The sequence below is a fragment of the Aythya ferina genome, assembly GCF_964211825.1.
Source record: "Aythya ferina genome assembly, chromosome: 1".
Lineage (NCBI taxonomy): Eukaryota > Metazoa > Chordata > Aves > Anseriformes > Anatidae > Aythya > Aythya ferina.
The window spans coordinates 145171307-145232254 of record NC_140296.1 but is presented as its reverse complement, the minus strand read 5'-3'; the positions used below and the strand labels follow the sequence as shown (position 1 = coordinate 145232254).

The following is a 60948-nucleotide window of genomic DNA, read 5'->3' as shown; positions in this document are numbered from 1 at the left end:
TTCTTGGCCTAGATTTGCAGGTTATTAGGAGATCTCAGTATTTTGTCTACCTTAGGTGATCTTGATCCACTTGTTCCTTTCTTTTCTTCTTGTGAAGATTGTGGAGATGTGAACTTGTGAAGATGAAAGACCATTTATTCCTAAATACGTGTGGTTTTGTTTGTTTGTTTGTTTGTTTGTTTCCTGTGCATAAGCAATATTCCACTGCTACAGCTGCTGCACTTTCTGCTGCTGCTGCTAAAGGGAATCAGAATATTCAAACAAATATGCACTAATGTAGTTACAGCAGAGAGAGAGGGCCTCTGACTGTTGCTAGACATGAATCACATGCAGAATGAGAGCATGGATGTCCCTGCTCCTAGGCATTTACAGCCTATCCAGGCAAATGAAATCACATGAAGAAAGAAGTGTGCTAGTAACCATCTCCAGAGAGCAGACAGAGCAGAATAAAAATAAAGGGATTTGCCAAAAACAGAGATGTGAAATGGAGGAAGAGCCTGGGACTTGGTTTGGGTTCCCAAGGAGCAGCCCAGCTCCCTGCCTCGCTCTGGCTTTCTGCCCTGCTTCTCTTTGCAGTATTGTTTGAGTATATCCAGTCATAACATCATACCTCCCGGGGAGGAGCTGTTTATGTGCAGACAGAAGAATCATGTAAGTTATTTCTGGATGAACAGATAATTGGATTCTGAAGTGAATAAAGGTTGCTTATGGTTGTTGTTGTTTTTGTTTGTTTGCTTTTATTTTATGTATTTAATTTAGTCTCATCCCCACCCCCCTTTCAGTCTCTCTATCTTATTCTGTCTTTCTGTTTATTTTTTCAGGTCTGGCTTTCATATCCTTGTATTTGATTAGGATCTCCAGGGGTAAGTGTTTCTTCTTTGCAAAACACCTTCTGCTTTTTTTGGGGAAATGAGTGGAAGATAGGAAGTTAGCAAGGCAGAAACATGAGGCAACCAAGCCCCAAGGAATTACAACCAAGCTCACAAACAGGGCTCAGGCACGTGTACACCTTGCACCTTCCTGGTTTTGCTCTGCTGCTTTCAAAGTACATTTTGCACTCTCTATCTCCTGTGAAGTTATCAGGTGAAATCTGCCACCAGCTAGCCGAACACTGGTTACCTTGCAAAAGTGCTTGCAGGGTGTTGGTGCCAATTCTTTTTTCTACAGTGATAAGTGATTCCCTGTGATACAGTCTGCCTGAGCTGTAATTTTGCTCTTGCCAGAATAACTTGACACTGCTAGTAGATGGAAACAAAACCTACATGTTCACATCTGTATGCCTCCTCTCAGTGTTTGCTGCTGTTTGCTACTCCCCCTGTTCTCACTTGTCTGGCAGTGCTCCGGCCACTTGATAAGCCTTCCTGCCCTGCACCCCAGAGGCTGCACATTTCCCAGAGAAGTAATCCTGAACAGAGAGATAAGGTATGGGAGTTTGGGCAGTGGTGCCAAGCAATTTATCAACAGCACTATCCCTGCTGGAAACAAGTCATCAACAATAAGAAAGGGGCATGACAGTCCCTTCTCCAGAGCAGCCAGATAGCCCAGAGCTGAATGCTAATGGCTTCATGAAGGTCTCCTTGTCCTCTGTTTTTGCTCTGAAGCACAAGAAGAAAGATGCTTCCACAAGGAAGCACTTTCAGCAAGGCCCATAGAGGTGTTGTTACATCCCCACTAAGGGTCTACATAACCCCTTCAGCATTTTCAAACTATTGAGGGGTTTCCACCAGAACGCCAGCCAAAAAAAAAATGCCTTCATGTACCAGCAGGCAGCTGTTTCAGTCTCACTGTGTTGTGCAGTCATAGTCTCACTCTAGCTGTGGCCAAACACCTCTTTGCTGTTGTAGTACCGAGGACCACAGAACATGTGTTTGTGCACTACATCTCTGAGCCTGCATTTGAATCACAGCTGTCCAGGTTTCTGTTTTAGTCATAAAAGAAACAGAGTTTAGTTAAGATATTGTCCCTGCAAAGGGTGTGGGGGTGGAAGAACTACTCCTATCCTCTTGCTAGAAGTGCATTTCTGCAGAATTTTGCTGATGATACATTATCACTACAGGTCTTTTAATCCATGCTACTCCTCTCCCATAAATCCCACACATATATGTTAGAATCTTCCACTCCACTGCAGTGTGGGGCCCAGAGACCTTTCCTGTAAGTTCTGAGTCCTATGCTTTGGTGGATACATTGGCTTTACATAACACTTGCTACTAAATGATTTTTCTTGATTCACCAAATCTCTAATTGACTGGACTTGAGCTGTCTCAGAGACATGCACTGCATCAATGGCCAAAAACCACCTTATTGACTACAAGCCAGAACAACAGTATATATATATATATATACACATACATGTATATACATGTATATATACACATTTTATTTTTTCAGAGAGAGAAAGGTGTGTGGGACTGCAATGCTTCAAACCCTATTATCTGTGGCCAAAGAACTAAAAACAATCTCAAACATTTCAATGAAAATTTGCAGCTCATCTTGCAACTGTTTCTTCTTTAGCAGTAAGAAAAACAGTCACTTTTAACAGGGCTTATCTATCTAAATTTTTCTCTGCCTGTAACAGGGAAGAAGCTAAAAAACCTCAGTGGGATCACAGATTTAGAGTAGCTACCACATTCACAGTCCTGAGAAATGTTCTCATAACCAAGTGATGTATCACTCAAATATGTAAATAAGTTTTCCATGGGGAGCTCTCAGTCTCTGCCTCAGAGGAAGTTTTGCTTAAATAAGCACAGAACAGCTCTGTTGTTGCAACTTTATGGAGCTTATCCTTTCAGGCTGCTAGTCCCAGAAGCTGTCCAAGTCCTGGCCAGGCTCTCTGACAATCTAGCAGATGTGTTCAGCTGCAGACACTACCTTTCTAGCTCTGCCAGCACTCCTCTCCCAACTTTGTCAGAGGCTGCTGCTGCTGTGCTTTGCAAGTAATGTAAAGGTGTTAAAAGTGGTTTGTGTTTTTTTTTTCTTTTCTTTTTTCTTTTTTTTTTTTCTTTTTTTCTTTTTTTCTTTTCTCACAGAAGGACATCTGGGCTGTGCACAGTGAGTGACATTCTCAAAGAAAGTTTTCATGGGACTAAATTATAATAATTCAGTCTTTGGTTTGCTTTGAAGTTGTGCACTCACACTAGCAGTTGTGGTTCATTTTCTTACCGAAAATACAATGTGAGTTGTCCCTTAAAATGGCAGTTCTTACATGGTCCCCTTTCCTGACAGAGAACAGTGACATTGTTTTGCCATTATGTATCATAGAATTCCCACTTCTCCCTTTGGTTTTAAAACAGAGAGATTTTGGAGACCTCCTGTGCCAGCATCAAGAAATAGATTCAAATGTAGAATTCAAAATTGCACATAAATTGTTTTCAGAAGACTTTGGAGGCAGATTCAGCTCAAGAGATGCAGAGAAAACAGGACAGAAAAGTTATTCATACATGGAAGAAAAAGGAGGAGAAGGCAGCAGAGCAGCAAGAGGACATAGAAGCCAAAGAGATGGAACAGAAACTGAATCAAACCTGGGTTTAAGAAAAAAATTTACATCTCTTTATTTTAGTGTACATAAGTACCAAATCCCAAAATAGGACATTTTAATGACAATGATCACATTATTATGAAACTTGTCTTTGGGGCAAAAGGGATGAATATGTTCAGTGGCATTATTCCAGCCTTGTACTTGAGATAGCTTTTCTTCTACTCCCATTTCAAGCAAGTGCTATCACAAGCCACATTTAGGCACAAACAAAGCAACTAAGAAAATAGAAATACACATTATTTCAGGCCATGAAAACAGAACAAGATGCAGATGGCCCTCTTCGAAATCTGGCTTTCTTTCAATGTGTGTCAGCATAGCTATATATCTCTCTGAGCTACTGTGACAAGAACTGAGAATAGATGGATGACTGTTTTACTGCAGGTTTTGATAGCAATTTTGAGAGATTAGGGCTGTTTTGGAAAGACAAGTTTCAGAGTCTTCTTTCTGAAGGTGTTTGAGATTAACAAGTAACTTTAGCAACTCTGATATCTCCTTCAGAGACAATAGAGGTTGAAGGAAAATCAGTCATAAAAGAGAATTTAACTAAGTTTCTTATCCCCACGTGTGTTTAGGGAGGGCATTTTCAGAGGACTGGCAGAGCCAACTTCATAGGATGCATTTCAACAATGAGAAAGGGCTGTGATCAAAGGGAATTAATATACTCTTGAATGTGAAACATCTACACTGACATAGCATGTGGCCTCTTGCAGAAAGAAATGGAATCAGCAGCCAATAAAGCAGGCAATTTTTCTTTGATTGTTCTTATACTTTTTTTTTTTTTTTTTTCATTGAACCTTGTGTGGTTTTTGTTGGGTTGCTGGTGTCCTAGGTTTACCTTCTACTCTCAGTCATCAGTCTCCGTGTCTTGATGGCAGTCATTTCATTCAGCCAATGTGGTAAATTTTGTGGGGGTGATTTCACAGAATAATTATGACAAATGCTGTTAGTATTAATCACCGTCTTCCTGAATTAAGGCACTTGAAGTAAAGCACTGTCTGGTGAAAGGAGAAGAAGAATAATATCCATGCGATAAACTGCTAATGCTCTATCAATGTCGAGAGAGAGGAGCTGCTTAGTTCTGTAATGACTGGAGTCTCTTATTTCATTTAAGAATGTATTTCTCTTCCATCTGACATTCATGTCTGCTTATTGATATTTATATACTAGGTAAAATCATATTGTCAAATTTGCATCACGTCAGCTGAATACAGTGGTAAAAGAGGGTGTCAGATTATAAAATATGTGTTCCTTAAACACTGCTGAGAAGGGAAATATTAATGTGTCCATCAGCGGTTATTCTTTTTCACTTGTGCTCTTCATGAGTGATACAGCAACTTCCCCTGGCCTCACTCTTCAGATAATTAAATTGTGCTGTAACTCCTTATGGTGGATGACTACAGAACTATACTTCTGGGAAATCAACTGGTAGGGAAAGGCACCATCTTTTTCTAGACTTGCTGATATATTTGGGAAAATAATAATAATAATAATAATAAAATATATATAGATATGCTATCAGGTTCCTCTAGCTGACTCTGCTTGAAATATTCTAGATCCAGCCTGGTAATGGATGTGAGCTGTGCTCTAAGTCCTACTTTCTCTGACTGTCACACCTACAACAATGCTATTATAAAGCACACAGAAAATTGTGCTTTCCTTCCTGGATTTCCATAGGCCAGAAGAATGATAATTCTGTGTCCCATAAGAAGTTGGGAGAGAAGAATCAATGGCTTTTGTGTCAATGTGCAATGATTTTTCTCCAGCTGCTGCCTGGCATTGTCTTCTGATCACTCCAGTTCCCACTTGCTTCTGGGTACTGCCCCCACACAACCCACCATCAGGCCAACAGCTTCAGCTCTATTTAGACCAACAACTTAGACACACATTTTATAGCCATCAGCTTCTGGTATCAATTTTATAGAAATGCAAAATAGCTTCTTCCCCCAGCAACCATATGCTGAACTGCCAGATTATACTGATTTTATTTTTTTTTTAAAGTTGTAATTTGCAAAGTCTCATTAAAATGAGAATTAATTGTGAGTTTTGAATTAAATCACTTCTCTGGAATCAATGGTACTCTGCTAAATAAACCCCTAAAATACCTAAATGCAATTTCAGAGAAACCATTGCACTTCCCATCTGTACCTCTGTAATCAACCTTACATGTTAAAAAGAAACAGAAGTCAGGAGAGAAAATGGAGGCCATCAAAAGAAAACAGGTCAAGCAGAGGATTGGAGCTGGGGCAGAGCTGTCCCAGCCCAGCTCAGGTCTTGTGCCCCAGATGTTGCTCATGAGCTGCCTCACTCTTTCATATTTTCAGACAGCAATTTATTATGGCTTCACAAGTTGGTTTCCTGTGCTTCTGTGAGACAAGGGTATTGGAAAACGAGAATACAGGACCATGTGATTTTCTCACTGTAAACTAGAAGAATAGAGTTTGTGCTTGGACTTATATTTTTTCATGACAATTTTGCCAGTATGATGTAACATATTAAATGTAAGTATTTATACTAATGCACTTTCATAGTCCCACTTGGACCATGAAGATGAAGAATGTTTAGCAAATCTGTTAGCTGTTTATGGCTGCTATTTTTCTCTAAAGGTTATTGTAGTGATTTGTAATGTTCATTTAAATAACAACTTCCCATCTAAGACAGACTGGCACCCTGACTTCAGTGACCTCCAGTTCACAGAGCTGTGTTATATAGGCTTTGCTATATTTGCGCTTAACTTAAATACACTTACAATGTTGGAAGAGAACTGTGACACAGCTTAAAATGTTTTGGGCCCATGTTATAAAAGCTATTTCAGAAACCATACCATATATATATGCCTTCCCAATGTTTTGGTCAGTGTGCTTATAGCTACTCCAGATCTTTTTTTTAGCAAAAAAAAAAAAAAAATCATACAAAAAAATTACACCTGTAAGTACAAAATTACCTGAACTGATAACTGTAAGAAACAGGTTTCACATTGAGTTTTAATTTTTGTTGTTGTTGTTGTTGTTTGTTTGTTTTGTTTTTTGGCTGTTTGTATTTTCAGAAGAAAAAGTAGGTAGCAACTATGAACAACCCATTGTTTTTCTAACTTTGTCTTCATCCCAAATTTAGGAGCTTTTCAAGCAACTGGCCACCACAGTTCTATGTTTGGATTTAATACATTTGGTTAGGGCAGAGTCATAGCCTTAATCAAGAGTGTCTCCTGATAGTCTTCTCTTTTCAGGTTAAAAGATTTCAAAAGTTAAAATGTATTCATGTCTGAGTACTCCTTGGATGCCATTTTGTGGTAGTTTTATAAAAAGCATGACTCAGAGCATATAATTAATCCCTAAAGCATTTCAGACTTTTTCAAGTTATTCAACAAATGAGACTTCACAATAATGGTGAAATAATTTTGTTTCCAAAATGTAAGACTGAGTTCAGCTCTAACAATTCTTCTGGGTGTATAGAAATTTATTTATTTATTTGATCAGGAAAGAACACAATAAAGATGGATAAATTCCACTTTAAAACAAGGAAAAAATATGAGATATAAGAATATGTATATATATAGTTTATTATACACTTCTATAGTTAATTTTATTGTGATTTGTTAAACAGGGTGAAGAGCTGAAGATCTTACTGAAGACCTTAAACTGAACATTAATGATTTCTTAATAGACAAAGACTGTTAAAGTTCTGGGACAGTGGTCACATAATTACCTACCCTTCTTGAAGGTAACTATCCATATTGCTTTCAAAGTCTTGTTCACTGAGCATAAGAATGGCAGTGCAGTACCAGAATAAAGATTAATCTAGGTAATTTGCTGTCTGGGATAGTAGCAGATGCATAGAGATGAGCATGAGCTTATGGTTTCGTAATACATAGAGCCAAGATAACAGCTAGGTACTGCCAAGAGAGAAAGGTCCTGCTCTTTCAGCTTCTGCACCCCCAGATCCTGGATTCATAAACTTGCCTGTGCAGTTCTGATGCACACAACACACCAATTCACTCCAACTCACTGAAAGGGTAGAAAATGCACTTAAAAACAGAAGAGAAAAAAAAAAGTGCATTTGTATTTGGTGCGTTGAGCTGGTTAGCCCTATGATCAGTCAGTACCAGAGCCAGACTGAGGTGTCAGGCATCTGGGGTCAGCTGATGTGGGAGGAAAGAGCAAGGAAGGCTGGACAGGAGGAGGAATTGAAGTAAATCTCTTTCCTGAACAGAAATAGCTAATTTAGAATTTATAATCCATACTATATATATCTTTTTTATTATTATTTACTTAAACGTGCATTACTTACAAAGTATTGCACTTGATTTTCATTGGCCATTTTATTATTTGGTCACTCAATGTCATGCAGTCTTTCTGTGGCAATTCACCATACTTGGCACTGTAGGCAGCATTAGGTCTTAGTATTCAGAACCTAGGAGGACCATGACAGTAACTGCTTTCCATTGTCAAAACTGACCATATAGTTGAATGTTCTCTTTCCTACTTTTTAAGCAGTCATCAGTCTTTGAGAGAAACTTTCTATCCAGCCTGAGAGGTCTGAAGGGCTTTTGATAATGAGAGCTGTTGCCACCTTTTCTGGAAGGTGGTAGATTGACCACTTGGGCATTGATTCTGTCCATATGATGACTTGCCTGAGCAAAAGTCATGTTGATAAACATAGTTACAATGCATTCACTTCTTTGTTTATATCACTGACTCTTACAGCAGTTGGGATTTTATTTATTTATTTATTTATTTTTCTGTGAGTTTCATGCAGGGAAACTCACTTCATTCATGTTAAAGATTGGTGCCATACTGCCACCTTCCACTCCTCTAGCATTTTGTTGGTGCTATGCTATAGATCACACCTCATGGCAATTCCATAGCTGAGATGCTTTAAGCTCTTGAATAAATATCATCTGTTCCTGGTAATTTTTCATTGTTCAGTTTCTCAGTTTGTTCCGAGCCATCTATTGATTCTTTAAGCTGAGGCTATTCTTTCTAGTGAAAAATGTCTCCATTGTAGGAAATTCATGGACACTTTTAGGGCCATTAGATACTTCTTAAAATCTTTGAGGTTCTTTTATAGCTTAGCGATATGTCCAAATATAAACATTAAAAAAATAGTCATTGTGGTAGGCAAAAAACTGCTCTAAACTGGCAGCAGACAATTGCATGTATGCATACATGTGCAGGGTGAATATCCAAACATCCTGACTGCAGGAATATCTTGGAAATAGGCGAGATTTACAGCTTGAGAACTGGCACCACCTGAACCTGATGAGGTTCAACAAGTCAGAATGAAAGTTGCTGCCCCTTGGCTGGGGCAATCCCAGACATGAGTACAGACTGGGAGAAAAACTCTTTGAGAAAAGCCCTGCTGAGAAGGACTCAGCGGTTTTGATGGATGAAAAGCTTGACATGAGCCATCAGTATGTGAGCCATCAGTGTAGAAGGCCAACTGCATCCTGGGCTGCATCAAAACAGTGGACAGCAGGACAAGGGAGGTGATTGTCCCCCTCTGCTCTGCTTTTGTGAGGCCCCACCTGGAGTACTGCATGAAGGCCTGGGGCCCCCAGCACAAGAAGGGTGTGGACCTGTTAGGGCCACAAAGGTGATCAAGAGGCTGGAGTACCTCTCCTACAAAGAAAAGCTGAGATAGCTGGGGTTGTTCAGCCTAAAGAAGAGAAGGATCTGGGGTGACCTCATTGCATCTTTTCAGTACTTAAAGGTACTGAAGTACTTAAAGTACTTATAAAAAAGATGGAGAGCGATGTTTTGCTTAATCAGATAATGACAGAACAAGGGGAAATGGATTTAAACGAAAAGAGGGGATATTTAGATTAGAGGTTAGGAGGAAATTCTTCACTCAGAGAGTAAATCAGAGAGTAGTGAGGCATTGAACCCAGAGAGATTGTGGATGCCCCGCCTGGAGGTATTAAAGACCAGGTTGGATGGAGCTTTGGGCAACCTGATCTAGTGGGTGACATCCCTGTCTATGGCAGGGGTGTGGAACTCGATGATCTTTAAGGTCCCTTCTAACTTGAGCCATTCTATGATTCTATGATATAGAGACAAATGACAAGAAATGCCCAGGAACCTTAGCTAATAACACTGGAGACTGACACTGGCAAGCAGCTGCTCAGCAGGCCTGACTTGTTGCCTGACCTCCCCAGACTAGGAAGATCTGAGCAGGGAAACTAAGACCTAGGGAAGATGATGCAGGTGGGACAGCAAACGAGTATGTAAAATAACAAATTAGGGCAAAAACATGTTGGTTCTTAAATAGATCCCAGTGTCTAAATCCAAGAGTTGCTGTTTACTCTCTCATTAGTCAGATCCACTACATCTTTCTATTTATTTATTTATCTTGTATTTGCTTTACAACAGAAAACAGTAAGTTGAGGCTTCTTTTTGACCTTTATGTTCCAAGTCTTGAAGTGCACTTTCAATGTTTTGAAATATTGCTTTTAAATTAGAAATACAAGAAACCTCCTATATAAATATCCTATTTACCTGATTCCCATAACTGGATAATAAATGAAAACCTTCATTAACCCATATCTTGCCCTAAAAGTTGAAGAACTGTCAGTACTGGACAATGAATACAACTGTGAATATAATCAGAGTTGCTGTAGCAATTATTTAAGCTGAAAAAGATGTCCTAGGGTATGAATACATCTAATTGAGCTGTATTTAAATTCAGTATGTTTTATTCTGTTCCATTAACTCACAGTTTGCAAGCCAAACCTATATTTATTCTACTGCAAAATTAATCTTTAGAAAACCAGTACAGCTTTTTCCAGACCAGAACTATATAACAGACTACAGATTGAAGTTTAATACACTGACTTGTTTTTTTTTTTTGTGTTTTTGTTTGTTTGTTTTTTAACCAAGATTTCGTCTTGTGGAATGGTTAAAAAACATTATTCATGGTCTTTTTCATATGCCACATATTAGATTCCCTAGTCAATGTTTTTTTCTATTAAAAAAAAAAAAAAAAAAAAAGAAAAAGAAAAAAAAAAAAGCATCTCTGAAAATTGGGACCCTCAATGCTTTAGGTACAAAACTAGGCTACATGACATTCAACAGTGATGAACATTTTCAGCTTTTTTGCTGTCACTCAAGGTCTATTTCTTGTACTAGAACAGACGGGCAGTCTCTTGTTTTACTCTGTAATTTTTGACTCTCCTGTCCTGAAAGCAGGATAGGAGCTATTTCATTACACCTGAATTGGGTGCTGGCAGTGCTCAGTCCTTAACCCTTCTATCCAGCACATCAGTGAAGGTAGGTTCTGTTCCCTAGCCAGCCTACTTCAATGCAAGGAGTCTCATACCCCAGAAGCCTTCATTTTGAACTCAGTTCCTGGGGCTGACTGATAGGCATCTGACTTTCTTGTGGGCACACAGAGCTATAGGCAGATTCAGAACATCAGCTATTTGTTCTGATAAAGCTAAACTGATTTGTTTAAGCCAATTTGATTTGTTAGTTAATTACCAGCATTCTGTTTTTTTTTTTTTTTTTTTTTTTTTTTTCTTGGAGTTTTGTTCACACTGAGCTGCAGAAACTGCCTACTTACTCATTTATCTCTTCCAGTCAGCAACATAATGAATAGCAGCCAACATAATTGTAAAGGTATTGCAGATATTTTCAAACTTCATACCAAGCCTTATACTGAGATTTTTCAGCGGAATTCAGAAGTTGATAAGAATTGCAATCTTCAGTTTTATTGACTGAGATGACATAATACATACCTGGGAATTAAATCCAGGCTAGTGATAACATAGTGATTTTAATCGTGAGAATGCTTGATCATTGAAACAAATTATCTGTTGATTAGAATGGATTCCTTGTGAACTAAAAATGCTCAAATCAAGATTGCAGAGGTTTTTAGAAGTATGTACTTGCTTCAGTCTCAACAAAATATTTATAGGAAAGAGTGGCGGTAGAAATCAGATTATTTTATTGCAGGGTGTTGTGTGTTTTTTTTTTTTTTTTTTCTTTTGGTCTTAAAACTGAATTTTATTTCTTAGAATGGAAATGTTTACCTTCTAAATTATTTACCAGTTTACCTTTTTATCATCTTTCTTCATGTCTTTACAAGCATAATAAAAGAATAAATAAACAAAAGTTTTGTACTTTTGTATCCAGAGGGCAGAAAAAGTTCCCATTGTTCAAGCCCTACTCAACCTCCCCCTTTCTTTCACCTCGTATGAATCACTGATGAGCATAGATGTATGTTCCTCTCCTCCCTAAACACGTGCTGAGCTCAAATAGTCCATATCTCAATGTGTCATAGTTACTTCTGGAGATAACTCTTATATGCCTGAGTGCTCGAGAGAAAGGACTGGGTTTATATTGGATTGGATATTTTTGTATTTTTTTTTTTCTGCCTAGAAGGACTGGTAGGAAGGGTAGCAAATCAAACAAAATTAGTATGAACCCTACGGTGGAAAAAACTTCATCCAGAATACTGAACATCTTTGCCATAACAAAAAGATTTTCTTGCCAAAGTCCAAACAAGAGTTCTGAGATTTTTATCATGCTCAGACGGTTTTACCTCTTTGTCATTTATTTGAACCTGCGATTAGTTCAGCAATTCACTTAAGGAAATGTTAATTTCTGTTCAGTTCTTCATGAAAGGAGGGTATTTACCTCACACCACCAGCTACCACAATGGGTTAGCACCTTCACCTTTAATCTTTCCAAAGCCACTGAACCCTTGCAGTTCTGTTGAAAGCTTTGACTTCTCACAGAAAAGTGACCTTTACATGATTTACATGAACATACAGGATACTGCTTCTGCACTTGTTCTTTGATTATTATTTTTTTTTAATTTTTTCATAACATCAAATGTTGCACACTAATTTTATGTTCATAGTGGTTAACATTTTCCCTTCCAGCCAAAGTTCCTGGAAGGAAGCACACAATATGGTGAATGTCACCTTAACACTTTAGCTTGGTCCTTGATCAAGTGAAGAGGGTCTAGGTTACCACCAGAATTCTCTAAAGAGCTGTAGTTTTCTTTAACAGCAATAATTACTGTCATTTGATTGACTCTAATTAAAATTACACCTTAAAACTTTATTATTTCAAGTAAGTGTTTTTTGGTCAGAATGCAAGATTTAATCAATAGTTTCAGTGTTAAAAAGATGCAGTCTTCCTTAGCCTTTTGCCCTAGGAGACTAAAAAGAAGACATGCCCCTCTGTGCTTTCAATGGCAATGGATGTTTTTTTCTTATGTTGAATAAAAAGTGAGGAAATGCGTACTCACATTTTCTTGCAGGTAGTTTCCAACAGCCTATTTGTCTAACCAGCTGTTTTCTCAGTTCCCCCCTCATGGCTTTTGTAGCAAATATGTTATTTTGAAGATTAAGATTTTGATGAGGGAAAATAGGAAGTTCCTAAGTCATTGTTTTCCATCAGTCTGCACTGCTGTCTAGGGAGCATAAGATGTGCCTACTTGACAATATAGTGTAAAGGGTTAGAACCAACCAATTTATTTTCCACTGACAGCTGAAAACTACTACTTTCTCTCTCTTTCCTGCCTTCCTTGTCTTTGCGTCTGATTGCAAGAGTCACTGCAAACTATCTAACAGCTGTGCTGTTAATTACTTTGTTGGCTATCCCAAACTACCCCAGTAGATAACATTTTTGCTTGATTTCCCACCTCCTCTTTATGTTTCCCCTTGTCCCTCAAGTGGGAATCAACAACTTTCCCAATGCAAGAGGTGAATGTTTAAATAATAAATACATGTATATTTAATTGCAAAGGGAGGTTTGAAGTGAAAAAAAGTACACTGATCTCACAAATACTTTGGTACTTCCTCTTTTTGATTTACAGCCTGAAATAAGTCATTTCTCCACCTATGACCTCTATAAGGCATCATAGTCAGGGAGTGAGATCATGGTGTCTCCTGAAATTGTCAGCTGTATACTGATTACTGTCTTCCATCCCTTAGAAAGCCAAAATTTATAGGGCTATATGTCAATAAAGTCAAATATTACAGGCTTGTTATAGGGATGCATTTATGAATTATATACAGTATAAAAGCAGATACAAAGTAAGACTGTAGTTTTAAGAATTCCATTCACTCAAATGGATCTGATAAAATACAGAATTGTTAGGGCTTGAACTAAACAAGCCTACACTGTGTGGTTAGACCAAATACCACACTGATTTTCTCCCCAGTTCTACTACCTACACAAAAAATTTTGTGCCTGTGAGTCAATTCATTCCCCTCCAGGAAGGCCGCGGGGCTGGGGGTGGCTACCTTCTGGGAGGATGCTCACTAGAAACTGATTACAAAGCAACAAGGACACAATTCTTCAATGCTCTTCCTGCAAATTCCCCAGAAATACAGAAAGCTTTTCATCCAATTAGTAAGCACTATATCTGCACCTGGGGTTGTAGGAGCTGTCTTTGGAGGCAGAAAGGACAGCTATTTAAGTGGGATTTTGCTGAGTGTGTTTTTTTCCTGTATTCTACTACAGAGGCTGCTGAACATCTGTGTTAACACAGGTATTAGGTTTTTGCTTGAGATACCAACCCTTTCCTAAAGGTTTTGTTCTGTTCTCTAGAAGCATGTAATCTTTTAACTTAGACAATAGTTGGCAAAATAAAGCAAAGAAAACTTTAGAATTAAATTAAACTTAAATGTGAAAGAGAGGGAAGTACTACATTCATCAGTAAATAACTGAAACCAATGTCTCAGAGTGGCTTTCATCCTCTTCTGGTAAAACTCCTTCCCAAAGAAAAGAAGAAAGAAAGAAAAAAAAAGAAAAAAAAAAAAAAAGAGTACCAATGAGGAAACAAAGAGAGCCCCCTGGTATTCCCACGCCCTTGTGAAGTCAAGTTCATTTTGTAGAAAAGACAAAGGGGAAGTGAAATTATATTTCATGAGTGAGGGGGTTTCTTAAATTTAACTTTAATTGCACTGAGAAGAATAATTATAAAGATTCTGACTTCTTTATTGCTGAAATATATATGTATTGTTAAAAAGTTTAATAAAACATAGGAATAATTTGCCTGGGGGAAGTTGTGCTGTGTCCATTATCAGTGGCTTTTAATAATATATTAGACTCACATAAACCATCTGTCAATGTTGCTGTAATACAGTAGATCCTGCCTTGGGGCAGATGAACAAACTGGTTGATTTACTGAGGTCACTCCCAACCGTAATTTTCTATGATTGCACAACATCCCAAGGAAAATGCTTGCTGAGCTCATCACCCAGGTGAAGTACTTGGGGCTCTCCTACATGTCTGAAGCCTTTTTAATGTGCCTAATACAATGGGATGGTACAGAGCTGAATGCTGTTTCTGCCCTGCTAGTTGTAGTGGTTGACAAAATTTATGCAATTCTGTCCCCAGCAGCTGGCTAAGCTTAGGCTGCACTGTAGATGGTAAACCCCTGACAACTTCTTGATAGGCAGGGAAGTTGAGAAGGCAGACGTTTGGTGGGACATCCTTAGTAGCAATTTCACTGTTCTGTGGAAAAGAGCCACAAACTTGGGGGAATATATCTGTATATCCTGCTGCACTACCTATTTATTGTCTGGTATCACAGAATTGCTCAGAGACTTAATTCATATTTTTAACTTTGTGGTAGTTACCAACAGGTCCAAGAAAATCCATTTGTTTTCTGTTTAAAAACTCTGTAGTCTGTAGAATGTAAAATCATTGAAAAAAAAATAATCTTTTAAATAGTTAAAATAGAAAGTAAGTTAGATTTTCATAGGGTGTTACTTTTATCTTCTATTTTAAATTTGACTGATTTTTGAATTCCCCATACACATTGCATATGTATACTGAAAGCTTCTTAAGTGTGTGAAATGCTCTGCCTACAATTCTGAGATGAAGAATGGGTAGATGATGCTAGCAGCTGATAAAGAACATCTCACTTAAGTTTCATTTGTATTGTTTTGTGTCATTCTAACAAATTGCTTGACATTCATTACAAAATTTGTACTGACAAATTACACGATAAATTTAGTACAAATGTAGCAGTAATGAGAATTAGGCTTTCATAGTATATAAAACTTTGTGTGTCAAAAAAAAAATAAATCTGTAACTGGATGGATTCAAAGCAGAAATTTCTTCATGTGTTTCTTTCAAATGCAACATTTTACTGAAAAAAAAGTGGAGTCAAATGAAATTTAATTTAAAAAGTGTTTCACTTCTGGATTTTAAAATAAAATATAAGTTCCCATGTGCTTTAGCAATAAGTAATCTGGGCTAGAGAAAATTACTGTAATTCCCTACATTTACATAGGACTGTTCATCTGGAAGAATTGTATCCCATATTGGTTTGCATTCTATTCACTTTGCATACATACCAAAATGCTAATATAAGTTGCAGATAAAATGTTTTAAGAGTTAGCTTTATACTACTGCACAAAAGGACTAGAAAGCTAAAGAACTACCTGGAAAATAATTGTGGCTACATGAAATTTATTGATAGTATTCTGTTGTCAGTTATAATCTCCTTGTGTCCATTGCTTGAGATTAATGTTCCTTTACTCTAGCTGTTTAGCACTAGTCATTCAGGGACCCTCTGTAGTATACAGAAGGTCAGGGATACGTTTGGGAGGTGATGTACCCGATGGGCTGAGGTCAACTGCATGAAGTTCAACAAGGCCAAGTGCCGGGTCCTGCACCTGGGGCGCAATAACCCCAAGCAGAGCTACAGGCTGGGAGATGAGTGGTTGGAGAGCTGCCAGGCAGAGAAAGACCTGGGAGTGATGGTGGATAGTCGGCTGAATATGAGCCAGCAGTGTGCTCAGGTGGCCAAGAAGGCCGACGGCATCCTGGCTTGTATCAGAAACAGTGTGACCAGCAGGGCTAGGGAGGTGATCGTCCCCCTGTACTCAGCTCTCGTGAGGCCGCACCTCGAGTACTGTGTTCAGTTTTGGGCCCCTCGCTACAAGAAGGACATCGAGGTGCTTGAGCGGGTGCAGAGAAGGGCGACGAAGCTGGTGAGGGGCCTGGAGAACAAGTCCTACGAGGAGCGGCTGAGGGAGCTGGGCTTGTTCAGCCTAGAGAAATGGAGGCTCAGGGGCGACCTTATTGCTCTCTACAGATACCTTAAAGGAGGCTGTAGCGAGGTGGGGGTTGGCCTGTTCTCCCACGTGCCTGGTGACAGGACGAGGGGGAATGGGCTAAAGTTGTGCCAGGGGAGTTTTAGGTTAGATGTTAGGAAGAACTTCTTTACCGAAAGGGTTGTTCGACACTGGAACAGGCTGCCCAGCGAAGTGGTGGAGTCACCATCCCTGGAAGTCTTTAAAAGACGTTTAGACGGAGAGCTTAGGGATATGGTTTAGTGGAGATCTAAAAACCAGTCATTTGCTAGAAAAATGAGATGATTGACCTTTGAAGTCTCTGTCTTCTCTGCTTCCCTCTCACTTGCTTTTCTGTTCTTCTCTGCTTCCCTCTCACTGTGCTTTTCTATTAAGTGCACATAGAGCTTTGTGTTGGAGAGTCCATGCAAACCAGAAAAGGAAATAAGGAAGCATATTGATAGCATCTCTCAAGGCATGAAGACCATTGGAGGAACAGAGAGGACAGTCATTCTCTTTTTAAATTTAATTTTACTAGGTACTTTAAAAAAATATTGAACTTCAGATGTGAAATAGCCCATTTAAGCCAAAGTAGAATCCTGAAATGGGACTTTTGTCAACAGTGTTGCTTATGGAAGAAAACTTCCAGAGAGTGCAGTGAATTACTGCATGCACTAAAACAGATGAGATGGTAGCCTCTGGCTCCCAGAGGGGAATAACTTACAATCATTGCATGAGTCATGGAGACAGGCAGATACAAATATTCTTGTTAGCTCAAATGAAAAAAGAAGTTCTGCACTGGAGATCAGTGTTCCCATCAGGCCACCACCTTGCCACATCTTGTATACATTCCTTACTCAATGCCGATAAATAGGTCATTTGGGAACAATGCATTCCAAAGAATTAGAAAACTGTAGTAAAAGGTATGCACTGCCACACTAACTATTTTTCTAATGATTTTCAAAGATATTGCTCAAAGGTTTGGGTTTATATTTAAATATAGTAAGTCCAATTCAAAGTAGAAATTCTAAGGTAATGTGATTGCAACTTTGAAAAGGTTTGCACATCCTTTGCACATCCTTTTTTGCACAGGTGACTTAGAGAGCCCTTTAGAATAGAAGCTGGTTGCTTATTTTTTCTGTTCTCTAAAATGAAGTCTTTTGGCTTCTCAGAATGGGGGTTTATAATCCCACCAGGGGGAAGAGCAGAGAGAAAGAACAGGAAAAGACTGACAGACCTTTCTTCCATGAATTTGTCTCCTTGCTTCTGAACTCTACACATTTCTTTGACCTCTGAGATTTCAAGCCAAAGATTTCTACAGTGTAAAAGTTCTTCCTTTTGTGGTTCTTCCTCTATCTGTTGTCATTTGACTGCCTGTCCCAATCCACCCCCCACAAAAAAAAAAAAAAAGACCTTTTAAAGCCTGGGGAGATGTGTTTTTGCTAATGTTCATGCATGTTACATAGCTGTTGTTTAAAAATGGATGGATTCAACTTTTTGGACACTTGAAATGATAAGTAATGAATCATTCTGGCTGATTACCTGAGTAATCCATGAACAATTGAAATATGCATACAAAGAGGAATGATATAAAACACAATGGTACAGCCAGAGGCAGGCAAATTGGAGGAAAAAAAAAAATAAAATGAAAGGGGTTCTTTTTCCAGAGTTTTATTTCCTGGAATGTTTTGTCAGGTTATGGTCTCAAAACTGCATGGAGGTTGTCCTATGATTCCTCTTTGGGTGACATCACCTCTCTCTACAGCTGTTCAAATAGGATTTGACTGTCTGGCAGAAGTAGCCAGACACTCCTATGTCTGCTCTGCTTGCAGGTCACAAGTAGCATAGGGAAATCACTCTATGCTAAAATCAGAAACAAGTTAACAATAACAACAGTCTCAGCATGGACGGGTTGCTTTTGTTGCAAGCAGCAGTTCATGAATGTGTCAGTAGCACCCAACATCTTTCCTTTCTTCACCACTGTATCTTCTGCTGTAGAGAACAGCTTTAATATTTTATTTTATCTTATTTATTTTATTTTATTTTATTTTATTTTATTTTATTTTATTTTATTTTATTTTATTTTATTTTATTTTATTTTATTTTATTTTTTACATTTATTATTATTATCATCATCATTATTATCATTATTATCATTATTTATTTATTTATTCATTTTCTCTCCTAATGAGAGAGAAATTAATCACATCAGAATCTTTTCAAAGACATGAGATATGGTGAGTATGTTTGAGTACCCACCACAGTGTTACCAGACCTATAGATTTGTTTGAAATAAGAGTCTAGGTACAGAAACTATATAGTGAGTAACTATTTGTTACTCACGTTATGATCATCATATTCACATGCTCATATGTTAAAAAGCTTGCGTGATATTGTGGCGCTACATCCAAGACAGCTTAAGAGGTTCATAAGAAATTCATTTAAGTTTATTCTCTGTGGTTTTGTCTAACTGCTTTGCAAATATTTAAGTAAAGACATAGAAATAACTAACAAGCTACAATAGTAGCTTGAACTAAGAGGTTGTCTTTCTCTTTTCATGTTTCTCTTTCTTTGGTTGTTTACATGTTTGAAACTTAGAGATATAAAATTAGATCTCTTTCAAGAACCAGAATACTGCCCTTTTCTTCCAATCCCTTTGTTCTTTAGGGACAAAGGCACTGACTGATTGCAGATTCAGATCAAACAAAAACAAGGTACTGTAACATAACAGAAACAGCCTCTTTTACTGTGTAGTTTACTATGTAATCTCTTGAGTACCATGCAGAATATCTCAACTAGGCTGGCTTGCATTCTCACTCTTCCAGTATGCCCCATATGCCCTACAAACATTATTATGAGACTTATACCACTGATGATGAGAAATTCACCAGAAACTTGACTTCTGGAGACTAAATATTACTGAACTGATCTTTCTCTTTATAACATTTCCTATCTTTTTAAGGGATCTTGACATTTCAGACTTCTCAAAAAATGTGTGGCACCTTCTTGACTGAAATAACCAAGATTTCTGTCACTGATGATGGCAAAATGAAATAAAAATACAACAGAACCTGGATTTATGGCCACCCTGAGTGAAAACTTTCTTTGTACTATTTTCATGTGTTTTTTATGAAACATATTGAAGAAGTGACAGTCAAAAAAACATAGTAGCATTGACTGTCATTAAATTCTAAGAAAAAATATCCCCATTTCCTTATCCTGACCAATAAGTTTTAAATCTCACCAATGTTCATTTGTCTTTGTCTTTGGTGAACTGGCTATAAGGAAAAGTGGATTTTTGAGACTTATTGAGACACTTATCTCAGCCTGAGCCAGTCAGAGGTTAATGTCTCTTTGAAATACCTTCTGTCAGACATGAATTCTAATCAACCACAGATGTTTATTTTCATTCACTGAAGACTTGAAACCAAAAGCTAGAGGTGACTTTAGCTCATTCTTGCTAATCTCCTAGGTGTCCTCACTTTGCTAAATTTAATCAGTGGCTACTGGTACTGACTTTCTTTCCCTGACATCAAGAAGAAGACTGACCTACTGAATTCATCTCATCCAGCCTGATGAGGAGGCCTACAGTTCCAGGAGAGTGTAGGATGTAGATAATGACATTAATTACTTCTCAAATGATCAAACACAAATGACTCCATTGACACTGGCTTTGAGGGGGACAAAAATCCACAATGCTGGAATAGAAACAGAGTGAATGCAGCACTAGTTCAGATCCTTCCCTGCCCCTGAAGAAAAGTGGAAAAAAAAATTGTGCATGTATACAGAAAAAAATTACATTCTGGAAGTTATGGAGTTTTATTTTATCTTTTTTGAGACTAACTGGGATGCATGCATTTTTACACATGAGGTAATACGGAATGTTACAGTATAAGTGTATAGTTGGAATCAGTCTGACTGTCTGAAAAATAAATTAGAACATGATACAAAAGTCTGAGGTCCATATTCATTCATACGAGACTTACTCTCAAATAAACATGAAGATATTTTGTTTCCCTTCTCTTAGATGACTGACAACTACACAAAAAGACCACAACATTTGATGACTATGGAAGGAATAAGGGAGAGGAACAAGAGAGAGGAAAAGCTGAAACAGGCTTTGAAATATGTTTGTGTTCTAGGGGAAGCAAATTACTTCCAAAATATGGAAATGAAGACACAGGGGTAAGATCTCTCTCTTTAAGGATGTATCTTGGAGAAGATACATCTTGTATCATCTTGTATCTTGTATCTTGTACTTCTGCTTGGGAGCTGGATCTGAATCCAGCTCAGTCTCTCTCTTCTTCACCTATCCCTCCTTCTCTCCCCCCCCCCCCCCAAGATATAAAAGCAAGCCGGGTAGGGATTTGAACTATTGTTTTGTATATGATTGTTAGTGTTTGTTGGTTTTTATTTGTTTCTTTGTTTCCTTTTAAATGCAGTTTTATCTTTTTAAACAAGAACATCGAGATTATGACTTCATAGTGACAACAACTCTAAACAAAAACTTATTACACAAAATATTTGAGAAGCTTAGCAAGTCAAGACAGCTTTTGTGATCCCAGTGATTACAAACCATTATCTTCATCTTGGTTTGGTAGCTGGTTTTACCAGGACCTGGGAACAGTTTTTCTGACAAGCAGTATTCGTATCCCTTCGGCCCATGAGAAGCAGAAACAAGGTACCAATAGCTGCAGGAATAACGCTTATTGATGCATCATGTTTCTGTCAGGTCCAGATAGCTGTTGTAAGGTTTCACTTAACTTGAGTTGTTTTCTCCATGGACACTTATGTCTGTGTTCTTTTGTATAACTTCCCTGTGAATAAGAGAAAAAGACATCAACTAATTCACTTAAACTCAAAGGGGCATGACAATCAAATCATGACAATTTAACCATTAAAAATGTTTGGTTTTGTTCTTCAAGTACAAAGAGAGCTTAGGCAGACATCTAGAGCTAAGCAAAATTAATCTCAGCCTTCAGCAGGAGGTACATAAATTAATAGATGACAGACTTAACATTAATCAGATCATACGCCCCATACACCTCCAAACACGCTTGAGTGGCAAAACAGTGAAAACTACTGAATTTTTCACGTTTAAGCCAAAAAATACCCTTCTGCAGATGTAGATATAATATGGCTTGCTGCTTCTCCAGAAGAAGAATTCAGTGGTTGCTGGGTGTTAGCTGGCTGCTGTATTCTTTGCTTGTGGCAGCTAACCAAATGGAATGCACAAAACCTAACAGGCCTTTTTAGCCTGGTGTCTGGTGTATGAAATGACCCTATAAACTGTGGCTAACTCTTCTCATGCCAGGGTGAAGAAATCAATCTGGTAATTATTTTTTTATATTTTTTTCTTAGCTATTCTCATCCTCATCCTCATCTTCTCTGACCAAGATGCTGCCCTGCTAGTGTTCTCTTTCCCATAAATATACATGTCCTTTCTTAAACATAGCAATCTGAGTATTATTAGCATAGAAATGATATCAAGAAGTATATGCAAAAGCCATTTCCTTTACTCTCTCCTTGAAATTGTGATTTAACCACTTCAATAAACAGCAAAATCATTTATTGCACACATCATTACCATTGAAAAGATTAAGATACTCTGGAGATCAGAAAGAAATAAATCTCCCACACAGAGGAGCAACTTCTGCTTGCACCCATCCATCCCAAATTCCAACATGTTGCTCCTCCTTACTAAGAAATGTCTATAGCTTTCCAGAAGCTGTCTTCTGGATGGTGTCTCCCTGCTTCTGGCCAAGCAGTCCTGGAGGTTTTGAAGGATAAGCAAGGAAAGGCAATAACAGGTCATTAAAAACCCACCATCAACATACACAACTGGGAAAGTGCTCTGCCTGTAACCTGCCCAGAGATCAAGAAAATCAAGCAGTCTCTAATATGACTTCCACAACCATGGAAGAGGCTGGGAAGGGCCAATATTTCAGTACCTACTCCATTTTTTATTTCAGCTGTGCCTGTTTTATTACACAGAAGAATGTGTTATGATTTGCAACGGGTAGTGATAGTTCCTGAAGAACGTGTTGGACAGCTTCATTACACAGACAATAGATTCATTTAGCTGGTGCCTATCTTTTGTGAGACAAGTTTTAAGAGCACTCTATTGCTTCCTGTGCATTTGATGAAAATACGTTTAGACTGTTTTCTCTAAACACAAGTTTGTTTGATAGGTTCCATGTCCTAATTATAACATTTCACTGCACATAATATTGAACTCAAGAAAGAGCTATTATCCCTTGTCTGCTCAGCGCTCAGTACAGGGAGGTCATTTTCCTGATTGAGGTCTCACCATTCTATTATGATGCAAATTATTTTAGAATAATAATAGAAAAAGTATTTCTCATTGATTATGAAGTTTAAGCTACTTTGTAAGGAATATATGGTAGTTTGCATTATGTCTTATACAGTTATGCAGAGCAAAATAAGAATGGTCCCTATCTTGTGCATAATGCTATATATGAGGCATACTGTTATTCTCGAGCCTGCTGTGTCTTTGTCTGTAAGTCTACGTTGCATTACAAACACTCATTTGCTAAAATAACTTTAGGTATGTCATCCAGAGCTATGTACTTGGCAATCTCACATTACTGCTGAAAGCTCTGAGTCCATTCTGGCAATCTTTGATTTCACTTAGTGAGCTCCTCAACTTGCAGTGATGTTGGTAGCTAGTTGGCAAATGAGCTCCAGCAGTATTAACCAGAAAAAACAGGCTGCACACAAATACACTTCAGCTGTGCACATCTAACCTTCACTGGTCAAAGCCACACACTGTTGGGTAATCTCTGCTGTTTCTCACATTTTGCCTCTCTCTCTCTCTCTCTCTCTCTCTCTCTCTCTTTTTTTTTTTTTTTTTTTTTTTTTTTTTTTTTTTTTTTTTTCCCTTTTAAAGGCAGGAAAGTAGTGCAAAGAGAAGGCATTTTTCCCTGACCTCATTTGGATATCAAGGACAACTCCTATATCCTTAGAGAATAGATAAGTATGTGGGTTGAACATGCTGCTTCACACAATTTGTGTTCATGAAAACACTTGACTTGTCAAAAGTAAACACCTGCAAAAAAAAAAAAAACACTGTTTGGGCCTACTATAATTCCATTGCTCAATTGGCCTTATCAAGTGCATTTTAAGAAATTCATTTTGTCTCTCATAACTGCACACTGCTTTGTTTTTGTAATTTATATCTTAAGCTGTAGTCCCAGTGTAGTCACAAAACCTGCAGTATTTAAAAACCCAACTATTACTGTGCTAAGCTAGGGTAGAAGGCAAGTTTCAAGGCTGCTTGAATTAGCTGGTAGTTTCTTTAGACTTGGAGGTTTGAGGGTTTCTTTTTTCAGCATGTTGGTAACTTGACACCTTTTTCTATATTCAGAATGGGCTTGGAAAGTGATGAGCCACAAACAAATTGAAAGATTTGTTTCCCAGCTTAAACAGCATGATCAGATTTGTTTACTCTTGTGACTACAGTGTCTCCTATTATGGGTGTGTACACCAGAATGCTATTTGAATTTTTTATCCCAGGGTAACTAGGGAGACAATAACTGCACAATGCTTTGTTTTTGTTGTTCTGTAGCTTTAGATATGTTGGATTGATATGAAAGACAGAGAATATAATTGGATCATTCAGAATTTAAAGTTATCGTTTATCATCAAAGTGCTCATAAACACCACCAATTATGATTAAAGAGGTTTATTATTTGTGCTTCCACAGGATAGAAAAATATTTTCATAAAAATAATTCCTGGAAAATATGTATTTTCCCTGGATAATAGTTCTATACAGTTGTTTGAGTTAAAGTTTAAATGTCTTACTTATATTTCTTTACCATAATATGCTTACTCTCTGATTTCCATGGGCCTGAGGAGAACTACAACAATGGTGTAATGATTTACTTCTTATCATTTTGTTACTAGTCCACACATTCAATTTTAAGTGAAATGTTATTCCATCAGTTTTTAAGAATAAATTATTCATACTTAAGCACTTTAAATAGTGTGGCACTATACATTTAATGTGTTAAATACGACAGATACTTTTCAGTATTTCTAAGGATCTGTTGATAGTAATATTCATTTTTAAATCTTTTAATTAATCATTTTTAATTCTTTTAAATTGTCTTCTAAGAGAATTTAAATTATCTTCTAATTCTCTTCTCTTCCCAAGGTAGTGCAAGGACAACAGCACATGGTGGACAGTGAAAGCAAGTTCCCAGCAATATCAAGTCACGTGGGAAACATGATGCAGCCAGTGGTGAAGCCCTCGTGTAATTTACAGTTTCTTTGCTGTCTGGGATGAGTAGGGTATGTTGTGGGGTGTGATAACAGAGTCATTTCAGGAATACCTGCAGAGATGTAAGAAGTCTTCAAAAGATGTTTAGATGTAGGGCTTAGGGATATGGTTTAGTGGGGACTGTTAGTGTTAGGTCAGAGGTTGGACTCGATGATCTTGAGGTCTCTTCCAACCTAGAAATTCTTTGATTCTATGAAGTGACCCTGTCTGTGCTCTTTAGCCACTCAAAATGAAGTTACCTCCTCCTTCACAAAAAAGGTCTCTAATCCAATTCACTGTAAAGTCATCTGGGTTATAACTTACCCTTGCTCATGATCTACCTGCTATTACTGTGAATTGGAATGGAAGTGTGTGTGTGTGATTCTTTGCAGTGTCTTGCAATCTCCAGCCTGGTAATGTCTTAAACCATTCTGTCTAGACCCAGAAAAGCTCCATTAGTGAGACTATACTATATAAAGGAAGTCAAAAGAACCCATGTCCCAAACAACTCTGTACTTAAAAACTTCACAGTTCCTAACTTATTTCTGGCAATTCTACCTTATGTAACCAAATACCAGTTACTGGAAAACCTGTGGTAGAATTGCAAAAGCTACCAGACCTCTGAGATGAGCTTTTGCACTGGTAAGAATGAACAACATTGGCAATTAACATTTCTTCTTCCTGTTTGGGAAAAAATAACATCTCAGCATAGACAATTTTGCAAAGAACAAGCCTCCTCTGTGTCTAGGTTGGGGCAATCAAAGGTGTTTATGTGCCCTCTCTGTCCTGGCCTAGGAGGCAGATGCATCAAAACAGTGAATCCTCTTCTGCATCACTTTTCTTAGTGCTTCCTGGTTCTGTTAGATCTGGAAGATGGAGGGGAGACATGAGTACAGGTGTATTCATAGGGTCTCAAAGGTAAGAGACTTGTCCTGTGAGTGGATGTTTATGTTTTGGTATGGACAAATCTCAATTTATCATTATATTATCAACCAATTCACTGATAAATACTTTCTTGCAATCTTACCTTCAGCCTCTGCAAGAACTGAGGACAGGGCAAGAGATATCTAAGTATGATATATCATCAGCATGCCTATTACCCGGAATTTTTCTGTTAATCCCATGGAATTTGAGTAAAAGCTTTTAAGATGTTCCCAAGATCTAATAATTCTTCAGTCTCTTCTGCCATAAAGACTGAGAGACAAACCAGTAATCACAACATGAAATATTGCATGCCTTAGAAGGTTCATTTGCTTAGACTTGGTATCCTCAAATGTTAATGTAACATCATTACAAAACAAAGCCTTCTATATACCCAGGTACTGGACTGGCAGAAGAATATAGTTGGGAAATGTGACTTCCTTCTCTCTCCAGCCCTTAACTTGACAAAAGCAATCAGGACAGCTATAAGTAGCCTTCCAAGAGTAAGACAAAACAAAATGCCAGCTATACCTAAGATCTTGAAATATATGTCCTGGTTCCCAAAGATTCATCTGGCTTTAAAGTCAACTGCTACTGCTGTGACAATTGGTGAGTGACCAGCAGCCTTGGAATGTGTGGTGCTGTTAGCTCAGGACAGCGACTGAAAGTCTTGTGTCTCAAAGAAGAAATGGCTGTGGTTCTTAAGGTTAGTTTGTCCCTATCCCATCTTCCCCCCGTGAAGATCCAGCAATATGGAGGCTGGCTCTCCCCATCTCTTTTATTTTCTTATTGGCTATACATAAGCATTTTTATTTTTTTTTTTGGGGGGGGGGGTGGGGGGTGGGGGGGGGAGAAGATGGGAACATCCCATCTCCACTGCTGTGGAGACAACAATGAGGAAAGGTAATTGCAGGTTGTAAGTTTCCTGGAGCTTCTCACCTTCCATCTCTACAATGTCCTGAATGCATTTTGGACTGCTCTTCTTGCTTATTTTACAAATGCTGATCCGTCCTTCCTGCCCCCTGACTTAATGCTTCCAATTTCTTTAAAGATAAGCTCTGTCAGAAGTTTGAGTCTCACGGTGGATTCCCCTCTGACAATGCCTGTAAGTTAGGTTTTCTCTGCCTTTCTGCTATCCCACTCCTCTTATATGTACCATATATCAACACTGAGCCCCCAAAAAAACATAAGGTGATAAGAGAAGGAAAAATGATTAAACTAACACGAATAAATAAATAAATAATAAAAAAATAGGGTTTATCTATTCCTTTAAATAGCTCGACTTCCTAAGACCTCCTGGTATGTAATTACTACAAGATTAGCTCTGCAGAAATCCACTCAAGCCTCATCCCAGGAACATATTGGTTTGCCTGCAACTGCTCACTCTAGCAGATTCTGGCTTTGTTTACCTCTGGGCAGGATGACTGGACAGATTGATGGACTGAAGATGTGTGACTGAGATACAAATCAGCTTATGTAGCACATCCTAACATTCTGCTCCCTTCAAGAAGCAGATGTTATATGTCACAGCGAGATAGGATTTTGGTGTAAAAACAGACTCCTGGCCTCTGCCCTTTGTAGAAGAGGGATTTTCCTTAACCAAGTTTGGAAATAACAAGTGCAATGAGGCAGTGCTCTTTCACCCTCCCAAAAGTAAGAGAGAAACAGAGAATTGTGACTTTGCATCCTTCCTTTCTAATTTAACCACTTTTTTTTTTTTTTTGAAATTACTGTAATGATTTTCATATATTGGGTTGTCTCTGTTAATTGTATATTGTTTTCAAGTCTACTGCCTTTAAGTCACTGTGCATATTCTCAGCTGTGTGTACCTGTATTGGGAGACTTACCCAATAAACAGGTAAAATAATAGGCTCACTAGATATGCTACACAATTCATACCTACATCAGTGTATTCACAATTTTCTTTGTGTTTCCCAGTGCAGCTAGTTTCTTCTTTGGTTTATAATAGTGTGATAGTGATTGATGAAGTTCAAAGTCCTATGCACTTTTTCTCCTGCGTCAGCCAATCTATCACTCATTTTTTAAGGTATGAGAATAACAGAAGTTAAAATCAAATCATTTTTAATGCTCACTGATAGCAGATTGAATCTTATTTCCTTTTAGTGACAGAAGCATAAAGGTCATACAGTAAAACATTCTAGAAACAGCTAGAAGAATCTTTTGTTTGTCTTTGTAGACCTAATTGTGTGATTTCTTTTCTTATTCAGACCAATAACTTAAGAGAAAAAAATGATAAGAATAATAATGATTAAAACAAAACAAAACAAAACAAAAAAACACACAGCTCTGTGGCATGGGATTCTCTTCTACTGCAGAGGCTGAGACCTCATTGAAGACGTTCATTCTCATTCGTAGCACTATAGGAAGATATCACCCACAAAGAGCCAGAAATTCTTACCCCTGTGAATAACAACACCTCAACTAGCATTTGATTTTCCCACTGTTAATTTGCTGTAGGTCCTTAGAACAGCTTCTGTCTATGTTCATCATCATTTCGTTTATCTCCACCCATGTAGAGCTGTGTCTTACAGTCAGGACAGGCTGTAGAAATTTGAATAGCCATTTCATAGTATTTATATATGTGGTTTTTGTTTGTTTGTTTGTTTGTTTGTTTCTATGAGATACTTAACATGTGACAAATGATTTAAATAAAATTATTGTAAAACATTTCTGTCTGTAGGTCCCATTTGAGTTACTAGATTAATATTGATAGTTGGTATGGAAAGACATAGTTTAAACCAGCCTATTAATTTTTGTGGGAATTATACAATGATTTGTCTTCATCTGGACTTTTATCTAATGTTAATTCCCATAGTACAGGTAAGAAGATTGTTCAGGTCTTGTTTCTTCTCTTTCTTTCTGAGAAGAAGACCTTATATTCTCCTTGAAGAATTGTATGAGGCCATCTGTGCATTAGGTCAACAGCAAAGTTAGAGGTTATTCTTCTTGATTTCTTCTGGAATATTCACCAGACTTGCTCAAAACATATTAAAATGGGCAGCTTCTCTTTTAGAGATATAAGATCAGAGAGCAATCTGTACAAGCTAGAGAGTGATCAAGCCATTGGGTGGTGGCAGATGGCCTTCCTGATTCCTGAAACCTCAGTGACTGCTGGTTTCTGCAGTGGTCTCATGCATTGTGCTTACTACCCACTCTCTTCACCTTGTATCTGTTTGCTCAGCACCCTTTTCCTATAGGTTGCCGACTCCAAAACATCAAAACTCTTATGCACTGAGGTAGCTTGCTTATTTCGTGAAAAACATGTCTGTTCTGTAAGTTATGACTCTACTTGACAGCTTTACCAGATTGAGACCAAAATACTCAACCCCTTTGAGAGTGGGATTGTCCTGGTGTAATCCATGTGGTTGCCAATTAAATTAAGGTTCTGTTGCATTTATAATTAAGAATCAAATCCTGATTTTGTACATGGAAAGGTGGGAGTTGAACAACTATATCATAAAAAATAAGGAGTCACAAACTTGCCTTGGGACTAATTCCTGTTTTAAGTAAATTCTTTAAAATGCCAGCTTTCAGTTCCAGTTTATACATCTCCAAGAAGTACAACTGTTACTGTCAATACCACAGAGCCAGAAGAAGTTCTGTTTCCCCTCCTGCCCTATTACTCAGCAAAGGACTATTCATAACTGCCCAAAATAAATATGACTTTATAACATAAGGCTTTTACTATGTCTTGCCATCTTTTTGAAATATTTCACTATTTATTTTTATGCATTTATACTCTTTCTTCTGGTATACTGCTTTTTAAGTAACATTGTCTAGGGTTATGAATTCATGTGGAAAGGAAAACACTTAAGGACTTCTTATTTTCTTCAAGTGAATGAGAAAATGCACAGTTAATGCAAGCAAAAAACATTACCAAGACAAAAAAAAAAAAAAAAAAAAAAAACAACAACAAAAAAAAACCAAACAACAACAAACAGACAAAAACACTGCTATGCTTTTTCATCTCTTGCTAACAGCACCATTATTAGTGTTTGACCATAATGGTAAAAGAAGGTAAGGGGTACATCAAAGAACAAGAAAATACAGTCCTGTAGGTCAAACGTTGGCTTTCAGGAATGGTGTCAGAGGCAAACTGCAGTAGCTGTTCTCTTTCCTCTAGTATTTGCTCTGCAACAGAGCTCAGACCTTGAGTTCAATCCTATTCCAAAACAAAAAAACATTGATTATTTCTCTATAACTAAAAGAAATTTCCTCTTTCACACAAAAATGTCAGGATGAATTTCATATTGTTATGTAGCTTTGTATGCTCATTTTTTTAAAAAAAAACTTCTTTTCTTTTTTTTTTCTTTTTTTTTTTTTTTTCACCATTTATAAATTATGAAACATAACAACGTTCATTTCTTTCTTATTCTCAGACATAGTACTGACCTGAGTTCCAGACAGGGTATTGATATATTTTGATATTGCAGCTTACAGCAACAAAGAGAGAGAAACTGTTGCATTATTTTGGATATTTCTAATAAAAAATAAAATAAAAATAAAAATAATAAAAATAAAAATAAAAACAGAGAGCAACAATTTCTAAGACCAGAGAAACCTTACCTTCCTCAGTATATGTGATATTCTTCCTTTCATAAAATTTCTAATATTTTCTGCAATATAGCTTTTTTTTTTTTTTTTTTTTTCTTTCCATTAAGGAGTAAAAATTAACATTTGGGCTGTGCTCTAGGTTACTACATTAGTAAAGTTACAATGCAATGCATTTGATTCTACATGCTACACAAAACCATTTTTTAGTTTCGTTTAGTTGTAAAAAGATAAACTGGAAAAAAAAACACACACACACACACAAAAAACAACAAAACAAAACACAGATGGAATATATTCTCCAATGTAAAACTTAATTTAACTCTACTATAACTCTAGTTAGAGCACCTCTCTGATTATATTCCTCATCTCAGAGGGAAAGAGAAATCAGAATTGTGTACTCTTTAAAGGTAAAATCCACAGAGAGAAATGTTAACATTTATATTGTTCCAGTGCCCTTTAATTCAGACCTAGATTTAACATCCTAAATTACCATCTTTAGGTGATCTATTCTCTGAAAGTCAAAAAGTCCTATTTTTTATGCTCATTTCAATGTTGTTCAGCCATTAATGCTCACAACAGTGTCATGAAGTTATGATATGGTTCTTTGTTTGCCAAGATTTTAGCCTTCTTCTACTCAAAGTTAGAATCACACTGGAAAAATCAACATGGCACTTGGGTGTGGTTTCCTTCAGTATTCAAATTCCCAATAATAAACTTTTTTTAATGTCAGCTATACAGAACTCCATGCAGCACAACTGGCTTTTGTAAAAATTCCTTGACCATGTATAACAACATCTTCTTTCCAGAGAAACACAGTATTTATAATAACCAACAACCAGCAGTGTGACATAGTACTCTAAATGTGGATCAACATGTCAGTGCTCCAGTAAAATTTGATTTGCCTCTGAGGTGCTGCTGTGTCAGTGGGGATCTGGAGCTTTTCCCTTGGCATAGGATTTCCTGCCTTGGCAAGTGAACACTCATCCACTACATGCATTCTTTTCCAACAGCATTTCCCAAATGTGCTTACAAATGATTTGTCTGGGTGAATGGTGCTTGTAGATACCTGAAAGTCAGGCAAAGGGAGGTCATACAGTAAGGTCTTCCCAACTGTAAAATGAAGTTATTAATCTAGTCACCATATTGGATGATGTTTTGTGATACCTGAAACCAGGTCTTGCATTCCTTTCTGCCCTGGAAATGTCCCCTACTATCCACCGAGTTGGATGGGACCATATAGCCCTGTGTTTGGTATCCCTGCGTGCAGAGGTTAGTGGCTCCTCTCATCACATTCCTCCTCTCAATCTCACTGGCTCATTTCACCCACTGTTTCCTCTTCCTGCTCAAGCTGGCATTAGTGATTTGTCAGGAAAAGGTTTAGACTAGCTCTGCTTCCCTGAACATGGTGCGAACCAATCCATTGAGGTGAAACAGACTCTCAGGTGATGGTGAGGGGCTTCCTCTTGTAGACACCTTGGATGGTCACATGTTCACTGGAGAGGATTAGGTGTGCCTGTGAAAGAAAATGAAATCTCTCCCTATCTTTCCCCACCCTGAAGATGATAACCTTGCACAGGAGGAAACTCAATGCTTATGTTTGAGACATAGGACACAATACTGCAATCATATTTATTCTTTTAATTCTCCACAAATTGAATACAATTTGAATCCCAAATGATTAGAATAAAGAAAAGCAAGAAGGAAAGACTGTAGAAGAAGACTAAATGGAAGAAAAAAATAAAAGTGCACACACACACTGTTAAAAACAAACAAACAAACAAACAAAAAAAAAGGAAACAAACACCTCTCCCTTAAATTTTGATACTTAAAAGGAATATTAAAATGACATCTATCCCCTCCACAGGCACATTTCTTCTCTAGGGCTTGCTGGGAAAAATGTAGTGGCAGGAAGGTAACTACTGATTCACATAGAATTGCCATGGATGTCAAGCAGGTCACCAGTTGTTTTACTGATGCCTGTATTAGGAGTTTTATCCCACTGTTTAAATTTCATTACAGAGAAGAAAGAAATAAAAAGTTATTTGGTGGTATAGAGGTGGCTTTACATGCTCTGGTTTCCATAACATGGCACTGCTTATTCACATACCTCTCTGTGGGTCTTGAAATAGGGTGGGATTGAAGCAGTAGTTGAGGGGTGAAAGTGTTCCTGAAAATACCTGTACAGTAGATTCAAAAGCATTATTTGAAATGCCTTTTTATTTAACTGACAGCAAAAAGTAATTTTAAAGGGACCTTTTCTCACCCCTACCTCTCTCCATCTGGCAGTGAAGCCTGGAAAATGAAGTAGTCTGAGGACTCTGACCTCTGGAGACCTGATTTGAATATGTAGCTTTGACTAAGAGTGTTCTGGGGTATGCTCATGCTGTTTCATCTGAGGATCTTTGTTCCATGCTCAGACATACTGCATACAAACTTGTTCTCTCCATGGGTAACAGCTAAACTGAGCCAACTTGCATCTTTCAGAAAGAAAGCAAGGTGCCAGCAGCAGGATCATTTGCTTCTGGTCCTTTCCAGGTTAGAAAGATCAGCCATGATCCAGAACAAGTTTGTTTCCCTCCCCCAGCTCCTTCCCCATAGATATCTGTGTCCTTACATATGCCATAACATACATCAAGATAGACTACACACCTTCAGCATTCTGTAGCAAAGAACCTGTTGGAGGCTGCATTACCACCCTTTCATCATTTTGGACACAGAAAACTTACAAGCACACAAGGCCAACAGGGGCACCAAAGAGTAGAGGGCAATGTAGACCAAGGCTTAGGCAGTAAGCACATAGCCGTTGCACTCTAGAGGCTGTGAGCTTCTAGTCTTCAACAGCTTGGAAAAGAACCATTCCACAGTATTGTTTTAGGGTCTGTGGTCGTCCTCGGATGGCCAGGCCCTGTTTGGTGATGTTCCCCTGTCTACAAAGATATCTGTGCTCTCCTAAAGAAAAAAAAATCATGGCTGGCCTGTGAATGCAATAGCATTGCTGGGTCTGGACTAAAGATAAATGCAACAACAAACCAAGATAGGAAAATCTATAAAATCCACTGCCCACAAAAAAACAAACAAACAAACAAACAAACAAACAAAAAAGCCAATGTAGCAAGAACAAGGGTTAGACTGTTCTATCCATAGAAGCCAACACTTCCCTGTCTGACTGGCTTCTGCCTGACAGACGTGAGGCTAAAGGTGGGATGTGTGCGTCTTTCTTAGGCTGCTCAATAATTACCATTCACATGAGAAAGAATATTCAGAGGGTTGTATGTTGGTGGGTCATGCTTAAGTAAGTGACAGAAATTATAAAACCTGGACTCCTGACAGCATCTTGCCATATGGCTTTATGTGCAATCAGTTGGTGGCTTTGATATTGTCTCGTGTGTTTCACTATCAGTAGTTGATGGCTTGAAAAGCAGGGTTATTTAAATATTCCTTCCTTTAATTTTGCTCATTCACATAGTGATTCCCCTTGCCCATAGACAAGACTAGGCTGTGAATCTGTGAATCAGAATTTCTATCCCAGAGGGATTTCTGATATCTAATTTTTTTTTTTTTTTTTTTAAATAATAATATTTTGGAAAGTTAAAATGTTTTGTTTTGACATTTTTGACTGAAATGAACAGTTTTTGTGTTCCCAAATTAGAATGTTTTATTTGTTGAACTCAGATGAAGCTTTTTTATTTGAAGTTCATTCAAAATTAACATACCTCTGCCAATGGTGCTGCAGATTGCTGGCTTGCCACTTGTTTTGAGAGGAAGCTGCAATGTGTGAAGGGAAATAGAGTGTGGGATAAAGGAGATTGGCCTGTAATGGAGCATGAGAAATAAATCATGTGAATTCTGACATAACAGAATTTAAAGTGTTCAAGATGAACATGTTTCTGAACAAAGTATTATGCCCTACAGTCTGTAATGTCTTGGAGACAGGATCCAATGGCATAGCAGAAGCAAATAAATGGGACATTCTGACCCAGCCAGGAACAGCACTAAGTATCCAGGGGTGCTGTCTTCACAGAGGTAAAACTTCTTGCAGTAGGTCATTGTGTGTTTTGTGCCAAAAGGCAGTCATAGCAACCTTTAAGAAAGAAAAGGTAATTTTATGGTGTGGGAAAAGGGAAGGGAAGGGAAGGGAAGGGAAGGGAAGGGAAGGGAAGGGAAGGGAAGGGAAGGGAAGGGAAGGGAAGGGAAGGGAAGGGAAGGGAAGGGAAGGGAAGGGAAGGGAAGGGAAGGGAAGGGAAGGGAAGGGAAGGGAAGGGAAGGGAAGGGAAGGGAAGGGAAGGGAAGGGAAGGGAAGGGAAGGGAAGGGAAGGGAAGGGAAGGGAAGGGAAGGGAAGGGAAGGGAAGGGAAGGGAAGGGAAGGGAAGGGAAGGGAAGGGAAGGGAACTTTTTTGATGCTGTTGCAGGGTTCTCTATTTACCATAATAGAAAAACCTCAATACATAAGGCTTTGGTTACTAACTTGTCCAAATCACTGGCAAATGCTCTTCATCCTATGAGACACTCAGACTATTTTTTATCCTATTCCAACAGGAAAAATTGTTTTTGAAATTTCCTGTAGGCATTTCCTTGTTAATAGCACAATGCTTATTTTTGACATTTTTTAAACAAAGCTAAGTCCCAGATTTCAGGCTATTAAATTCCTTCCTTGACCATAACCCCTAGGACCTCTAAGTTGTCTTGCAACTGGAGCACTGGGAGTTGAGATTCCCAGGCTCTGTGGCTCTGCAGCCTAGCAGCTAATTGAGTCTGTTACAACTTTCACTTCCTCCCTGTATTGACAAACTCTTCTTTTTACTGTATTTAGCCTGAATTTTCTGAGTGCTTTGACTCACACTGGAGTTTCTGAGTGCTTTGACTCACACAGGGCATCTCAGTTTTCCAAGCCTCTGCTGTGGAGCTTGGAGACCAGAAATGACTAAAATCTCTTCTGAAACCCTCTACCAACAAGGTACAAACAGTCCAACAGATTAAAAACCCTATTTAATTGGTGGAGAACTAAGACACCTAGCAGAGAGTCTCAAGCGATACTGAAAGCCTTTGGTGGAGCTTAGACTTTAATGTGGCCTGTGAAGTAGAGCACTGTAGGACAGTGGCTCTTTAACTGAGATAACTACTAGCTATGTGTCAAAAAATTCCATGCATAAATTACTCCTTATACAGTAAGAATAATATCATCTGTCACTGGAAGGAGGTGTTCAATACCTTTATGCAGTATGAAATTCTCATGATCAAAACCAGCAAATCACATAGAATAGAGAGCAAGTTTCATCATTCCATTAACTTATCCTAAATATGTTTCATACTAAAGTGAGATTTTCCCTCTGTCTTTGAAGAACACATTTGATAATTGTTTTTATTAAAGAACAGGCCACAGAGAACCTTTCAAGTCTCTAGGTGTATCTATGAATCAAGGATGGTCACTGAAATCTAGGATGACAGTGGAAATATTTATGGATACTCATCAGAAAAATATTCTGTATTCTTTATTCTTTAATAATAATATTCTTTATTATGTCTGGCAAACTTCTAAAGACTAGATTCTAAGTCATGCTGTTCACACACAGTACAGACTAGAGTTAGGTGATATAAAGATCTCAACATTGAGAATGTAATTTGAGCCATTAACCAAGGAAAATTGACTGAATATTTGGTACATTTATCCACAGTATCCAAATATTTATGTAGGACCATACATTAAAAGTTTTGTTCCTGGGGTGGTTCAGAGAGTACAATGCCAGAAAGAAACAACTGCAATGGATGCTTAACATCAGAAACTAAAAGACATTTCAAAACTACTTTTGCTTGATGTAGAGCCTACCTTGAAATAAATAAATAAATAAATAAATAAATAAATCCAGTCCTGTCAACCAAACTGTGCACAGATCATTAGCAAAAATATTGGATGACAGCCACTTTCTATGCAGTTTGTAGCTAGCTTGTCAGTAAGCCTGGAGTATTTCAAATACATTGTCACAGAGGGAAATAAGGGATAGCTGGTGGCATGTTTTGGACACACCCAAAAAAAGACAGACTTAAAATTTTCCAGACATATTTTGATGAGGAACTCCCTTGTCCCTGCTTTTCTCCCTGAGCTCAGGATGTAGATCAGAGTATTCATCTAACTGATCAGCAAAACATAGTTTGTCCTTTACATATAGGATGAAGTGCTCACCAAACTAAGGAACACAGTTCCCAAAATGTGTTCTTCAAGCATCACACAGTAAGCCCGTAGAAACCCTACCCAATGATATGGACACGGGTTCTCTGAGGGCTGGGAAAGTGATGGAGCAAGTACAGGAAGTTACACAAGTTCTTCTAAGGGTAAATCCAGGTAAATCAACTAATTAAGAGTTAAGAGTGAAATAAAACAATGGACTTCTGCAAAGTAAGTTAATTTGCTGTATTATTGTCACATGGTGAAGGCTTTACGTGTTTTAGCATACAGTGTACAGTTATCATATGAAAAGTGTGCCATCTTGTGGGAAAATACAAAAAATATCAAACAATGCCCTCACATGCATTCTGCATACATTATGCAAAACAAAGATTATGAACACATGTTTGAAGGAATATTCAGGCTGAACACTAAAGGAACAAAACTTTCAATAGACAGGTTCAACTTTCTGACCTAAAGACTTACCTGGGTTTTGTAATTTTCAGATTAAGATGATGAACTCAAACAGTATATTTATTACTGAAAATTCCAGACTAGCATATTTTTCCCAGTCATCTGTGGACTCCTACAACAGGGTAATTCTTACCTAAAATAAATCAGCATAACCCAGCTAACTCATACCATAGTAAGCTGTCAGCTTTTTAAGAAAGGAGTATGTATACATGTTGATCAAAAGAGACAGAAATAAAAGTTAAGGGAAAAGGAGAAAACCACTTGCAGAACAAAACTTATATCACCGGGACCTCAGTCTCTGTGATTCTTGGCAAAGAACAAGCTGGAAAGACTTCACATTCAAAAGAATCTAAAGATATTAGCAGTAAAAAATGAAAACTAAACAATAGCAATGAATGTCTTGGTCAAAGATCAAATGCTCTACATCTTATCCTTGGATTTGTGTAGTTTGGAAAAGTAATGCTTTTCAAAAATATGTTTGGATGTAAGTATTGCTGGACTGCTGTTACTAAGGAGTCCTGCTGTGAGAAGCATCATGAGGCAGTGAAGATGAGAAGAGCAACATCCATGTGTGGGGTCAGGGCAAAGAGGAGAAGAAGAAAGGTAGGGGAGGTTGTTCTTTAGCAAAGAAAATAACAAATAGTCGACATCTGTGAGGAAAAAAGAAAATGTCCATGTTGCATTCTTTTTCATTCCAGTTGCTAGAGTGAGTGTTTTCTCCTGTGGCAGAGTTTGCCCAAGGCCCATGCTTGCATGGAGGGAACTCAAGGCCACTGCTTATCTCCTCTCCTCACAGCTGGCTCAATAACTGTGGCACAGAGCTTCTAAAATATGAGGTTAATCAGCATTTTTATGACTCAGGCTGCTCAAGCCTCAAAGTGGGACTTACCCTTTGACAAAAAAAGTGTCAGAAGGGTCTCATTAGCTGTTCTACACTCTCATGCCCTTTAAAAAATATATGAAAGAACATTCCACTGGATTGAATACAAAAGGAAAATAAAACAACAAACAAAAGCACAAATTAGGATAAAAAGTATTGTTATAAAATCATATTTGGACATGCATGCTTCAAACTGAAACATGACTGAGAGATGCTAAATAGTGGAAAGAAAAAAAAAGATATTACTAATGACTGTCAGAAAACAAGACTGTCAGAAGTGTTAACAATGAACAGAAAAGGTTATTTATTTATTTATTTATTTATTTATTTATTTATTTATTTATTTTGGTTTTCTATTTTGTTACTTGGAAATCTTCCTTTATTCTTAAGTATCTTCAGATACAACAGTGTCTGATGTACCAAGAGAGAATTTTTGGTCTGTTTTTTTTTTTTTTTTTTTGATATGTCCACGGTGTTGGCAGAACTTAATCTAAGTGAGCGTAGATCCATGAAGTGGAGAAAGATTCACAGAAATGTACTTTAAGTCCAGTACTTTAAGTATGGAGCTTAATTGTTCTCGGTTCCCTCCCTGGAAGTCAATAGAGATGGGCTCCAGAGCCCTCCAAAGAATTTTAGTTAGTCTGAATTGCTCTTAAAGGAGCCTAACTCTCCTGACAGATTACAGATATAAATTAGGCATTTCATTTACATGCCTGAAGTTAAGCAGATTGAATCAGGACTTCCCTGTGTCCATGTTCATAATAGGGATGTTTTGTTCAGGTAACAAGACTATATCTAGACCAAAGTAAAAATGTGCAGCACTGTTAGAGGGCATCCAGCAACATAGTCTTTAACTTATTGATCTGCCCTGATTATGAACAATTATCATCCATGTAGATGTTAGCATGTGTTTGCTGATACAGCCACTCAACAGAGAAAGTCAGCCTGGACCGAAAGCTGAGTAGGCACAGTTATACCGTCTCCAGGCTGAATCATGCAGAGAAAGTTCTGAAAATATTTTTTGTAAAGAACAGCATCTTTTGTGCCTGGGATTGCTAAGAAGAGCATCGAGTGTCAAACATCACACTGTCCCCTCAGCTTAACTAAAATATCTGTCTAACACTTTGCTGTGTGTCATGTGGGCTTACCCACTGGCTGACATGCAGGAAAAGCTGGACCAGCACTGACAATAAGGCTACCCACAGATGTAAACTTTTTACTTAAGGCACCTGTGAAGAATGTTGCTTTTGATGGTACAGAAGAATATTAGTCTCTAGTAGCAACACAGTTGTTTGCATCAAAGTACAGTTGAACTTTGGTAAAGCAACCAGAAGAGAAAATGAGCCGTGAAGATGGTGTCTGGCCTTGGTATTTAGAACAAAATAGAATAGAACAGAACAGGATTTTTCAGTTAGAAGGGACCTTCAAAGATCATGTAGTCCAACTGCCTGATCATTTCAGGGTTAATAAAAAGTCAAAATGTATTAATGAGAGCATTGTCCAAATGTCTCTTGAACATTGACAGGCATGGGACATCAACCACCTTGCTAGAAAGTCTGCTCCAGTGTTTGACCACCCTCACGGTCAATAAAATTTTTCTAGTGTCAAGACTTAACATCCATTGAGTTTTTTTCTTCTCTATTGAGAAGAAAGACAGAATTAGCAATGAATCAATGTCAGCTCCATGCTGGAGGAATTTTTTTACATGTAATGGTGGATTATGTAGGCATAGGCTGATCACATCATGCCATTGGTGAGCTTCACTTAGGAAAGCTCAGTCTCTTAGTTATATTAATTGGGTCTTCCTTTGATGACAGAATCAATTCCAACGAAGAGAGAGGGACTGTATTTGAGTAAAGGCCTAATTAGGCTAGTAGCAACTTCATATTCCCACTGCTGAATGGCCTCTTTGTCAGTTCAGCACAGATGTTTGATTGTATCCTGATTTCTTTTTTTTTTTTATGCACAGCCTCATTGGTTCTTAACAAAACAAAACAAAGGAAAAAAAGTGCAAAAACTTTGTTGCATATTTGCTCTAAATTTCTGTCAGTTGGTTTTAATCTTTCTAAAAATGTAGCTTACATTGAGTTTTGACTAAAGATTACTTTTTCTGCCTATAGTCTGTGACTAGAACAGGACACTGTAATCATTCACTGACACTAGGGAGCCCATGGCAAGTTCTGGCAATGCTGGGGAAGAGACAGAAATCTCTTTAGAGGAAGAAGAATATTAAAAGATGTGAACTTATCTTTCCTTGAATTAACATAGCCTACCATGGGCCATTAGGTGATGTGCACTGGCTGTAAAATATACCTCTAGTTCTTTGTTTCTCCTGGCAATTGACACTATGCTGGCCCCTTTCCCGGACCAAGCTATTCAACTTGAGACAGTTACAAACCACAAAATTGGATCTAATTTTAATTTCCCAAAGCCCAGGACAGGGTTTTAGTCCCACATCTAGTTAGAATGCTACTTCTCATAACAAAATAATTTCTTTCAAAAATGCATCTTACTTTGATGACATGTCCACATATGACATAATTTCAGTGATTTATGTATCTATTTATTTATCTATTTATTTATTTTCAGTCTAGCCCAGGCTCCCAAGAAGAGCTGACATAGCTGCACTAATACCTGCTTCCTTGGACTTTCAATTGGATTTTGTATTAAATTTTCTCAGCAGCCTTGGAAACTTACAGTCATATGATTTTTAAAAGGCTCACTCCTAAGGCAGATTGCCTTTCTTTCCTTCCCCATCTCTTTAGGAAATCTCCTGTCTACTCTTTCTAGTGTTGAGCTCTGCTTGAATAACTGATTTCTTAAAAACAAACAAACAAACCATAAAATCCTGCAGCCCTTTTACATGGGATATACCATATTTTCCTCCTCACACACACACAGAATGAGGTGGAGGAGGGAGGGTATATTCGTCTCTTCCTAACCCACACATACATTACAGGAAAACTAATTAGGAACCCAGAGAATCACTAAAAGTGTGTTATCAATCTGCTTGGGCAAGTATGAGCCTAAGGCAACCACCAGCCAATGAAGGAAAGAAGTTATTGAATGGTTTAAAACAAGTTCCTGGAGATTTTAGATCAGAACTTCAAAACCCTGGCTGGCAATATTTTTTCCTTTTTATTCTGTTCCAGAAAGAAAAATTAGGTGACCTTATTTCAGTTCCTAAAAGTTTTTGTAAACCGCAGAACATTGTGTAAGAAAGCTTTTCCCTACTCTGTCTGATGACAGCATCTGTTTTCTGAACCTGGGTCTTGTTCGTTCTAGGCAGTGCTATGGATGAATTGCACAGGCAGTTTCTGTCTCTGTCCTTTAAACCACATCGTTTTTAAGAAGTAACCCACAGTATTTTTTTTGGCAGTTTTTTCCAGACTGTCTTGAGATTTCAATTTTGCCGAATTTTGTAATCACAATAAGTAAAATTTTTCACTACATTTATTCCCTCTATGAGGAAAGTAAGCCCTATTCATCTGTAGGAGAGTGCAGGAAAGAACAGGCTGCGCACCAGTTCTGTCACTGTTGCCATAAAAAGCCCTAAGAGTAAAGCTAATGGAAGATCACTCTTCCCCTTCATCTCATCACCCCAGGGACTGCAGTAACTCTCAGTAACCCTTTCAATTTCCAGAGCCTTAGTTAGATTCTGAGGTTTTATCAAGATTTGGCATCATGGCTGATGACTCAGGTATGGTTGAGCTGTGAACCTCTTTGAGGGAGACAGCAAATAAAGATTCTGTGTGACCAACTGAGAAGAAACTACTAGAGGCATTATTTTGGAGCACATGCTGCAAAACTCTACGAAGTAGGGATGCAAACAGGGAAACCCAGTGACCAGGCATTTAGCATGGTCACTGATGGACAGCTGTCTTTTAAAACCAGGCCAATTCCACTATAGCTCCTCATTTGTTATTCTTCCTATGCTTCCCAAGAGTTCAGGTCAGTCTCACTTATAAGAGTAAATGTTTTCACCTGTGCCTCTGCTCTCACATATTCAGCAAGGAGAGAAGAAGTGTTATAAAAATTCCCTTTCTGACTAATGACAAGAGTCAGGATGTCTGAACCCTAACAGCCAGTCCAGATTAGGAGCCAGGGTAAGGGATGAATCTGATGAAATCTGCAAATAAGCTACATATTTAACTGCAACTGACTTCATTGGGAATCTGATCCAAGGAAGAGCTTCTGGATTTGGCCTGAGCAATTTAAATAATGTGAGACAACTTGGTCAGTTTCTTAATTTTCATCTTGACAATCCCTTTAGATTTAACCCAATTTCATCAAAAAAGCCTCTTTCTCTATACAGAGAAGCCTGATATTGTGCAATAGGACTGTGAAAAAGCATTTGGGGGATGTTCTGTAGTCAGAATGATCCATGATTGTGATACTGATTAAAAAGACCTCTAACAGACACTCAAAGAAATGTCTATTCTTGGATAACACTTGTTTAGACAAGACTTTGAGCCACCTTCTCTTGCAGCTGGCCCTGTTTTGAGCAGGGGGGTGAACTAGGTGATCTCTAAAGATCCCTTCCAAACTTCTTTTTTTTTTTCAGTGAAATGAATCTAGTGTTACAAGAAGACTCTAGTACACTATTAGGCATTCTTTATTCATGAATTTTAAATGATGATTACATCACCTCAGCTCCCATTCCAGGTTTCAGTACTTGTATGACTTCATCGGTTTCTGGAGAATCACTAAATGAGTGAGACAGTAAAGAGTACATGATACTCCTGCTCAGACTTCACTAAGATGAAAGAATAGACCAAGTGCATATGATAGTAAATACATGTTTCACATAAACAGTTTGGATTTTAACTAACATGGGCACATGGTTTAAAGAATATGGCTACATTTAAAGCCTTTCTGATGCTTGCTTGGCTTCAGCTGTTCTGTATACATGTTAGTTGTGACAAGCAGATGAGGCAAGCTAAGGGACTGTTTAGTGGCTTGACACAATATCCCTTTCACCAACAATGAGACAAGCTAAGATAAAAATGATTTTGTTCATACAGAGATGATATTATGTCTTCTTACCGTAAGACAGCCCTAAGTGTCCTGATCTTATAAGTGTTTATTAATGTTTATGCATGTGTAGTTCTCTATTTTCCATTGCAATGTCAATATACTGAATGCTCAGTCTACAGGATTAAAGACTTGGGGCAGTTGTGAGTTCTGTAACTAATGAGAGTGTCAAAACTGTTTATGTGACTTCAGGCTGAACTCGCTAAGTTATTTAGACATCTAAACATAGAGAGGAAGACCAAAGGGAGTTTTTGAGAGCCCCTCTTCTGACTGGGAACAAGCATCCACATTTTTAAAGGTCCAAACCTATGAGAGGATGTTCATATCTAAAGTGAAATTTAGGTGCCTTGTTCCAAAATTTATGTCCTGATCATTTGCTATTTGTTTGAAGAACAAGTATATAGTGTCCTGACAAGTAGGTGTTAAGGTACATACTAAAGAATAGGTTTTGTACATGTATGTTCTTTCTGTTGAAGGGGTGATTTTGTTTGGAAAAATGGAACTACTCCAGGCCTAGAGAAAGATAGCAAAACTTGATTCCCCCATTGAGTGAAAGATAAGACAAATAAATACACTGAGGAAAAAAATGAATTTATTTCCTGAAAGTGTGAGTGCTGAGTCCTTTTGATTATTTTACAAAGGAATAACCACCTCGTCAAATGTGCCTTAGGACTAGTGTGAAAGTATAAGCAGTCAGCTAGAAGGGTCAAGGCTCTAGTTCCTAACCTCAGGATTATTTCCACTCCCATTAAAAGGTTAAAATAATGCTGCCTACCTCTTGAGTTTTAGCTGGGCTATCCAAGGCAAGCCTTGTCTGCCTGTGAGAGGGGGAGGTCACCTGTTGTTCAGCCTCTTGTGTCACTGGTCAGCTGTTGTGCCTCAGGCCCTGAATAACTACCCATAGCATAGGCAGTAAGCCTGACTCTTTCCAGAAGTGTTGCTCTTTGACACGACTGCAATAAATCAGCAGTCCTCCCTTTGGCGATTTGTTTATGAAAATGTTACCAAGAGCATTTTTACTGTTTTTATATTTAGTTATTTATTGGTATTATATTTAGATCCTGAGGGGATGAAGTTTATTTTCTCACAGCTTAGTGACACTGAGAAAAACCATTGTTGAAATACTTATTAATTTTTTTCATATCTTTCTGTTTCTCTTTATATCAATATTTACTGTACCAGTTAATAAACATGTTTTCTTAATGTTAGGGGCTCTTTTTTATTGTTCCTTTTTAAGCTGCTACCAGGTTAACAATCTACCTTTAACATCCAGTGCCTATTATCCTGATCTCTGTTACAACAGAAAATGAGAAGCCCCTGCCACAGAGATCTCGGGTCCTTTGCATTATTCACAGACTTACATGAAGTTGGTAAAGACCAGATGCAACAGGGAGGGGAAGTTGTTTGTTTCAGTTGTTGTTTTTTGTTTGTTTAATTTGTGTAAATTGTTGGTGAGGTGCTATGAAGGAAGGAGCAAGGGCCTATTATCAGTGAACATCCACAAGGTAGGTTGCTGAGAAATGCATGTGCTTTTTCTTTGATTGTTTTTAAGAGGAAGCAGATGTAAAGTTCAAATGTTAATTTCCAGTAAAATCTGTGCCTGGAAGGCTGCTGGCATACTTTATTGCTCTGCTAGTTGAAACCTTACTCTTGCTCCTTTTCCTGAGAGAAGCAGGGAGAGCTGTGCGGGACATAGCTAGGCGGGACAGGGCATATAGCAGGAGTAACTAGTAAGTAACTGGTAAGTAACACTACTGCTTGAGGAGAAGGGTGACCTGAGTTCTCCTGTCCTGCTGCAGTTTTGACCAGTATTCATAAGCCGCAGACGGGAGGGATGATTTTGCAATCATGTGTAAAAACAGCAGATTAAATACAATCACATTGTTTCAGGATTTATATAGGTTAATGCAATATAATGTGGTCACTGGGCTGGCTAACTGGCCTTCCCAGCTCACCCTTCTTAGCCTTCCCTTCACTTAAATGACCATGTGAGAGGGGGGGAGGCATCATAATTTTGTCTATCAGCTGCAGTTATCTCACCAGGTCCAACAAAGGCTGAAGTAATTCATTTCTCTTCCATCCAAGAGCATTGAGAGATTTTCTATATGTCTTCCCCAAATCATTTTTTTTAATGAATCCCTTAAAACTAGTTGCTCTATATGCTTAGTTGATACCCAATGACTTTCTGTTTCCTGCTTTTTGGAGAACTCAGGCCCTTCTCAAAGCAGACCACTGCAAATCTTGAATCCTCCTCACCCACTTTCAACAAAACCTCTCAGCTGCATGGCCTTTTTGATGGCTGACTTTGGTACTAAAGAAGCTATTCTTATTTGAAGCATCAAGAAACTTTTGTGTGTGAAGTATAGAAGTACTCCTTTCTGGATGTGAAAATATGTGTTCAGTTTCATTTACAATTCTATGAAAAAAATTATAAATAAATCTAATCTCACAGGAGTCTCTCTGTTCTCCATCTGTCCCTTCAAAACACATGTACACATTATTCCTTTGTATCTTTTTATATGAAACATCTATGGGGTATGATTTCTGGATTGATTAGTTTAGCCAAAATAAATGATTTTATTATATTCTTGTTCAAATGTCATTCTAGTATTTTGTTTTCCAGATACTAGGCTTTCAGAGTCCATTTGATCTGTAGCAGGTAGAATCAGTGTTCTGTAGTTTGCTCCCGTTAATTCAGTTAGTTTGAGTTAGTGACCTCTCGGCAAAGTATAGCAATTTTTATTAACTGTACTTTGATTAGAAGAGTGACTGGCTTCGCTACTTTATGAACATTTGTAATTTCATCTTAATTACCAGCATGTGTTTCAGTATAACTTGAATGTCAGCCTACATCCTCAGGCAGGTGAGAAAGACCTGGGAAAAAGCCTCTCGGAGCCCAGGTCTTCACCTGAGGCTCAGTGTAAATTAATATTACAACAAAGACAAGCTCTCCAAGCTCTCCATAAGACACCAATGCAATGAAGCTTGTCCAGCCCATTAATTTCAGTGCATTTGTCTGTCAGGCAACAAGGCACTGATTATAGACTAATAAATAAATACTAAATGATTAAACAATTTCATATATAGCAATATATGCACATATACCAATATAATAATCTACAGAACTATTACTATAGTGAATTATTTCTATATGTATAAAATAAATCACTAAGTACAACAGGGTAACAACAGAGATTGAGCTTCCATTCTTGCATACACAGAATGAAGGTACTAAATCTAGTTTCTTGTAAAAAGCTCATGTTTAATTTCCCAGTGTAAAAGTCAAAAAGTTATTGCAGAATAGTAATGTGCGTATGATTATTAAAACCAAGGCCCTATCTGAAGCCTTGTGCTTCCTTATTTTTCAGCGCTGTTTTAGAGCAGCAACATGTAAACATTTTGATAGACACTTCAGGAAAAGAAGGGGAGTCCTATGTTATTATTGCAACATAGCTTACAGATGTATAAAGCCACATGACAGATGTTTTCTCTCTTTTAATTGTTTCACTTATCAAAACACGATTTTAATGAGAATTTGATACTCTTGTCATTGGCCTTTTATCCTGAAAACATTTTCTACAACAGCCACCATCATTATTCCTTTCATATGATTTTTTTCCCTGTTATTTTTTGACTTCAGAAGAGACACTTTAAAATGATCAGTAAACAAAGCATGTGAACTATATCACCAGGGAGCAGAAACAGTCCTGGAATGCAGAGTTTTAAAAGAGGAAAAAAAGGAGAAATATTTTACAACCCAAAACCCCCACCCCTGAAAACAAAATGAAAGAAAACATACCAACATAAAACAGAAACAAAGGATCAGGTATTTTGTTTTGAATCACAGATTTTCATTCTACTAAATCAGACAGGAAAAAAAATAAAATAGGCCTAGCACAGGGGTAGCTGTTTTCTATTAGATGACACAACAGAGGAAGAGCTGAAGATGACACCACACCAGTGAAAGACAAATAGCCATTTCCTTGTCTTTTTTTTTTTTTTTTTTTTTTTTTTTTTTCCATACTGCATCTGTGTTTTGTTCTAAACTTGTTGTGGAGTTTGTGTCAGAGAAGGTTTCCCAATAAGATGCTTCTTTAAGACAGCATTGTCTAGGGGCTTGAATCACTTGAAAAAGCAATAAAATGGTTTTCAACAAATGGATTACAGGCTAAAACAACAGCAGCTTTGAGAATAAAATTATACATAAGGCTTAAGTTGGTCTAATGATTTCCTACCACTGAAAGGGAAATGTCTGTCCTCCCAGCCTCTTAAGCTGCAGCCTTTGGGCTAGCTGCACACTCCCAATGTTGCACCAGGGGGTTTGGCATGCCTGTTGGTGACTCAAGTTACCAGAGGTCTCATTTGGCTAAGCAAAGGGTCAAATAGGCACCAGAAGTGGCAGAAGAAAGGAAAAGGTCATTCAGTTAGAAGCAGTCATCACACGAGAGAGAGACACTCCTCCCCTCATTTCAGTTTGGAGTGAACTGTTGGATTGACAGTTATTCATACTGTCTAACTTAACGTTAGTTATGATGTAGGAAATACTCAACATTTTTGTGATTTAGGTGCAAACAAAAAAACACTCTTATTTAGAAATAAATAAAAGACTTTAATCCCAGGCTATGAGCTGTGGTAGTGATAGGAAGGTTTTATTTTTGTTTCTGCATTTATGGTGTTGTTTTTACATAACTGTCATAGAAATATTAGGCTATCAACACAACAGTGGCAGGCAACAAAAATATGCTTGGAATACGAAAGGACTATGGGGAATAAAAAGACGAAACACAAAATCATTTTAAAATCCCCAATACCTGTCCAGATCTGTTGTATCAAGAGACAGTCCCTAGGAGGGTACATATTTATTGCTTTGCCATATTATACTCCTATTAAAATCAAGGACTTCTGAAAATATTCTAAACCCTCCAGCCCACCTTGTTAAAAACTTATTAATAACAGTGAAAGACAGCAATTCTTGACGTGGAACACTGTACTGGTTTCTGTTAGGACAGAGTTAATTTTCTTCCTAGTAGCTGGTAGAATGCTCTGTTTTGGCTTAGGATGAGAAGAGTGCTGATAACACCCCGATGGTTTAATTGTTGCAGAGCAGTGCTTCCACCAAGCCAAGGACGTCTCAGCTTCTTGCTCTGTCCTGCCAACGGGCAGGCTGGGGGCGCAGCAAGAGCTGGGAGGGGACAGACCCAGGACAGGTGACCCAAACTAGCCAAAGGGGTATTCCATAGCATCTGACGTCAGGCTAAACCATATTATAGGGGTGGCTTACCGGGGGAGGGGGGCCGGGACTGCTTGGGGTTAGGCTGGGCATCGGTCAGCGGGTGGTGAGCAATTGCATTGGGCATCACTTCTTTGTACACAGTAGTAGTAGCAGTACTATTATCGTCATTGTTGTTATTATTCTTGTTGTTATTATTATTCTTGTTGTTATTATTCTTGTCGTTATTATCTTCCTGTCTTAATAAACAGTCTTTATCTCAACTCACGGGCTTTACTTTCCCGTTTCTCTCCCCCATCGCAGAGAGGGAGGAGGGAGAGTGAGCGAACGCCTGTGTGGTGTTTAGCTGCCCGCTGGGCTAAACCACGACACAGGGTTAAAAGACAAATACCGCATAAACTGGAAGTCTTGGTGACAGTAAGAATTGCTCAGCAAGAACATGTTATGGCCCTTTCACTTTAAAGAGAGATGATCTTCTGATTGGTCTTCACCAGGGATACTGAGGCAACCTGGCCCAGGCTGGGGCCCCATCCTGTTGGGTTCTTTCTGTACAGATGCAGAATGAAAGCAGCTCTTGAGAGCACAACATTTGCAATACAAAGAGTAAGATGAACATTTGCCCTCTATAAAATTGCTCCCAGCTCAGCTCTCCTAAAGGGCTGCACACATTTTCTTTGTAGGTGCAAAGTGCCTCCCTGCCCTGCTTGTGGGGATCACAGAATCAATCTGAGAACTGTAGGGGTGGGAAGGGCCCTCGAAAGATCATCGCGTCCAACCCCCCTGCCAAAGCAGGTTCCTCAGAGGGCAGGCAGCACAGCCCCAGCCAGACCCCAGCACGCTCGCACAGCTTCGTGGCACGGCCCCGCAGCCCTGCCCAAACACCTGGGCACCTTTTCCACCGCCCGGCCTGGGCCTGGGCTCCGCATCACCTGCTGCCACCCCCCGCGGGTGGGGATGCAGCGCCCATGGCACAGCAGGCAGGGGGTGCCCCATGTCACAAAGGGGCGGGGACAGCCTTGGCCCCAGAACGCTGGCCCCAACGGCCACGCAGCCCTGCCATGGCTGCCCGTGCTGACGGGGAGGCTGCTCAGCTGCCTGCTCCTGCTTCAGCCTCAGCTCTGGACACAAACTCCACCAGAGGAACTCAGCTCCTCTCTCCTCTCTCTTCAGGCCCTCACCTCCACTGGCTCTCAGCGCCCTACAGCACACTGAGCCAACTAAACCATGGCACGCTCCTGGCCGCTCCTTGCCAGCACTGGGCCAGACAATTCTCCACGCCCTACAGGACAGGTAAGATCACCCCAACCCACACCCACCTTGGTCCACAGCAAGCAGGTTGGTGACAGAATCGGGCCAGGACGGGAGTCAACCGTTGCATCAGGATGATGGAGCACGGACAGCCTTGGTGAGTCGCTGGAGACCCTCGGGCACAGAGGCAGGGGCTGCCCGTGGTCACAGGGGATGCTGCTTCCTTTGGTGCTTCTCCTCTTTCAGCCAGAAACACACAGCGATGGGACCAGACCGCGACACAATCCTGGCCTCTCTCCCCTTGAGAACTAAGCTGGAAAATGAGTCAACGCTCTACAGGACAGATAAGCTACCCCCAACCTCTTCCCCACCGTGGTCTCAAGGCCGGTGGAGTTGGTAAAACATGGATAATTCTAGGCCCACGGGGAGAAACTGGATGGACGGCACTGCTGTGAGGCTGGGAGAGCCTTAGGCTGGGAGGCAGGGGCTGCTCCTGGCCACAGGGGAAGGCTGCTCCCCTTTGTCTTTCTCTCTTACAGCTGGAAACACACACAGCGATGGGACCAGACTACGGCACAACCTGGCCTCACTGCCCTCGACCACTCAGCTGGAAGGAAGAGCTGCCAGCGCTCTACAGCACAGGTAAGGTCGCCCCAGCCCACATGCAGCAGGCTCTAACAGCAAGCAGGACGGAGACGCGATCAGGCCAGGACGTCAGTGACCGCTCCATCAGGACGACGGGACACGGCCAGCCTCGGTGAGTCGCTGGAGACCCTCGGGCACAGAGGCAGGGGCTGCCCGTGGTCACAGGGGATGCTGCTCCCTTTGGTGCTTCCTCTCTTTCAGCCAGAAACACAGCTGGGGAACTCAGCTGGAAGGGAGAGCTGCCAACGCTCTACAGGACAGATAAGCCACCCCCAACCCACACCCACCACAGTGTCACAGCACGCCAGAAGATGAAATGGTTGGGCTATGATCGGCATCTCCTGACTGTCACTGAGACGTGAGATGGACGGCACTGTTGTGAGGCTGGGAGAGCCTCGCACAGGGAGGAAGGGATGGCTTCCCGTGTTGCAAGGGGTGGCTGCTCTGTTTGTCACCTGCTCTGTTACAGCTGGACACACACTGGCAGGGAGGGAATGAAGCCATGGCACACTCCTGGCCTCTCTCTTCCAGCCCTCCGACGGAGAACTCGCCCCACTCTCCAGGACAGATAAGATCGCCCCAACCCTTTCCCCACCACGGACTCAATGCCTGCGGGAAGGTGCTGGGCCTGGCCCAACACGGCTGACTCTTGCCCATGAGGGAGACGCGGGATGGACAGCCTTGCTGTCAGGCTCACAGAGCCTCTCCCGGGGATACAGGGGCTGACCCTGGCAACAGGCTGGGGCTGCTCTTTTGGATCATTTTCCTTTCTCACCCCATCACAGGGCCCCGAGCACACCAACCTCTGCCACCGTCCTCTCCCTCCGCGGCCGCTGACCTGAAGGCTGGTGCAGCGTTCTACAAGCACAGCCACCAAAGGAGCAGGAAGCACACAAGGATCCTGTCCCTACCCGGCCATGGTCCTACAAGCACACCAACGGGCCCCGCAGTTATGGACGAAGAGAGCTCAGCACGCCTCCGCGCCACCCCACCCCAACCCTACCTCTCTCAAACCTTGCTCAAATAAAGGTTCTGATTCACAACCTCTTTGGCTGCTTTTTCCTGCCCTTCTTGGGGAAACGTCGGGGGGCTCTGCCTTTTGCAGAAGGAGCGAGTGCACCAGCCTCCGCTTCTTCAGGTGCTGGCACCAAGAGAATTTCAAAGGAGATTAAGTGTCCTAGTCTGAAAGCAGAGTCTTCAGGAGTGGGTCTGGAAACCAGTTTGCTCCCTCTTTCAGCAATCACAAAACACTCTGACAGGGCCTCTACAGTGCTTAGACTGAATTTCTTTCTGTGCCACCGTGCTGCTGGGACTGCTGCTGTCAGAGGAGCAGCAGCACCGTTCATTACTCCAGCAAAAGGAGCTTGCTTACAAGGCACGCTCGCTTCCTTGCAGCTCAGTCCTTGTGTCGCTGCAAGCTCCTGCAGTGGCTGTCTGTATAGAGCACCAGCTTGTTAGTACACATTACTAGTAGTAGTACTATTATCATCATTGTTATTATTGTTATTATCGTTATTATTATTTTCCTGTCTTATTAAACTGTCTTTATCTCAACTCACGGGCTTCACTTTCCCGTTTCTCTCCCCCATCGCAGAGAGGGAGGGGGGAAGGTGAGCAAACAGCTGTGTGGTGTTTAGCTGCCGGCCGGGTTAAAGCACGACAGCTGACCAGAAGGCAAATACTTTGGGATGTCATCAGAGGAGGAGGTAGGTCGTGCTGAAGAAGCCCCACTGTACAAGCAGTGACCAGAGAATGAGAAGATATATGCCCTGTTCACTGATGGGTCCTGTCGTATTGTGGGGAAGCATCGGAGATGGAAGGCTGCTGTATGGAGTCCTACACGACGAGTCGCAGAAGCTGCTGAAGGAGAAGGTGAATCGAGTCAGTTTGCAGAAGTGAAGGCCATTCAGCTGGCTTTCGACATTGCTGAACGAGAAAAATGGCCTGTTCTTTATCTCTACACTGATTCGTGGACGGTAGCAAGTGCCCTGTGCAGATGGTTACAGCAATGGAAGCAAAACAACTGGCAGCGCAGGGGCAAACCCATCTGGGCTGCTGCACTGTGCCAAGATATTGCTGCTCGGATAGAGAACCTGGCTGTAAAGGTACGCCACGTAGATGCTCATGTGCCCAAGAATCGGGCTACTGAAGAACATCAAAACAACCAGCAGGTGGATCAGGCTGCTAAGACTGAAGTAGCTCAGGTGGACCTGGATTGGCAGCATAAAGGTGAATTATTTATAGCCCGATGGGCCCATGACACCTCAGGCCATCAAGGTAGAGATGCAACGTACAGATGGGCCTGTGATCGAGGGGTGGACCTGACCATGGACGCTATAGCACAGGTTATTCATGACTGTGAAACATGTGCTGCAATCAAGCAAGCCAAATGGTCAAAGCCTCTTTGGTATGGAGGACAATGGCTGAAATATAAATATGGAGAGGCCTGGCAGATTGATTACATCACACTCCCTCAAACTCGCAACGGCAAGCGCCATGTACTTCCAATGGTGGAAGCAAGCACTGGATGGCTGGAAACATATCCTGTGCCTCATGCCACCGCCCGGAACACTATTCTGGGCCTTGAAAAGCAAGTCCAAGGCAACATGGCACCCCAGAAAGAATAGAGTCAGACAATGGGACTCATTTCCAAGACAACCTTATAGACACTTGGGCCAAAGAGCACGGTATTGAGTGGAACAGGCTGCCCAGGGAAGTGGTGGAGTCACCATCCCTGGAAGTCTTCAAAAGACGTTTAGATGTAGAGCTTAGGGATATGGTTTAGTGGGAACTGCTAGCGTTAGGTCAGAGGTTGGACTCGATGATCTTGAGGTCTCTTCCAACCTAGAAATTCTGTGATTCTGTGATTCTGTGGGTGTATCACATCCCCCCCTGTCATGCACCAGCCTCTGGGAAAGTTGAACGATACAATGGACTGTGAAAGACTACATTGAAAGCAATGGGCGCTGGGACATTCAAAAATTGGGATACATATTTGGCAAAAGCCACCCGGTTGGTCAATACGAGGGGATCTGCCAACCGAGCTGGACCTGCCCAATCAAATGAGTTACGTACTGTAGAAGGGGATAAAGTTCCGGTAGTGCATGTAAGAAAGATGCTGGGTAAAACAGTCTGGGCTACTCCTGCCTCAGGAAAAGGCAAACCCATTTGTGGAATGGCTTTTGCTCAGGGACCTGGATACACTTGGTGCGTAATGCAAAAGAACGGAGAGGTCCGGTGTGTACCTCAAGGGGATTTAATACTAGGTGAGAATAGCTCATGAATTGAATTGTATCATGTTAATTACTATATAATACTGTATGTCATCACTACCATGACTACTATATACCCTAGATGAAAATGGTGACTGATTAGAATGTATGGGAAAGAGTGTAACCTGAGCATGACATAAATGGTATGGAATAAGGGGTGGATAGATGTCCTGGTTTCTGTTAGGACAGAGTTAATTTTCTTCCTAGTAGCTGGTAGAATGCTCTGTTTTGGCTTAGGATGAGAAGAGTGCTGATAACACCCCGATGGTTTAATTGTTGCAGAGCAGTGCTTCCACCAAGCCAAGGACGTCTCAGCTTCTTGCTCTGTCCTGCCAACGGGCAGGCTGGGGGCGCAGCAAGAGCTGGGAGGGGACAGACCCAGGACAGGTGACCCAAACTAGCCAAAGGGGTATTCCATAGCATCTGACGTCAGGCTAAACCATATTATAGGGGTGGCTTACCGGGGGAGGGGGGCCGGGACTGCTTGGGGTTAGGCTGGGCATCGGTCAGCGGGTGGTGAGCAATTGCATTGGGCATCACTTCTTTGTACACAGTAGTAGTAGCAGTACTATTATCGTCATTGTTGTTATTATTCTTGTTGTTATTATTATTCTTGTTGTTATTATTCTTGTCGTTATTATCTTCCTGTCTTAATAAACAGTCTTTATCTCAACTCACGGGCTTTACTTTCCCGTTTCTCTCCCCCATCGCAGAGAGGGAGGAGGGAGAGTGAGCGAACGCCTGTGTGGTGTTTAGCTGCCCGCTGGGCTAAACCACGACACAGGGTTAAAAGACAAATACCGCATAAACTGGAAGTCTTGGTGACAGTAAGAATTGCTCAGCAAGAACATGTTATGGCCCTTTCACTTTAAAGAGAGATGATCTTCTGATTGGTCTTCACCAGGGATACTGAGGCAACCTGGCCCAGGCTGGGGCCCCATCCTGTTGGGTTCTTTCTGTACAGATGCAGAATGAAAGCAGCTCTTGAGAGCACAACATTTGCAATACAAAGAGTAAGATGAACATTTGCCCTCTATAAAATTGCTCCCAGCTCAGCTCTCCTAAAGGGCTGCACACATTTTCTTTGTAGGTGCAAAGTGCCTCCCTGCCCTGCTTGTGGGGATCACAGAATCAATCTGAGAACTGTAGGGGTGGGAAGGGCCCTCGAAAGATCATCGCGTCCAACCCCCCTGCCAAAGCAGGTTCCTCAGAGGGCAGGCAGCACAGCCCCAGCCAGACCCCAGCACGCTCGCACAGCTTCGTGGCACGGCCCCGCAGCCCTGCCCAAACACCTGGGCACCTTTTCCACCGCCCGGCCTGGGCCTGGGCTCCGCATCACCTGCTGCCACCCCCCGCGGGTGGGGATGCAGCGCCCATGGCACAGCAGGCAGGGGGTGCCCCATGTCACAAAGGGGCGGGGACAGCCTTGGCCCCAGAACGCTGGCCCCAACGGCCACGCAGCCCTGCCATGGCTGCCCGTGCTGACGGGGAGGCTGCTCAGCTGCCTGCTCCTGCTTCAGCCTCAGCTCTGGACACAAACTCCACCAGAGGAACTCAGCTCCTCTCTCCTCTCTCTTCAGGCCCTCACCTCCACTGGCTCTCAGCGCCCTACAGCACACTGAGCCAACTAAACCATGGCACGCTCCTGGCCGCTCCTTGCCAGCACTGGGCCAGACAATTCTCCACGCCCTACAGGACAGGTAAGATCACCCCAACCCACACCCACCTTGGTCCACAGCAAGCAGGTTGGTGACAGAATCGGGCCAGGACGGGAGTCAACCGTTGCATCAGGATGATGGAGCACGGACAGCCTTGGTGAGTCGCTGGAGACCCTCGGGCACAGAGGCAGGGGCTGCCCGTGGTCACAGGGGATGCTGCTTCCTTTGGTGCTTCTCCTCTTTCAGCCAGAAACACACAGCGATGGGACCAGACCGCGACACAATCCTGGCCTCTCTCCCCTTGAGAACTAAGCTGGAAAATGAGTCAACGCTCTACAGGACAGATAAGCTACCCCCAACCTCTTCCCCACCGTGGTCTCAAGGCCGGTGGAGTTGGTAAAACATGGATAATTCTAGGCCCACGGGGAGAAACTGGATGGACGGCACTGCTGTGAGGCTGGGAGAGCCTTAGGCTGGGAGGCAGGGGCTGCTCCTGGCCACAGGGGAAGGCTGCTCCCCTTTGTCTTTCTCTCTTACAGCTGGAAACACACACAGCGATGGGACCAGACTACGGCACAACCTGGCCTCACTGCCCTCGACCACTCAGCTGGAAGGAAGAGCTGCCAGCGCTCTACAGCACAGGTAAGGTCGCCCCAGCCCACATGCAGCAGGCTCTAACAGCAAGCAGGACGGAGACGCGATCAGGCCAGGACGTCAGTGACCGCTCCATCAGGACGACGGGACACGGCCAGCCTCGGTGAGTCGCTGGAGACCCTCGGGCACAGAGGCAGGGGCTGCCCGTGGTCACAGGGGATGCTGCTCCCTTTGGTGCTTCCTCTCTTTCAGCCAGAAACACAGCTGGGGAACTCAGCTGGAAGGGAGAGCTGCCAACGCTCTACAGGACAGATAAGCCACCCCCAACCCACACCCACCACAGTGTCACAGCACGCCAGAAGATGAAATGGTTGGGCTATGATCGGCATCTCCTGACTGTCACTGAGACGTGAGATGGACGGCACTGTTGTGAGGCTGGGAGAGCCTCGCACAGGGAGGAAGGGATGGCTTCCCGTGTTGCAAGGGGTGGCTGCTCTGTTTGTCACCTGCTCTGTTACAGCTGGACACACACTGGCAGGGAGGGAATGAAGCCATGGCACACTCCTGGCCTCTCTCTTCCAGCCCTCCGACGGAGAACTCGCCCCACTCTCCAGGACAGATAAGATCGCCCCAACCCTTTCCCCACCACGGACTCAATGCCTGCGGGAAGGTGCTGGGCCTGGCCCAACACGGCTGACTCTTGCCCATGAGGGAGACGCGGGATGGACAGCCTTGCTGTCAGGCTCACAGAGCCTCTCCCGGGGATACAGGGGCTGACCCTGGCAACAGGCTGGGGCTGCTCTTTTGGATCATTTTCCTTTCTCACCCCATCACAGGGCCCCGAGCACACCAACCTCTGCCACCGTCCTCTCCCTCCGCGGCCGCTGACCTGAAGGCTGGTGCAGCGTTCTACAAGCACAGCCACCAAAGGAGCAGGAAGCACACAAGGATCCTGTCCCTACCCGGCCATGGTCCTACAAGCACACCAACGGGCCCCGCAGTTATGGACGAAGAGAGCTCAGCACGCCTCCGCGCCACCCCACCCCAACCCTACCTCTCTCAAACCTTGCTCAAATAAAGGTTCTGATTCACAACCTCTTTGGCTGCTTTTTCCTGCCCTTCTTGGGGAAACGTCGGGGGGCTCTGCCTTTTGCAGAAGGAGCGAGTGCACCAGCCTCCGCTTCTTCAGGTGCTGGCACCAAGAGAATTTCAAAGGAGATTAAGTGTCCTAGTCTGAAAGCAGAGTCTTCAGGAGTGGGTCTGGAAACCAGTTTGCTCCCTCTTTCAGCAATCACAAAACACTCTGACAGGGCCTCTACAGTGCTTAGACTGAATTTCTTTCTGTGCCACCGTGCTGCTGGGACTGCTGCTGTCAGAGGAGCAGCAGCACCGTTCATTACTCCAGCAAAAGGAGCTTGCTTACAAGGCACGCTCGCTTCCTTGCAGCTCAGTCCTTGTGTCGCTGCAAGCTCCTGCAGTGGCTGTCTGTATAGAGCACCAGCTTGTTAGTACACATTACTAGTAGTAGTACTATTATCATCATTGTTATTATTGTTATTATCGTTATTATTATTTTCCTGTCTTATTAAACTGTCTTTATCTCAACTCACGGGCTTCACTTTCCCGTTTCTCTCCCCCATCGCAGAGAGGGAGGGGGGAAGGTGAGCAAACAGCTGTGTGGTGTTTAGCTGCCGGCCGGGTTAAAGCACGACAGCTGACCAGAAGGCAAATACTTTGGGATGTCATCAGAGGAGGAGGTAGGTCGTGCTGAAGAAGCCCCACTGTACAAGCAGTGACCAGAGAATGAGAAGATATATGCCCTGTTCACTGATGGGTCCTGTCGTATTGTGGGGAAGCATCGGAGATGGAAGGCTGCTGTATGGAGTCCTACACGACGAGTCGCAGAAGCTGCTGAAGGAGAAGGTGAATCGAGTCAGTTTGCAGAAGTGAAGGCCATTCAGCTGGCTTTCGACATTGCTGAACGAGAAAAATGGCCTGTTCTTTATCTCTACACTGATTCGTGGACGGTAGCAAGTGCCCTGTGCAGATGGTTACAGCAATGGAAGCAAAACAACTGGCAGCGCAGGGGCAAACCCATCTGGGCTGCTGCACTGTGCCAAGATATTGCTGCTCGGATAGAGAACCTGGCTGTAAAGGTACGCCACGTAGATGCTCATGTGCCCAAGAATCGGGCTACTGAAGAACATCAAAACAACCAGCAGGTGGATCAGGCTGCTAAGACTGAAGTAGCTCAGGTGGACCTGGATTGGCAGCATAAAGGTGAATTATTTATAGCCCGATGGGCCCATGACACCTCAGGCCATCAAGGTAGAGATGCAACGTACAGATGGGCCCGTGATCGAGGGGTGGACCTGACCATGGACGCTATAGCACAGGTTATTCATGACTGTGAAACATGTGCTGCAATCAAGCAAGCCAAATGGTCAAAGCCTCTTTGGTATGGAGGACAATGGCTGAAATATAAATATGGAGAGGCCTGGCAGATTGATTACATCACACTCCCTCAAACTCGCAACGGCAAGCGCCATGTACTTCCAATGGTGGAAGCAAGCACTGGATGGCTGGAAACATATCCTGTGCCTCATGCCACCGCCCGGAACACTATTCTGGGCCTTGAAAAGCAAGTCCAAGGCAACATGGCACCCCAGAAAGAATAGAGTCAGACAATGGGACTCATTTCCAAGACAACCTTATAGACACTTGGGCCAAAGAGCACGGTATTGAGTGGGTGTATCACATCCCCCCCTGTCATGCACCAGCCTCTGGGAAAGTTGAACGATACAATGGACTGTGAAAGACTACATTGAAAGCAATGGGCGCTGGGACATTCAAAAATTGGGATACACATTTGGCAAAAGCCACCCGGTTGGTCAATACGAGGGGATCTGCCAACCGAGCTGGACCTGCCCAATCAAATGAGTTACGTACTGTAGAAGGGGATAAAGTTCCGGTAGTGCATGTAAGAAAGATGCTGGGTAAAACAGTCTGGGCTACTCCTGCCTCAGGAAAAGGCAAACCCATTTGTGGAATGGCTTTTGCTCAGGGACCTGGATACACTTGGTGCGTAATGCAAAAGAACGGAGAGGTCCGGTGTGTACCTCAAGGGGATTTAATACTAGGTGAGAATAGCTCATGAATTGAATTGTATCATGTTAATTACTATATAATACTGTATGTCATCACTACCATGACTACTATATACCCTAGATGAAAATGGTGACTGATTAGAATGTATGGGAAAGAGTGTAACCTGAGCATGACATAAATGGTATGGAATAAGGGGTGGATAGATGTCCTGGTTTCTGTTAGGACAGAGTTAATTTTCTTCCTAGTAGCTGGTAGAATGCTCTGTTTTGGCTTAGGATGAGAAGAGTGCTGATAACACCCCGATGGTTTAATTGTTGCAGAGCAGTGCTTCCACCAAGCCAAGGACGTCTCAGCTTCTTGCTCTGTCCTGCCAACGGGCAGGCTGGGGGCGCAGCAAGAGCTGGGAGGGGACAGACCCAGGACAGGTGACCCAAACTAGCCAAAGGGGTATTCCATAGCATCTGACGTCAGGCTAAACCATATTATAGGGGTGGCTTACCGGGGGAGGGGGGCCGGGACTGCTTGGGGTTAGGCTGGGCATCGGTCAGCGGGTGGTGAGCAATTGCATTGGGCATCACTTCTTTGTACACAGTAGTAGTAGCAGTACTATTATCGTCATTGTTGTTATTATTCTTGTTGTTATTATTATTCTTGTTGTTATTATTCTTGTCGTTATTATCTTCCTGTCTTAATAAACAGTCTTTATCTCAACTCACGGGCTTTACTTTCCCGTTTCTCTCCCCCATCGCAGAGAGGGAGGAGGGAGAGTGAGCGAACGCCTGTGTGGTGTTTAGCTGCCCGCTGGGCTAAACCACGACACAGGGTTAAAAGACAAATACCGCATAAACTGGAAGTCTTGGTGACAGTAAGAATTGCTCAGCAAGAACATGTTATGGCCCTTTCACTTTAAAGAGAGATGATCTTCTGATTGGTCTTCACCAGGGATACTGAGGCAACCTGGCCCAGGCTGGGGCCCCATCCTGTTGGGTTCTTTCTGTACAGATGCAGAATGAAAGCAGCTCTTGAGAGCACAACATTTGCAATACAAAGAGTAAGATGAACATTTGCCCTCTATAAAATTGCTCCCAGCTCAGCTCTCCTAAAGGGCTGCACACATTTTCTTTGTAGGTGCAAAGTGCCTCCCTGCCCTGCTTGTGGGGATCACAGAATCAATCTGAGAACTGTAGGGGTGGGAAGGGCCCTCGAAAGATCATCGCGTCCAACCCCCCTGCCAAAGCAGGTTCCTCAGAGGGCAGGCAGCACAGCCCCAGCCAGACCCCAGCACGCTCGCACAGCTTCGTGGCACGGCCCCGCAGCCCTGCCCAAACACCTGGGCACCTTTTCCACCGCCCGGCCTGGGCCTGGGCTCCGCATCACCTGCTGCCACCCCCCGCGGGTGGGGATGCAGCGCCCATGGCACAGCAGGCAGGGGGTGCCCCATGTCACAAAGGGGCGGGGACAGCCTTGGCCCCAGAACGCTGGCCCCAACGGCCACGCAGCCCTGCCATGGCTGCCCGTGCTGACGGGGAGGCTGCTCAGCTGCCTGCTCCTGCTTCAGCCTCAGCTCTGGACACAAACTCCACCAGAGGAACTCAGCTCCTCTCTCCTCTCTCTTCAGGCCCTCACCTCCACTGGCTCTCAGCGCCCTACAGCACACTGAGCCAACTAAACCATGGCACGCTCCTGGCCGCTCCTTGCCAGCACTGGGCCAGACAATTCTCCACGCCCTACAGGACAGGTAAGATCACCCCAACCCACACCCACCTTGGTCCACAGCAAGCAGGTTGGTGACAGAATCGGGCCAGGACGGGAGTCAACCGTTGCATCAGGATGATGGGGCACGGACAGCCTTGGTGAGTCGCTGGAGACCCTCGGGCACAGAGGCAGGGGCTGCCCGTGGTCACAGGGGATGCTGCTTCCTTTGGTGCTTCTCCTCTTTCAGCCAGAAACACACAGCGATGGGACCAGACCGCGACACAATCCTGGCCTCTCTCCCCTTGAGAACTAAGCTGGAAAATGAGTCAACGCTCTACAGGACAGATAAGCTACCCCCAACCTCTTCCCCACCGTGGTCTCAAGGCCGGTGGAGTTGGTAAAACATGGATAATTCTAGGCCCACGGGGAGAAACTGGATGGACGGCACTGCTGTGAGGCTGGGAGAGCCTTAGGCTGGGAGGCAGGGGCTGCTCCTGGCCACAGGGGAAGGCTGCTCCCCTTTGTCTTTCTCTCTTACAGCTGGGAACACACACAGCGATGGGACCAGACTACGGCACAACCTGGCCTCACTGCCCTCGACCA

At 41.3% G+C, this 60948-nt stretch overlaps 1 long non-coding RNA gene across 1 annotated transcript; it reads left to right on the top strand.

Moving 5' to 3' along the window:
* Nucleotides 1-590: 590 nt before the first annotated feature.
* On the top strand, nt 591-20725 carry LOC311430367. The gene is made up of 4 exons (XR_014688740.1): nt 591-651; nt 822-863; nt 7136-7252; nt 20596-20725. It is a non-coding gene; the product is annotated as an uncharacterized lncRNA (long non-coding RNA).
* The last annotated feature ends 40223 nt before the right edge of the window (nt 20726-60948 follow it).